The 68,161-nt window shown below is 46.3% G+C and overlaps 1 protein-coding gene and 1 pseudogene across 4 annotated transcripts; one reads left to right on the top strand and one right to left on the bottom strand.

Moving 5' to 3' along the window:
• Positions 1-3,298: 3,298 nt before the first annotated feature.
• LOC125415340 (transcription factor EB-like) lies at positions 3,299-21,704 on the bottom strand (annotated as a pseudogene).
• L1cam (L1 cell adhesion molecule) lies at positions 21,343-47,346 on the top strand. Of its 4 annotated transcripts, none has more exons than XR_015000431.2 (29): positions 21,343-21,406; positions 21,669-21,787; positions 31,094-31,287; positions 34,224-34,238; positions 35,285-35,390; positions 35,615-35,814; positions 36,890-37,012; positions 37,110-37,280; positions 37,885-37,996; positions 38,120-38,304; positions 38,457-38,588; positions 38,716-38,859; positions 39,414-39,525; positions 39,635-39,801; positions 39,904-40,060; positions 40,278-40,402; positions 40,558-40,668; positions 40,898-41,095; positions 41,341-41,411; positions 41,588-41,810; positions 43,030-43,145; positions 43,341-43,542; positions 43,633-43,755; positions 43,841-44,014; positions 44,164-44,283; positions 44,389-44,550; positions 44,904-45,041; positions 45,316-45,495; positions 45,857-45,995. XR_015000431.2 is itself a non-coding variant. In XM_048457582.3 (29 exons), exons 3-29 carry the CDS (start codon positions 31,212-31,214, stop codon positions 46,086-46,088), a joined length of 3,768 nt encoding a protein of 1,255 aa, XP_048313539.1. In that variant the 5' UTR covers positions 21,343-21,406; positions 21,669-21,787; positions 31,094-31,211; the 3' UTR covers positions 46,089-47,346. The 4 variants fall into 4 exon arrangements, 3 of the variants coding, with proteins under 3 accessions (XP_048313539.1, XP_048313541.1, XP_085541041.1); XM_048457582.3 differs by having other exon boundaries at positions 45,316-45,388; positions 45,857-47,346; XM_048457584.3 differs by lacking the exon at positions 34,224-34,238 and having other exon boundaries at positions 45,316-45,388; positions 45,857-47,346.
• Positions 47,347-68,161: the final 20,815 nt, after the last annotated feature.

Raw genomic sequence — 68,161 nt, forward strand, 5'->3', positions numbered from 1 at the left:
TGATTGGATGTAGTTAATAATCTAGTGATCTTTTGCAATCTATAGAGCCAGGCTTCATCCAAATCCTCGAGACTATTATATTTATCCCAGACTTGTGAGCATTGTTTCTCACTCAATAGAACCTGTTTTTTTTTAAGATTTATTTATTATGTAAATAAGGGTTTTGCCTGCATGTATGCCTGCAGGCCAGAAGAGGGCACCAGATCTCATTACAGATGGTTGTGACCACCATGTGGTTGCTGGGAATTGAACTCCAGACCTTGGAAGAACAGCCAGTGCTCTTAACCTCTGAGCCATCTCTCCAGTCCAACAGAACCTGTTCTTAAGAAAGAGGTCCCAACTGGGTGGTGGTGATGCTTCCCTTTAATCCCAGCACTGGGGAGGCAGAGGCAGGTGAATCTCTGTGAGTTCGAGGTCAGCTTGGTATACAGAGTGAGTTCCAGGACCTCTAAAAAAAGAAAGAAGGAAAGAGATCCCATGTACTTTACAAACGAGTCTACTATTATGCTTATTCCAGACCCTTTCTCTCTCTTTTTAAAATTTATTTATTCTGGGACTGGGGAGATGGCTCAGTGGTTAAGAGCACTGACTCTTCCTCCAGAGGACCCGGGTTCAATTCCCAGCACCCACATGGCAGCTCGCAGCTGTCTTTAAATCTAGTTCAAGATTTACTAGTTCAAATCTAGTTCAATGTGCATGAAATAAAGTTAAATAAAGTTTAAAAAAAAAACAAAAAACCAAAATTTATTTATTCTTATTTTATAAACATTGATGTTTTGCCATGGATGTTGGATCACCTGGAACTGGAGTTACAGACAGTTGTTAGCTGCCAGGTGGTTACTGGGAATTGAACCCCAAGACCTCTGGAAGAGTAGTCAATACTCTTAACCACTAGGCCATCTCTAGACCCTTCATCTCTTTTTTATTTTTATTTTTTTTATTGAAATTTATTGAACTCTACATCTTTCTCTGCTCCCCTCCCTGCCTCTCACCTCCCCCTTCAGCCCTCCCCAAGGTCCCCATGTTCCCAATTTACTCAGGAGATCTTGTCTTTTTCTACTTTCTACTTCTCATGTAGATTAGATCTATGTAAGTCTCTCTTAGTGTCTTCATTGTTGTCTAAGTTCTCTGGGATTGTGGTTTGTAGGATGGTTTTCTTTGCCTTATGTTTAAAAACCACCTAAGAGTGAGTCCATGTGATAAGTGTCTTTCTGTGTCTGGGTTACCTCACTCAAAATAATGTTTTCTAGCTCCATCCATTTGCCTGCAAAATTCAAGGTACCGTTATTTTTTTCTGCTGTGTAGTACTCCATGGTGTAAATGTACCACATTTTCCTTTTCCATTCTTCGGTCGAGGGGCATTTACATTGTTTCCAGGTTCTGGCTATGATAAACAAACCTGCTATGAACATAGTTGAGCACATGTTCTTGTGGCACAACTGAGCATCCTTTGGGTATATACCCAAAAGTGGTATTACTGGGTCTTGAGGAATGTTGTTTCCTAATTTTCTGAGAAATCGCCACACTGACATCCAAAGGGGTTGTACCAGCTTGCATTCCCATTAGCAATGCAGAAGTGTTCCCTTTTTCCCACAACCTCTCCAGCATAAGTTGTCATCAGTGTTTTTGATCTTGGCCATTTTTCAGGTGTAAGATGGAATCTTAGAGTTGTTTTGATTTGTATTTCTCTGATGACTAAGGGTGTTGAACATTTCCTAAAGTGTCTTTCAGCCATTTTAGATTCCTCTGTTGAGAGTTCTCTGTTTAGGTCTGTACTCCATTTTTTTTTTATTGGATTATATGTTCTTGTGGTGTCCAATTTCTTGAATACTTTGTATATTTTGGAGACCAGACTTCTGTCTGATGTGGGGTTAGTGAAGATCTTTTCCCATTCTGTGGGCTGTCATTTTGTCTTGTTGACCATGTCCTTTGCTTTACAGAAGCTTTTCAGTTTCAGGAGGTCCCCTTTATTAATTGTTTCTCTCAGTGTCTGTGATACTGGGATTATATTTAGGAAGTGGTTCCCTGTGCCAATGCATTCAAGTGTACTTCCTACTTTCTCTTCTTTAAGGTTCAGTGTGGCTGGCTTTATGCTGAGGTCTTTGATCCATTTGGACTTGAGTTTTGTCCATGGTGATAGATATGGGTCTATTTTTATTCTTCTACATGTTGATATCCAGTTATGCCAGCACCACTTGTTGAATATGCTCTCTTTTTTCCTTTTGATATTTTTTGCTTCCTTGTCAAAAGACCCTTCCTCTCTCTTTTTTAATACAAAGCATAGTGTTTACTAAAGGCATGAAGTGGGGGGGTCTAGGGACGGGTGTACTCTCCACCCTGAACCCAGACTCCACTTCTGGTCACCCCACCTTCATACTACCAGGGGAGAGCTTTTAGTACCAAAGAGGGGTGAGTGCCCCACCTGTGGGGGAAGTATTGGACTGGGGGACAGGCTGGGTGCCATCTAATCCCAGGAAGGCAGGCCTAGGCACCCCCAGGCTAGCTGCTATTTCAGAGGTACTTCTTTTTTTTCATTGATTTTTTTCAAACATTATTTTATTTTATTTTTTGCTTTATAAGTAATACCATTCAAAATTTCCACCTCTTCCCCTCCTCCCATTTCCCTCCCCTCTGCTGTCCAGTCCTAAGAGAGGGCAGGGTACCCTACCCTGTGGGAAGTCCAAGGCCCTCCCCCCTCCATCTAGGCCTAGGAAGGTATGCATCCAAACAGACTAGGATCCCAAAAAGCCAGTACAAGCAGTAGAATCAAATCCCAGTGCCATTATCATCGGCTTCTCAGTCAGTCCTCATTGTCAGCCACATTCAGAGAGTCTGGTTTGATCACATGCTCCTTCAATTCCAGTTCAGCTGGCCTTGGTGAGCTCCCTTTAGATCAGTCACGACCAACCCCTCGCGGTTCTGACTTCCTTGCTCATCTTCTCCCTCTTTCTGCTCTTCAACTGGACCTTGGGAGCTCAGTCCAGTGCTTCAATGTGAGTCTGAGTCTCTATCTCCATCCATCGCCGGACGAAGGTTCTATGTTGATATTCAAGATACTCATCAGTGTGGCTATGAGACAAGGCCAGTGACCCAAAGAAAAACATATATAGATCCTCCTGGAAATTGGAAACAGACAAGATCGCAGGCAAAAGTTGGGAGCATGGGGGCTGGGGTGGGTGGGGGGTAGGGAAGAGAGGGAGAGAGAAGGGAGAAGGGGAGGATTGGGGAGAGCTTGGGGGAGTGGAATGGTTGAGATGGAGGAAGAGTGGATATGGGAGCAGGGAAGAAGATATCTTAATTAAGGGAGCAATTTTAGAGTTGGCAAGAGACTTGGCTCTAGAGGGGTTCCCAGGTATCCAAGGGGATGTCCCCAGCTAGGTCCTTGGGCAGTAGAGGAGAGGGTGCCTGAGGTACTTCTTATACCTTCTCCAAAATGTCCTTCATGGAGGGGCCCAGGCTCTGAGAGAAGGGCTCCCCTACCAAGGTTTCTTCTTATTCCTCATTATTCTTTCACCTCACCGTTGTTCTTCCACGTCATGCTTCATAGTACTGCCCCCAGAGGAGGGGGCTCTGAGCCGAGTGGCAGGCCTTCTCTAGCCCATCTGCTCCTACGCAGGCACTAAGTCCAAACAGGGGCCGACCAAAGGGAAGGAGAGGCTTCACACTAAGTGCAGCCTGAGGGATTGGAGGGTTCTGCCCTGTCCTCCCAGCCCCCAGGCAGCCCCTGCTCCTTGGCACAGGGGCAGCCAGGGTCACAGAACATCGCCCTCCTCCATACTGAAGCTGCTCCGGTGACTGCTGGCCTTGGAGGCCTCAGGGGACATGGCAGAAAAGAGGGGGTCGGAGGCCAGGGGGAGCAGGGAGTCATCTAGGAGCATTAAGTCCAGATCCTTCTTGGACAAGTTGGGGAATGGAGAGCCATGCTCTATCCCCAGGGGATCATGGTAGCCTGTGGACCCCCTCATCACCCCCACCCCCAAAGCTCAAACTGTGACTGAAGTCCAGATGATGAAAAGGGGACTGTGGCTGGGCGGCTGGGGGCAGTGGCGCCTGAGGAGGGAGAGCTGGCATCGGCTCAGGGTCAGGGACCTCAGGTCCCAGCATGAAAGCCTCCTCTGGGCTGTCTTCACTGGGTGGTTCCTGCTTCACCACCTGTTGGGCCAGCTCAGCCATGTTTATGTCGGATGGTGGGGAGGCCGTGGACCTGTGCCTGCATCTCCAGTTCCTGGATGCGAAGCCAGAGCTGTTTGTTGGTCATCTCTAGGCGCCGAGAGTGGTTCTCCAGTTCTCGGGATTTTTGCAGATCCTTCTGCATCCTCCGAATGTAATCTACAGAGGCCTTGAGAATGATGCCTTTATTCCAACGCATACATGTCCAGGTCATTGGCCTTGGGGATCAGCATTCCCAGCTCCTTAATGCAGTCATTGATATTGAACCTGCATCTCCTCTCAACTACAGATTAAGATTTCAGAGGGCATGGTTAGAAAGGTGGGAACCCACCTAAGAGAAGCCCCCAACCTAGGAGGGTAGGCACTTCATAGAAAATCTTAGTTTAGAATAAAAGGAACTCAAGCCTCGGTATGATGTTTTAATCCCAGCACTTGGGAGGCAGAGGCAGGTGGATCTCTGTGAGTATGAAGCCAGTTTGGTCTACAGAATGAATTCTAGGATAGTCAGGTTACATCTAGAAACTCTGTGTCAAAAAAACAAAAAAGAAAAAAAGAAAAGAAATAGGAAGGAGGGATAGAGGAGAGAGAGAAAAAATTAAGAAAGGAAGAAAGAAAGAGAGCGAGAGAGAGAAAGGAAGGAAGGGAGAGAGGGAGGGAGGGGCTGGAGAGAGAGAGAAAATTAAGAAAGGAAGAAAGAAAGGAAGGAAGAAAGAAAAGAAAAGAAAAGAAAAGAAAAGAAAAGAAAAGAAAAGAGGGACCTGCAGGTTGGGATTGGAGGCTGAGGAGGGTCTGACCCTTTCTCTCTTAACCCCTTATCCTGAGCATTGCTTCTCAGTCAATAGAACCCATTTTTATGGAAAAGGTCACCAGTACTTTACAAAAGACACGTACTTTGCAAAGCAGTTTCGATGTAGTCCTGCCTTAAGCTTTGTTGTGATAATTGTCACTAGGAAACTTTTTTCCAAAGTTGTACTGTACTTAAATATGTAAAAAATTAACTGCTCAGAGTCAGACTTTCTGTGTAACAGCTGGCTGTCCTGGAACTAAGTCTGTAGCCCAGGCTGGCCTTGAACTAGCAGAGATCCGCCTGTCTCTGCCCCCCAAATGCTGGGATTAAAGGCGTGCACCACCAGACCCAGCTAGATTCTAGAAGTTTGAACCAACCTGAACTAAGTCATATTGAACAGGATTTCCTTCTTGCCTCATGCAGGTAATTCCTCTGCCTGCCATAGTACAGCTCATTTGGTTGGGTCACCCCTAGGCTGGTGGTCCTGGGTCCAATAACAAGAGTCCTTGCTCAAGCAGACTGAGCAAACTATGATGTGAACAACCCAGGAAGTAGCACTTTCTATGATCTTCTGCTTCCAGGCTCTCTCAGATTTGAGTTCCTGCCTTGGCTTCCCTCAGTAAACTATAACTCTGGATAAATAAACCAAATAAACTCTTTCTTTTCCAAATTGCTTTTGATCATGGTGTTTCATCACTACAATAGTAACCCTAACTAAAACAGAAATCAGTTGGTGGTTTGTTTTGTTTTCCTTTTCATTTGCTTATTTTTGAGGATCTTGCTGTATAACTCTGGCTAGCCTGGTACTCAATATATAATCCTGGCATGCAATGTATAAAATATAGGTGGCCTCAAATTTACAATTATGTACCTGCCTGAGCCCCCAAGCGGCTAGGATTAGAGATGTGAGCTATTATGCTTGGCTCAGAAAAGAGTATGTATCTAATTGTATTTTCTCTTTCATGTGGCCAGGATAGAAGCTTTCCTCAGAAATCTGGTGATCTTTGGCTATTTTCTCATGTTGGTCATGGAAGCACAGGCTTATAAACCGAGCTCCTCAAGAGGTTAAGCACAGCCTCAAGAGGCAACTTAGTGAGAGAGCCCATGTCTCAAAATAAAATAGTAAGAAGGGCATAGTAGTGAATGCCTTTAATCTGAGCACTCTGGAGGCAGGGGCAAGAGGATCTCTGGGAGTTTGGAACCAGTCTGGATAACCAGGGCAACACAAGGAAACTCTGTCTCAAAAGCAAACAAACAACAAGCAAATAACTAAACACATAATAAAAATAGGGTGAGTGGGGGTAGTGCAGCAATGGTCTGATGACCTGAGTTTGATCCCCAGAACTCAGGTAAAGGTAGAAGAAGAGAGCTGACTCCACAAAGTTGTCCTCTGACCTCCATATGGATGCTATGGCATGTGTGCTGCCCTGGATCATGCACATATAACAATAAGTAAAAATGTCTTAGAAGATGGCTGGGAATATAGTTCAGTGGTAAAACATGTACCTAGAATGTGCTAGGCCTTGGATTTACTACTGAGTACTGGGAAGAAGGGGCCTGCAGAATCTGAACTGCACTGCAGCAGGGCTGTTCCTTTGGAATTTTGGCACTCAGCTTCCCATCATTGTGACAAATATTTGATAGTGAATTTGGAAGAATGAAAGGGTTATCTAGGTCCACTGTTTCAGAGTTTTTGACCCTTCATTGATTGACCCATTGCTTTGTGACCTGTGGCGGGAGTTCTGTAGGAAGTATTACAGCCAGTCGGTAACCACTGGAAGAACAACACAGGAGCATGTGGTAGGATGAAATCACTGACCATACAGTTGGTTGCAAAACAGAGGAAGGGTCTGAATCTTCTCTCTTTCCCTCTTAGAAAGTAATTCTTAAAATTTAACATGTATTTTGTTGGAGTAAGACCACTCACTTGGTTGTTCCTGGCTGCTCAGCCCCGAAATAATCACACTGAAACTGTATTAATTAAGTCACTGCTTGACCCATTAGCTCTAGCTTCTTATTGGCTAACTCTTACATATTAATTTAACCCATTTCTAGTAATCTGTGTATCTCCATGTGGCTATGGTTTACTGTCTAAAGTTCTGGCATTCCTGGTGGGGCTCCATGGCTTCTCTTTGACTCCACCTTCCTTCTACCTTGCTATAGGCCAAGTCAGTTTCTTTATTCATTAATGGTAATCACAGTATACAGAGCAGACTCCCACATCAGTATTCATTATTTGTTCATTCGTTTATTTATAGTCACGTGTATGGGTGTCTTACCTGCATGTATATCTGTGTGCTATGTGTATGCAAAGCCCATGAAGACCAGAAGAAGTTTTCAGGTCCCTAGGACTGGAGTTACAGATGGTTGTGAGCCACCATGTGGGCGCTTGAAATCAAACCCCAGTCCTCTGGAAGAACAGTTAGTGATCTTAACTCTGAGCTGTCTCTCAAGCCCCTCTCCCTTTTTAGGGTGTGCTTTCAATGTATGGAACACTTCCCACTGGGTCCAACCACTTCCCAGAATCCCATGTTGGAAACTAAGCTTCTTTTTTTTAAACATTTTTTAAAGATTTATTTATTTTGTACACAGTGTTCTGTCTGTCTGTATGTCTGCAGGTCCAAAGACAGTACCACATCTCATTATAGATGGTTGTGAGCCACCATGTGGTTGCTGGCAATTGAACTCAGGACCTCAAGAAGAGCAGTCTGTGCTCTTAACCTCTGAGCGATCTCTCCAGCCCGGAAACTATGCTTCTAAACTTTTAACACAGAAACCTTTGGGGACCAGTCTATAACAAGTTTCATCAGTGTTGTTTTCAGATCCTGTGCCTTGGGGTTAGTCCCCAGGAAGATTTTTAGGCTAATGCCTGAGGCGGGCTGGCTGCTTGCACTTAAGGAACTAAATGGACCAAAACTCAATGGAGCATCTGTTTAGCCCTTAGATTGTGCTTGAAGGATTGACCCGGACTCAGGAGTGGAAGGGCGCTGCAGAGAATGGAAAGGAACAGCATGAGGCTAAGGACAGAGGGTAAGCATTTGAGATGAACAGCTTAAAGCAATTGAGGCAGAAAGAAGAGGAAGCTGATGTGAGGTTAGCATAGTTTGGGAATGCTGGAGCATGGTGGGCAAATCTGTAATTCCTATACTTGTGAGACTGAGTCAGAAGGATGATGAATTCAAGGCTAGCCTGGGCTACATGAGACCCTTCCTCAAAACAAAACAACAGCAAGCAAAAGATAAAAGAAAACAAAGGAAAGACTGTGCCAGACAGACAGACACAGTGAGGGGGAGCTGGGCACAGACAGGAGGCAGAGGCAGGCAAATCCTGTGAGTTTGAGGCCAACCTGGTCTACATAGTGAGTTTCAAGCTAGCCAGGGCTATGTAGTGAGACCTTGATTCAAAAAAAGAGAAAAAAAAGCCAAAGAAAGGAGCTAGAGAGATTAGAGGACCCAGGTTCAATTCCCTCACCCACAACCATCCTTAACTCCAGTTCTAGGGTATCTGATGTCCTTTTGTAACTTCTTCAGGAACACCACACACATGGAGCAGAGATAAACTTGCAGGCAAAACACTCAGCCAAGTAAATCAAAGGTATGCACCACAACTGCCTGACTTGGCGTGTTGGATTCTAGTGTCCAAACCAAGAAGGAGTCGCCCCCAGAGACCACCTCATATACCACAGCCAATGCAAAAGCATGAGGGTTTTATTAATTCTGTCGTGACATTCTCTCAGCATTCGGGAAGCTGAGAGACCCCAACTAGCTGGTACAGTCTACTTTTAAAGGAGAAGGCCCCATAGAAACAAGACAGGTTGTTCCTTGACCATTATGATTGGCTTGTTCGAGAAGGGCTAATACCAATAATTGACTGGAGAACTATTGTCAGATCAGATGAGGTAAGAGGTCATTTTGACCCCGTTTCCCAGGGGACTGAGTCAAAACATACGTGTATGGGTAATTGTTCAGGAACTGAGTACGTGCATGTGTACCTGTTAGGTCCTTGGTTCCCAGGGGAGGAGGGGAAGCACTAAGGCACGGAGGCTGAGAGGGTTTGGAATTGTCAGAAATGGCTTCAGAATTGTCTAAAATCTTACATTTCCTCCTCTTATTTGGTCATATATCTCAATCTTGAGATATTAGTAAATTTGGGGGACTAATTGGATCTGTACATAGAAATTAACAAACCAGTGTTGTAGGTCCATCATAGATCAATAGAGGGCATCAGGTCCTGTTGTCCTAGGACTTGGGAGAGTTAGATTTGTCCCCAATTGCAGGACATATAAGAGCTGATATGGTTGAAACTGCCAGATGAGGCTATGTCCTTATAATATGGATGTCCTGCTGATAGGCATAGCCAGCAAAATTATGTCAAGCTGGGGTCAGTACTATTTAGCAAAGAAAAGGCTCCCATTATTAGACTAAACAGTTGCTGGCCTGCATTAGAGGTTGCCAGCAGTGAAGCAGGGGTTGCAGAAGGGTTCTTAGCACTAGGAGTGGGACCCAGGGCCCTGGCAAGGCGGGCTACCTCAGCAGGGGCTAGCTGGCCCTGGTCAGGCAATACCGGGTTGGACTCTAGTACTATGGTTATGGGAAGTGTTATAACAACTTACAGGGTGAACAGAATCCCTATGTCTTTCATATAACCATAAACCCCAAGTATTGCCTGTTAACCATTTCGTGTGTTTTGCTAACCCCCAACCAGGAGATATTGACATTGGTTTTATATCATCAGACAGCATAACAAAATATTTTAGGTCCCCCGTACTACAGAGTTTGCTTTTTCCCCCAGACAAATATATCATTTAGAATATTTGCATGTAGGACAAGAGTTTCCGGGGGTTGCTCAGTATCCTCCCAAGAGTCTTTTGTTAAAACACATAGGTCAAAAGTTAGCTGGGGGAACCAGGTATTCAGGGGATGAACTCCAGTGGCTAGCCTTAAGGCTTGCCCAGTCTCAAAGTTAGTCAGGGTCCAGGTTAAGTCCTAAGGTATAAACATCAGGGCAAAGATCAGCAAGCCTGGCAGAATCAGGCCTTCTTGAGAGGATTTTGGGTACACTGAAGCTTTTATTTGGAAGGTCCTGGGTCGTCCTGTGGAGGTGTAGGCTTGATGTGAGACGCGTGGATCCAGGCTGCAATACCGTCTATTTTTGAGGGCAGTAGGTGTCTTAAGAAGCATGGTGTAGGGTCCCTTCCAGCGACGTTTAAGGTTTTGGGACTAGTGTCTCCAAACGTACACAGAATCGCCAACCTGGAACGGGTGTGAGATTTCCGAGTGCCCGGGCTGGCGTTGGGAGGTGCCAGCAGAGAAGCAGGGAGAGTAGCTTAGTCCAGTTGGCAGCAGCAGGGATAGCTAGGGCCCATTTAGGGGGGTCTAATCTGGTCGGCAGCAGCAGGATCTGGCCAGATAGTACTTGGTTTTAAATATCATTTCATGTCCCAAGTTCTTTTCAACATCCATAGAGACAGTCCCATTGCTGGCCCCTGGGAGACAAGTGTGGGAGATGTCACATGTCCCTGTGCTCCACATGGAGCATTGTAATTTTATATTTTCAGGAATCACAGTATAAAAATCTAGCTTTCCCAGGTGGCATCTGTGTTCTGGACCCCCACATCCGAATATTTCCTCTAGGGGAAAATTTTCTGCCAGCCTCCAGGGGCAGCTGTGGAGGATATGCATCTCAGATATCCCAGGAGGCTGGCCCTGCTACTAGTTGACAGACATCAGGGGTGAGGGCAGGGGTATCAAAGCAAGGGCTTGAGGAGACATGGATTGCAGGTATGAGCAGGCGGCTGCTGTTCTGGCTGTGGGGTGCTGTGCTTTTTTTCATGTCCCTCTGGATACACCCCAGGTGCCAATTCTGGAACGAATGCGAGATTTCCGGGTGTCAGGGTGGCCAGGGGTCTTTATGCCTGGGCTTGGAGATCTGGAGAGCCTTCAACCGCACCTGCAGAATGGGTTTGTGAGCAGATGGGTCATGAGGGGACCTTAGGAAGCCAAGGTGGGGAGGTCCCCCATATTGGATCTACATAGAGCAGGGCTAGGGGGAGGAGCTGTGCTCAGTCTCCAATGCCAGTTCTAAGGCTTAGGGTCTTTATTATTCTTTTTACCTGTCTGAACTCTGGGGTCTGTATGCATAATGTAATTTTCCCCAGTCTTATCCATGTCCTGACTTTTCTGGGCAACAAGGCAGTTTTACCATAAATTCTGATTACCTTGGGCAGGCCAAACCTCAGGAAGATTTCTTCTTTGATCTTCTTAGTCATGGTGAGAAAAGGTTTCTCTGCCATCCATAGTTCGTATCAAAAGGCCGATGTACCTTTAAGAAGACTGTTAGTTCTGTGTCCCCCGCCCCTCCTCATGGGGTGGCACCAGTTGCTGCCTCTCTGAAGCCCACCTCCCTTGACTAGGAGGCTTGCGCTTATTCGGGCGCTTATTCGGGCCGCGCAGGACTCCTCCTGCTCTGTCCGGTAACAGAGGGTTGCCCGCAGTGGCAGTGGCGCAGTGGCAGTGGTGGCGCTGGGCGCAGGCTCCTCGGCCTTCTCCTGGCCAGGGACTCTGACTGCTATTCCCTGCTCCTCTTTGCTGTGCGGCTCTGGTTAGCTCGCAGGCTCCATTCCTTGCGGTTCCACCTCATCAGCCACTGAATTTGTGCTGCTGGCCTTGGATCTGTTCCAAACTCCGGTGAGGTGGGGGCATCCATCAGCCTGCCTGAGCCTCTCCAGCCTGAAGCGCCCTCGGCGCCCGCCCTGCCTGTTACCCTGGGGCTGTTCTCACCTGGCTCATTGTTGTCTGCAGGGGCCTTGCGAGAGCAGCCTGCTTTCCCCACAGGGGAAATAGCAGGGGGAGTGAAAACAAAAAGGCTTTTGATTCCAGATCTACAGTTCATAAGGTGGTTCATTGATAACACAGAGTACTCAGTCCATAGTCAAATGTTTTAGACATAGCGAAGGGGAATCCCTCCCCTTTTTAAGCAAGCGGGAGAATTTCAGTACTGTCATTGTGGCAGCTGCGTAGGCCTCTCAGGTGGGCAGAGCACTGCTTCAGTAGCTGGCTGCATTCGGCATCGTTCTCCGACAGCTTCTGCTCAGCAGCTGCTTTGGGAAGTATCTCAAGCCCAAAGCCCTATTTTTAATCGGCCCAGGTGGTGGCAGCTTAAGTCCGTATTCAGCCACTCAGGGGCTGCTCTGTCTGAGGTGCACAGTCTCTGCAGCTGTCGTCTTCTGTTGCCTCCCTACCTGTCTAATTTTTCTTTTATTAAGTCCTGGAGGGAACATCTCTGCAGTTCCTTCATTCTCTGCAACTTGCTACAAATGTCTGATGCTGACTGACCTATAAAAGACATCATTATATTGACTTGGCGATCTGCCTGCAGGAGTACTATCCTGAACTCTGTACTATTGCTCTTACCTTAGCCAAATTAGCAAATTAGTGGGGTGCTTTGCAAACCCCCTTTTTAGACCCGCCAATCAGAATCTGGCATTAAAGACGGAGCTGCTCCCTACCAGCTGGAGTATTGAAGTCCCATTTGGGTCAAGTCAGAGGGAAGGTGTCCCGTGATTGGGTTGGCCTGCTGTCAGCTCCTGGGACATTCTTTTAAACTTTAAAGAAAACTCACTGTTTTTTTTCTCTGTGGTTAGGAGCACCTGTAGGAGCTGCTGGCAATCACCCAAGTGGGCTGATAATAACCAGAACAGGTTCTATAAGCCCAGTCATGGTCTGAGGGTCCCAAGAAAAAGAAGGGTTATAAGTAAAGATTAGAGGCAGAAAAAAGCAGTATTGTAATTGCTGCTACTGAGCAAAAGGGAAGTGCTTGGGAGGTCACTCTCTCCCTAGTGGACGTCCCTCCCCTGTCCCAGCGTAGATGCTAAGTGCTGAAGTTTTCAGGGCTAGGACCCGACCAGCGGGGCTCCTCAGGAACAAAGTGTTTCCTCTGGGGGAGGAGGAAGGAGAAATCTGCCATGCTCGGCTGGATATCAGGAAGAACTGGAGGTGCCTGGATTCTGGGTTTCTTTCGCTCGCTCCTGTACAGGAAAGAGAAAAGACAAAGGGCTCAGGGAGGGGCAGCCATCGCATCTCCTCCTCCAGCGGTGGGGCTGCTTTCAGACTCAGGGGAACTGATGATGGCCAGGGGGCCGTTGCCAGGTTCTGAATTCCTGCAGGTAGATTTAACAAAGACAAACTGACATACAAAAACAAAAATACATAGAAGCAGACACAAACTCAAAACCAGAAGCTGGTGCTCTCACCACCATTCTGGTGCAGAACTAAAAATACATAAAAACAAAAAGACAGACATAGACTCAAAATGCCCATGAAACGTCTTTCCAGGCTAGGGCAAGGGATTTCAGGACATGCCTGTCTCTTCCCTTAGCCCCATTTTAATACAGACCCTGCGCAAGTACAATTTTTAAATTACTTATTTATAATTATATAGAAACAGAAACATAATACATAGACAGACATAAAAATGAGCTCGTTTCTTTATACCTCCAACTGCGTCTAGAGTGTGTCTGGGAGCGACTCGCTTCCCGGTCAAGGAACCAAATGTTGGACTCTAGTGTCCAAACCAAGGAGTCGCCCCCAGAGACCACCTCATATACCACAGCCGATGCAAAAGCATGAGGATTTTATTAATTCTGTCGTGACAGGGTCCCCCAGCATTCGGGAAGCCGAGAGACCCCGACTAACTGGTACAGTCTACTTTTAAAGGAGAAGGCCCCATAGAAACAAGACAGGTTGTTCCTTGACCATTATGATTGGCTTGTTCGAGAAGGGCTAATACCAATAATTGACTGGAGAACTATTGTCAGATCAGATGAGGTAAGAGGTCATTTTGACCCCGTTTCCCAGGGGACTGAGTCAAAACATACGTGTATGGGTAATTGTTCAGGAACTGAGTACGTGCATGTGTACCTGTAAGGTCCTTGGTTCCCAGGGGAGGAGGGGAAGCACTAAGGCACGGAGGCTGAGAGGGTTTGGAATTGTCAGAAATGGCTTCAGAATTGTCTAAAATCTTACAGGCATATTTTTATGAATGCCCAGCCTTAGCTTGGCTTGTTTCTAGCCAGCTTTTCTAACTTAAATTATCCCATTTCTCTTTAACTACATTTGCCTCTAGGCATTTTACCTTTCTTTATTCTAACTAATTTTTCTCTTTTCTTTTCCTTTTCCTTCCTTCCTTCCTTCCTTCCTTCCTTCCTTCCTTCCTTCCTTCCTTCTTTCTTTCTTTCTTTCTTTCTTTCTTTCTTTCTTTCTTTCTTTCTTTCTTTCTTTCTTTCTTTCTTTCTGTTTCTCCATGGCTGACTGGATGGCTGGCCCCTGATGTCCTTTTTTATTCTCCTTTTCTCAGTCCTCCCTCCCTTCCCTAGGTTTCTCCTATTTATTGTCTCCGCCTGGCATCCCCACCTATTTCTGTCTCCTGCCTTGCCTAGTTATTGTCCATTTAACTCTTTATTAGATCAATCAGGTGTTTTAGGCAGGAAAAGTAACACAGCCTCAGAGTTAAACAAACGCAACATAAAAGAATGCAACACATCTTTGCATCACTAAACAAATACTGCACATAATCCTGTCCCTCCAGGCTTCACTTGAATTAGTCAAAGTAGTAGTATGAAGGCAGGACAGACATTATGTGAAAGGCAATGCCCAGGGACAGCTCTGAAGAGTGAGAGGTCAGGGCCTTTCACCTCTGAGGTGCAAAAGGAGATTCTAGGCTAGCAGAGGGGTTGACCAGCACTTCACGATCCTCCTAGCTTTCTGACTATTAGATATTAGAAACCTAGAAAGGGGCTGGTGAGATGGCTCAGTGGTTAAGAGCACTGCCTGCTTGTCTAAAGGTCCTGAGTTCAATTCCCAGCAACCTCATGGTGGCTCACAACCATCTGTGATGAGATCTTGTGCCCTCTTCTGGCCTGCAGGCATGCGTGTAGACAGAATACTGTATACACAATAAATAAATAAATAAATCTTTAAAAACAAAAGGAAAAAAAGAAACCTAGAAAGCCTTCCTCACACATCTATACAAAATAAGTCTCTAAATACCCATACTATGTATGTACACATGCATGAATGCATACATGTACACATTAATGCATGCACCTGCACACACACCTCTTTCTTTGGTTTCTTTTGTCTTTTGAAAGAGTCTCATGTATCCAGTTGTAACATGAAGAGGCCAGGCCTGTTTGTTTGGGTTTCTCTGTCCTGCCCAGTTTCCCCAGCTGTTTAGTCCCAGAGAAAAAATCACACAAAGAACTCTGTAAGTTATAATGCTGATTGGCCCATTAGATCAGGCTTCTTACTGGCTAACTCTCACATCTTGATTAACCCATTTTTCTGAACTATGTTAGCCATGTGGCTCAGTACCTTTTTCAGTGGGGCAGCTCACATTCTGCTGCTTCGGTGATCTGGGCAGGAATGGGAGAAATTAACTTCCTCCTCCCCAGAATTTTTTGTTCTCCTTGCATCATTTCTACTTCCTGTCTGGTTTTCCCGCCTACACCTCCTGCCTGGCCAATCAGCGTTTTATTTAAAACATGATTGACAGAATACAGACAATTCTCCCGCACCATTTCCCCCTCTTTTTTTAAAACAAACAAACAAACAAAGGAAAATATCCATAGTCCAGTTTTTGGGAGTGTGGGCGTAGTATTCCAGGCTACTTCCTGCTGGTTGGGGGTGCTGATAATCTTATGGGAACCTAAAGAAAATTTAGAGTTATGATCAAGTCCTGACTGAAGTATCCTGTGAGTCTTGATCATCTCAGGCAGCGATCTTGAACCTGTTCTGGATGAAGAACTCAGACATCTGGGCCATCTGTTCCTACCAGAGATTGCTCAGATGGTCTCCCTTGGTCAAAGATGATTTTTCTTAACTCTGAATAAATCCAGAGCCTCTCATTTTCTGTGGAAACAAAAGTAAAATCTCTTCTCCAAAGTAACATACCTTTTGACTTCAATTTTGAAGCCAAGGTATTTTCAAAATACCTATCTTGGATTAATTCTGCAGCATTTATAAGCAAATATCTTTTAGCAGCTGTTGCTCCTTCCTCAGCATTCAAACGATTTAAAGAGAGCATAATAGCATACAGTATCGAGATTCTCTGTATATTTTCCATCTTTATGCAGCTTTATTTTAACCTCTATTTCTTTTATTTTTACTTTTAACTTTTGGCTTTTTTGAGACAGGTTCTCTGCATATCTTTGTCCTGGAACTCCCTCTGTAGACCAGGCTATCTTTGAACTCCCAGAGATTCATCTGTCTCTGCCTCCCCAGTGCTGGGATTAAAGGTGTATATCACCACACCCAACTACTCTCTTTCTTTCTTTTTTATTTTAAGGCTTTAAATCTTTTTTTTTTTCAAGCCTGCATATATTTTTAACACACTGTAAACCATTTAGAGGTTTTCTTCCTCTTTGAATCTCTCTTTACTGTATATCTCTCTTTTTCTGACCACATGGGTCTTTAATTTGCTAAGGAATATGGAGAAGACAACAGTCAAAAGCTCCTATGGTCCTTGCCAGGAAGGTCCTTTCAAGGTCCTTGCCAGGAAGCAAGCTGCAACATTGTTTCCATAGTCTGGACTGCCTGCTTGAAAGAGTCAGAGTTTTCCCTGGCCGGATGGTCCAGAAAGCCGGCATTATAAAACAGAGCAGCTTTTTTCCTGCTACAGCTGAAAACTGAAATGCTTTACTCTAATCTTTCCCAAGCATTCCCAGGCTTTCTGTGGATTCAGTTATCCACGTGGGCGCCATTCTGTAACATGAGATGGCTGGTCCTGCTTGTTGGGGTTCTTGTCCTGCTCTGTTCCCCATAGCTGTTTAGTCCCAATTAAAAAAAAAACACACTGAAATCTCTGTAAGTTATAATGCTGATTGGCCCATTAGGTCAGGCTTCTTACTGGCTAACTCTCACATCTTGATTAACCCATCTTTCTGATCTATTTTAGCCAGGTGGCTCAGTACCTTTTTCAGTGGGGCAGCTCACATCCTGCTGCTTCCAGAATTCTCCTGCTCTCCTTGCATCATTTCTACTTCCTGTCTGGTTTTCCCGCCTACACCTCCTGCCTGGCCAATCAGCGTTTTATTTAAAACATGATTGACAGAATACAGACAATTCTCCCGCACCATCCAGTCAGTCTTGAATTTAATATGTAGCCAAGGTTAATTCTACAAATTCGAATCCTCTTGCCTTCACAGCCTGAGTGCTAGGGTTCTAGGCGTGCCCCCACATTGTCAGGTTCATAAAGTACTGGTACTTTAACCTAGGGCCTTGTGTGGAATAGGAAAGCACATCACCACTTCTCACATCAGCTTCTTTTGTTTTTCCAGAGTCTCCTCTAGCCTCAAATTTGCCGTTTACCTATCCCAGCCACCAGAATGCTGCTATTGCAGGCACATGCTGCCACAGCTGAGGTGCCACCCTGTGAGAGGAGTATCAGGGAATTTGTAGACCTACATTATAATCCCCAGAGCTGACATAATTAACTCTATGCTTTTTTTAAGAATGTATGTTACAGCCTGGAGAGATGGCTCAGCAGTTAAGGGCACTGGCTGCGCTTCCAGAGGACCCAGGTTCAACCCCCAGTACCCACATGGCAGCTCACAACTGTCTGTAACTCCAAGACCTGACACCCTCATACAGACATACATGCAGACAAAATAAAATTTTAAAAAAATCAAAAAATAATGCATATTTGTAACAAGTTTTTCTCTGTCCCTCCAGCCAGCTCCCAAATAATGACACTAAGACTTATTGTTATTAATTTGAAATCTTGGTCTTAGCTTAGGCTTGTCCCACTAGCATTTATAAATTAAATTAACCAACCATATTTTTTATTAATCTATGTTCTACCACATGACTTTTACCTCTCTCCCATTCTGTTTGTCTAACTTCTTCTGTGTCTCCTGGCATCTCACGCACCAAGATTTATCTCCTACTTCCTGTCTCTCTCTGCCTGGAAGTCCCACCCATACCTCCTGTCTGGTTATTGGCTGTTCAGCTCTTTATTAAGTCAATCACAGTAATATATCTTCACACAATGTACAAATAGCCCGTAGTATATGTTACAAGCCGGGTGTTGGTGGCACACACCTCTAATGTTAGCTAGCAGTTGGGAAGCAGAGGCAGGCAGATAGATATCTGTGAGTTCAAGGTCAGCACGTAACTAAAAATAATAAAATAGCTGTGTTGGTGGTACACACTGTTGTGGAATATTCCTTTACACAGTGTGAAGATGTGTCACTGCGATTGATTTAATAAAAAGGTAAACGGCCAATAGCTAGGCAGGAGGTAATAGCAGGAACTTCTGGACAGAAAAAGCTCTGGGAAGAAGAAAGGCAGAGTTACAAACCAGATGCAGAGGGAACAGACATGCAAGAGGAGAAGCAAAAGCCACAAGTTATATGACAACACATAGATGCATAGAAATGGATTAAAGTTGTTATTTTTGTGAGCTGGCAGCCCAAAGAAAAATCTGTTTATAGCACACCTATAATTCCAGCACTTGAGAGGCAGAGGTAGGCAGATCTCTATGACTTTGAGGTCAGCCTGGTCTATGAAGTGAGTTCCAGGACAGCCAAGGCTATACAGAGAAACCCTGTCTCAAAAAAAGCCATAATAATAATAAATTTTAAGAAAGATCCAATTTGCCAGGTGTGGTGGCACTCACCTTTAATCCCAGTACTCAGGAGGTACAGGCAGGTGGATCTCTGTGAGTTCAAGGCCAACCTGGTCTACAAGGCAAGCTCCAAGACAGCCAGAGCTGTTACACAGAGAAACTGTATCTTGAAAAACCATAAATAAACAAACAAATAATAAGAGTGCATGGCAGTAACTTCAATAACTACTACAAAATTCATACAGTGCTTAAAAGCAAGGAGATAAGAAATTTAATCCAAGATGACCAAGAGGGTGTACTTGGTCTGCTCTCTGTCTTCATTCTCATCTCTTTACTTATTTATTTAAAGATTTTATTTAAAATTTTAATTACCTTTGTGTGTGTGTATGTGTGTGTGTGTGTGTGATGTCAGCGCAGATGTCAGCAGAGACCAGAAGAAATTATCTGATCTCCTAGAGCTGATGCTACACACAGTTGTGAGCTGCCTGATATGGATGCTGGAAACTGAACTGAGATTCTCTGCAAGAGCAGTAAATGTTGAACCATGTCTCTCTCCAGCTTTCATTTTAGACAGGTTCTCATGTAGGCCAAGCTGGCATGGATCGTTTTATATACCTTGAATTCCTGAGTGCTGGGATTAAAGGTTAAATTAAAATAAAAAACTCAGAAAACAAACAAACAAAAATCACCCCCCCCCAAAAAAAAGCCGGTTGTGGTGGCACATGGCTTTAAACCCAGCACTCGGGAGGCAGAGGTAGACAGGTATCTGTGAGTTTGAGGACAACAAGACTGTTACACAAAGAAACCCTGTCTCACCAAACAAAACAAAACAGAATCAAAACACAAAAGAAAAACCAAATAGTCAAAAACTTTCCTGGAAGTATATACCTCAAAAGAGTCAACTTTATTGCAAGTTGTATTTTAACATGGCTGATTTTTGAGGGGATTTTTCCTTTCTGTTTTATCGAAGAACTGAGAAAAAAAAAAACTGAGGGCTTCATGCATGTTAAGCAATCACTCTCCCACTGAGTCGTAGCCCTATCCCTAAAGTTGATTTTTATTTAATTTTACTTTTGTTTTTTGAAACGAGTTCTTGCAATACATTCCAGGCTGTCCTCGAACTCACTAAATAGCCCAATTTGGTGTCAAACATAAGGCCCTCCTGTTTCACCTCCCTGTGCCAGGATTATAGGCATGTGCCATTATGTCCAGCAAGCAGATTTTTATTTTTAATTGATTAATTTTTTAGACAGGCTCTTACTATATAGCCTTGACCGATTAGGAACTTCCTTTGTAAACCAGGCTGTTCTGACTGCCTCTGTCTCCCAAGGGCTGATATTTAAATGACAAAGATTTTTTGCGAGATGAAACAAAACCTGTGTCTAAACTTTGTAAACAGCATTGGGTGTGGTGAACCACCACCTGTAATCCCAGCAGGCAGAGGCAGGAGGATGTAGGTTTAAAATGAACCCGGGCTATAGAATGAGTTCCAGGACACCCAATGCTCAGGCTTGGGTGCAAACTGGGAGTAGGGCAGTAGAGGAAGCAGCTGAAGAAGAGAGGCCAATTTTGTGGCCTATTGCCCTTACATCAGTGCAGTCAGGAAGCTGTTTTCAGCTCAGTGCCTCATGGAAAATACCCTTCTCTGCCCTGCCCAAAAGGCCTCTGGCTTCATGACCCAGACAGGTTCAGTCTCTTCTGCTGTTTCCTGAAGTCTTGAACTAGTGGTGCTTCTTGAGTACTTTTTGAGCTTCACTCTGAATCCCTCTGTGCCAAGTGGTAGAAGGGGCGGCACCCTCTGAGCTCTCTGCTCAGGCCTCCGCCTTCACTCAAATGCCTCTTTCTTAAGACTCCATCGAACTCGGCATCCATACTTTCACAGAGGGCTGGTGGGGCGCCCCTAAGATTTTTTTTTTCCTTTCATGAGAAAAGAAGGTGACAGGAGGTGGTCCTATGGGGAGGGAGACCAGACCAAGTGCCCAAGTGCCCAAAGTTATTTCATGGGAACAGGGCGCTGCACCACTCGGGGAGTGTTAGCAGGCTGAGCAGGGGCCTATGGAATGCTTCACTGAGTAACAGGCATGCCCATAAAAATACCGTAGCTACCAGGGCTGCAATCTGCCATCTGGGCCCTAGGCCTTCCTTGCCCCGAGGCCTCAGCTAGCTGGACTTAGTTTGAATTCCAGCCCCCTCGACTTTTCCTCGCTTGGGAGGTCAGAGCTGTGAGCCTGGGAGGGGGCGCCACTGGGAAGAGCTCCATCTTCCCAGAAGCTTTCCTCAAAGAGCTATAAGAGGAAGTAGAGAGGGCAGGAAAGGTCACGAAGAGGCCAATCCTGAGGACAAAGAAATTAGGCACTGAGCATGCTAGAAGTGGGAGTAGGGGGTTGCAGGTCTAAGAACGCCCTCTCTGCGACCTTTTCCTTCTGGGCTAGGCTGGAGACCCACGTTTGGTAGGTAGGGACTGTGGAGTGTGCGGGAACATGCCCCGCCACACCTCCTTCACAGGCTGGGGACTCAGGTTCGCGCGCACATCCTTGAAGGATCCTGGCCTCGCGTCCTGGATGGGCAGGGGTTCGAAGAACTGCCCGAGGTTATGGGGTTCTGCACTAAGGGGCTGGAGACGTTCAAACGCCTGACCAGGGCGCGGCACGAACGTAATTGTGTACGAGTTCCCATCACTGGCCAGCGCCCTCCATGGCTAAGTGGAGGCGGGGCAATCTGGTTCACAGCCTGGATCCTCTCCCCACTGCCCAGCCCAGGGATCCCAAGAATATTCCTGCCAACGATTTCCAGTCCAAGGCTCCAGGGCGGCGGGGGTCCCCGATGGTGAGGTTGGGGTCACTCTGGTCTCAGGGGTTCAGGATTACGGAGCTCCTGGATAAAGATCCCGAGGGGGTCCCAGTCACGCGCGGGGCTCTGCGGCTGGGTTCGGATGAAACAAGGAGCGAGGGTGTGGCGAGGCGGGGCCTGCTGGCCTACTGCGGGGGAGGTGATCTCACTCTCCCCTTCTCTCCCCCCACGCGCTCCTCTTCCCCTCCCCTCCCTTCCACGCACGCCGCCCCGCCCGCCGCTGCCTCCGCAGCAGCAGCAGCAGCAGCAGCAGCAGCAGCAGCCGCATCCGCATCGGGAGCGGAATCACGGAGGCGCTGGGTGTCGAGTCCGAGGCCGGCGTACGTAGGGGTTAGGCTGGCAACCCGACCGGTGCAGGTAAGACGGGTTGGTTTGTTCCCTTGGCCGCAACAGCGATCATTCTACGTTCCAGATATAACCCGGCCTCGGGCAGAGGTACAAGCGGGTTTCGTGCTGGCCTCGGTAGAGGGCAGGGAGGCTGGAGCCCCACCCATACTAGGCACCCGGCTTTGGGCACTGCAGTCTGGAGTGGGATAGGGCAAAGTGGCTAGCTAGGTGCCAGAGCCCGACAGCTGAGGGGTAACTGGGCGGCACCTCAAAAGCAGGCTTAGGGAGGGGCACAAGGGTGGTCAGACAGGTTCTGTATGGGAAGGTGGGGCTGAAGCTGGCATATCCCTATGGGTGTGTGTGTGTGTGTGTGAGGAAAGAAATGTGAACCCAGCAAAATGTCCCTCTAACCTAGTCGACCGTCGTGGGGTGTGGCTCTGGGCGTGGCTGCTCCTCATACCCCCCCCCCCCCCATTTAAGGTCCTGTTTGCTGAAATAACCCAGTGTCTAGCAGGGTGTGAGAGAGACGGAGCAAAGCAGTGGAGGAAAGAGAGGGAACAGGAGGGCTGGGCGCTGCCTGCTCCTCTGCCCCAAGGTGGGGAGGGGGCTTTGTTCTTCACCTCCTCCTTTCCAAATTCCTGCTGGGAATCCCCTCAAATTATATGCAAAGCCAGTCTACTCTCAGGTGCAGCAGGGAACCTCTTCCCTTAGATTCTTTGGCCAATAAAGGCTAGGAGAGGAGAGATGTGCCTCTGGGTACCTATGGGTGTTGACCATGGGTCCATCAGGTAGGAATAAGGGGAAAAGGTTCTCATTGGCTCAGGACCAGGGACTTCTAGAAGCAAGGTGCCTGGGACCCTTTTCTGTAGAGACTGCAGCAATTTTGGCCGTTGCCATATCTTACAGTCTCTGTTTAATTATTGGAGGGGAGAGCTTTCCATACCCTATTCCCTTCTGCTTGTTTCAGAGTTTTATTGATTTACAGGTATTGTAAAGAACAGCAGGTATAACCCACTGCCCCTGACCTACTATGTAGAACCTCTACCCGTCACTGCCTGTCTCAGGGAGGCAGGACCACCATCTGTCTTGGGGTCTGACTCAAGATGACTTGATCCAGTAGTAGGGTTTGCTGGCAGCCCAATGTTATCTCTGCTGACTCACATGGTCCTTATGGTGAATAAGATCCAACAGGCTTTCTTCCCTCGTTTACGATCCTTTCGTAGGGTGGCTAGGGTGGGGCCTGCCCAGGGTCTCTCACCTCTGATGGACTCCTTGCTGCCAGGTGGTAGGACTTGCAAAACCTAGCCTCTCACCTGGCTCAACATCTATGTAGCACTGTATACATGCTTACTGTCAGGCACCAAGCCTTCAGTCACTCTCAAGTGTCTGTGGCCACATGGTGAGTTGGTGCTAGGGCTGCAACGGGAACCCCCACTTCTCTGCTTCCTTGTCCTATCCCAATATCTTCCATTCTCTATTCATTTGTTTGTGTATACAATCCCCAAAGCAATACATCTTGTTACAGTACATTTTAAATACACAGGAGAAACTTATTGAAATGCATTTGAAATAGACACAGGAGAACAAAAGAAATTAGGAATTGCTGGTGATCTGATTACTAGGGAGAGGAAAACACGTTCAGTATTCAACACAGCACAGCCTTCCTGGATTGCTACCATGTACTCCCAAGAGGCTTCTCCCCCAGTGCCCAGCCCCTAGTCTTCTGCAGAACACCATGGCACAAGGTAGTCAGGCATGGGGTTTATTCACCATAATGACTGCCCAGGAGCTTAGCGACAAAGGGCAGGTAGCCATTTGCTAGACAGGTTCACACTGCTGAGTGTCTGCTTGGACTAGACTGCACATGAAAGTAACCAGTCACCAATACCATCCTTGTCCCTATGAAATATAGATTTACTTTCTTTCTTTTTGTTCCACGATAATTTGAAGGGAAAATGGAAGACAGTGTAAAGGAAGGCCAGGAGACAAGGGAGCCCTGCTATGCTCTCCATTTGGCCTCCCCCAAGTCTGTACTCTTTCTGTTGCTGAGGAATAGGCACTTTCTATGGGAAGCACTTGGCCATGATCAGCTAGGAAGGGTGAAGGGGACAGATGAGTGTGCTATATTGTCTGTTACCCAGATCAATGACTTGAGACAATCAGGCCCTTACCTATTTTGAGCTTCAGCCCCCACGGCTTCCATTCTTTCCCATTTTTATTTGCATTTTGGGTTTTTTTTTTTGTTTGGTTTGGTTTGGTTTTTTGAGAGAGGATTTCTCTGTGCAGCCCTGGCTGTCCTGGAACTCTCTGTAGCCCAGGCTGGCTTTGAACTCAGACATCTGCCTGCCTCTGCCTCTCAATTTCTTTCTAATTTTTGAGACAGGGTTTCACTCTGTAACTCTGACTGATCTAGTACTCAATATGTAGCTAAGGCTGATATCAAGCTCACAGTAATGCTCCTGCCTCAGCCTTCCTGTGCCATGACACCAAACTTGAGCTTCAGCAGTGGTGGGTCATTGATATATTCAAGGTCTCTTTCAAAGCAAATAGTCCATAGTCCCACCCAAAATTGCAACAACTAGGTGCTCCTCAGGACTGTGAGGGTGACATGACCTTTCAGAATGACCTAGCCCAATGATCCTATCACTGCCAATAGCTCCAAGACCACGTGTGTTCAGGTTATAGAGTAGAATTGAGGTCCCGTGCAGAGATCTGCCAGGCCTCCCTTTGTGGACAAGGTGTGAGGGAGTACCCTGTAGTCTAGGCACTGGGAATGGGTCTGAATTCCAGGACTAGTATCCCAACTGGAAGCATCTTTGCCCTGTCACCTGCTCCCATAATGGGAAAGGCAGGGTTTGGATCCCTGTATGGGGCCAACTAGAATGGACCCTCAGTGGCCCCACCCATTAGACCCTATAACCTTTCTGTCTGCCATTTGCTCTAATCTGGTCATCTTTTCTGCTCTCCCAAGCTCCTTGCTGCCACCCTGTCATCCTCTCATTAGACCGTTCTTTTTTCCTCATTTGCCAATGGAGGGGGGGTAGATGCAGCCCCCTCCTTCCCTCATCTCTTCTGTCTTCCTCCCTGCCTTTGCCTGCCCACTTCCCCTTCCAGTTGGTTCTCCTTGCTCTTTCTGATTGCCATTTTGTTGATTTTGCATTTCTTAGCTTCACTCCCTACTTCCCTAAAGTGTTGTTCTCTCTCAGGAGCTCCTGATGACTGTGAGCTTGGCACTCAGTTGTCAGTCCCAGTAATAGGGGTGACCCTTAGTGTACTTTAATTGTCATACCCCTAAATTGGGCTAGACACCCCCCTATGACCTTGTCTGACCTGAAGGGGAGAGAGAAGCATCTGATGACCATCCTGCCTGCTTCCCCAATATCAACAGGGTCTTTGTGACTTCCTAAAGGCTGTGGTTGAAGGGAGAGGGAGGAGTCAGAGGAGGGCGGGGAGTTCTTTCGCCAGGGGAAGGATCTGCTCTGCTGGCCTTTCTGGAAGCTTTTCTTTGTCCACTATCCCCCACCCAAGACCCCAGAAGCTTGCCTCAGCTTTTCCAGGTTGAAAAGCTGCAAGGCCACTTGGTCTGCATTCAGCAGTTTGTGCTAGTCCCTGGCCCCTAAACCCAGCAGGGGCAGCTGCATAAGCCAGGGATTGGGTGGGGCAGGAAGGTAACAGAATATGCACTTGTACATAGGGAACTTTGGAGTCTGTCCGTCTCATTTTGGGTCTGAAGATGAGGCTTAAAGGATGAGGACTGTCTCTTTAGGAGTGCCCTCATTCCTCAGAAATCCAGTATAACGCATACAGTGCCAGGCAAAAATGGGATGGGGGAAAGGTAGCCTTAGTCTGGAGGTTTGCATGAATGAGTTCGGTTGCTGGGTAGCTTTGGACCTGTGTGTACATGTTCTAGTATTTTTATTTGCATGTGTGAGGCTCATGTATCTGGCCACATGTGTGCATTTGTGTAACTTCCATTAGTCTTGTTTGTCTGTATGGGGCTCCTATTTGGCTGTCTGTGAACATTTGTATATTTCTATGCATGTTCTTGAGAGAGTGTACACACATACACATTCTCTTGTGTCCCTAACAAGGTCTACATTGGGAGGGTGGGATGGGGTGGTGGCTGGCAGATGCAGCACTGGTTCTTGTTGGGGGCAAAGTCTCTAATCAGGCCAGGCTTTGGTCTCAGTGGAAGGGGCTATTCCCTTGGGCCCCTCCCCAGATGGCTTCGTTCATGCCTGAGGAATGCTCAGGCCACAGGGAGGACAGAAGCACCATTGTCCACTCCTAGGCTTCTTGTGCCTCTTCTTCCCTTTAACCCTTTGGAAATAGAAGCCCCAAGGGTCTGCTGGGGCCTGGCAGTGTCTGAGACATTTCCAGGAGTCGTTCTGGAACCAAAGACAAGTAGCTGCTGCTCCGTTCACCACATTTTATTCAGCTTCCTCTACCTCAGATGGATTGCCTACTTGTTTGGTGGCCCCTCACCCAAGGAGTGGATCCATATAGTCTCCTCTGACCTGGCCCCTAAAACCCCTCAGTGAGTCTCATCCTATATGACCCATGAAACCTATCAGGGCCAGGAGAACCCTGATACCCCCTGCTACTTCATAGCTCTGCCTCCAGCACTTCGGAAGGCTGGATTTTGGTCTTATCACCAGTACAGAAACAGAGCCATTGCTGTCCCTGAGATCTAGCTGGAGAGAGGGACCTTTTGTGAGCCTTTGGTTGCAAGGCAGGTAACAGCAGGCTGAGATTCCAGCTACCAGAGAGAGGACAAGGAAACCCACGGGACTTCAGGCTAAGAGGAACCCAAGTGGAGGGGCTGATAGGTTGTTTGGTGTTAGGCCTGCTCCATGAAGGCATACTGTTGCTTACATGGCACTTCCTCATGTCCACTCTCCCCCATCTCTTACATTTGCCTAGCAAATAGGCCCTTTCCTATGAAACAGAATGGCTTGGAGGCTATCCTTGACCAGGCCTCTGGCTCTCAAGGATTCAGACAGGAACAAATTAGGATGCTAGAGGAGCTTTTGACAGCTTCAGGAGCCTTTACACTGTTTCAAACTCCACCCTTACTGAGTACCTATGGCAACTCTGCACACAGTTCATCTTTGGGTCTCAGTTTTGTCTCATGTCAAATGGAGCTAATGAAATGAGTCTGTGGAAAAGTGCTTAGAAGAGTCCCTGGTAGGTGGTAAGTGTTGATATACATCATGGTTGAGGGAGTGTAGGGTGGGACCAGCCAATGATGAGGAGCCTCCCTCCCTTCCTCACAAAGGATTAACCTCCATCTGCTCCCTTCCCATCATTTAAGGAGAATGGTCCTTAACAGGTGAGCCTTAGTTGCCTTGGAGACGGGCGCCTCAGGCAGGATGAGGGGGCTGGGATAAGAAAGACTGTGGCTGGATGGGGTATACTCTTTCCAGTCCCCCTTAGGGAAGATGTAGGACAGAGTCTAAGACTTTTGGGCTTCCAGGTACCCGTGCAGGCTCCCTCAAGCCTTTATGTATTATGTATTATCTAAATAACCCAAAAGGTTAGAACAAGGCTTCCCCCACTTTTGCTGTCAGACTCCATCACCATAGAAACCCACAGCCAAAGCCTACGGGGTGGGGGTGCTTAAAGGGGCATAGTGCATAGGGGTTAGGTGACACTTATACCTTCATGTCCATATTGATGAGGTACCAAAACTCTCCTACTTCCTCCCAGGCCTGAGGGACAGACTTGCCACCCATTCTGACCCTGTCATAGTACCGAGAACACCAAGTCCCAGGACAGCTCCCATTCTGGCCTGCTCCCGTTCCCCTAGAAACTGAGTAAAAAGCTTAGATATTATTTGCTCCACCTTTGAAAGAGCCTTTTGTTTCTTCTCCTTTGGGAAAGACTGGCAATGGCAGTCCAAGAGTGGTTAGGCGTGTGTTTAAAGTACATTTGCATGGCATCCTTGGAGTGTGTGTGTGTGTGTGTGTGTGTGTGTGTGTGTGTGTGTGTGCGCTCAGAACTGAAGCGACAATCCCAGGTTGACCTCACAGGCCTTGTCCTGTCAACTGGCTTGGCCAGCAGTGCAGTGATGTAGACAAGTGGACTCCCCTCAGGACTCAGGGCACAAAGTAGCTAAGGTAAGGGCAGAGGTGAGGCTCCTCAGGAGCTGTTCCTGAGCCCTGCCTTGTGCACCTGTGATCTAGATCTTCATCTCCTGGACTTGTCCTTCCCAATGATTGCTGCACCCTTTCTCCTCCTTGTTCATATGAGATTTGCATCAAGGTAGTTAGGATGATGGGGGCTAGCTTCACTTAGGTGCATGCTCACCTTTGTCTTATACTCCACAACATGGTGGGAGGTGTACACGGTGATAGATATACATGATTGGTACACACACACACACACACACACACACACACACACACACTGTTGTGCCTATGATTTTGTGTGCATCTTCCCCAGCCAGGCAGCTGCCTATTCTGCACTGGCATGTGCTCAGCAGCAATCTTAGAAGGATCTACTGAGCTCCTGGGGCTTCTCCCTCATATTCCTTCTCCACCTGTTCTCTGGCACATGTGCATTAGCCAACAGGGAATCATTTATCTTGTCTTACGACTGTCCTGCCCCAGTGCCACAAGTGGGCAGGGGCTCACCACTGTCACTGTGGTGTTTTTGTTGTCTCTCTGGCCTCAGTGCTCAGCATCTCTACTCTCTCAGGCCTGCTCCTACACTCAGCTTGACTTCCAAGCACAGAAGCCCCCCTCCACTGACCCAGACTCAGTGTCCCTCCTTTCCTGCCCCTTGCCTGGCACCATCTTCCGCCAAGGACTGGGACCCCTGCAGAAGGAGGCAGCTGTGGCCTGCACACATACCTATCCCTCTTCTCTCTCCGCCCTTTCTCAGCAGTTAGTTTTGCACCTGTCTGTCACCCTTTGTATTCCTTTTACCTCTTTTTTTTTCCTGTCCTCAGTGCCCAGGTCTCTGTTTCCATATTTCTCCATCTTGTTTATCTCTTAGCTATCTAGTCTTCTAACAGCTGTCTTTGTCATCTGTTATCTGCCATCCCCCTAACCCTGCTTCTCAGACTCTCCTGCTCCCTCCTGCCACTTTCTCACTTTGACTGTCACCCTTGGCAGGCTGGGCCTTGGCTCCATCTGTGGAACACTCACCACCCCTTTTGCCCTCCATCGTGCTGATGGGGGGTCAGGGCCTGCTGATCTAACAACCATAGCTCTCTCTATAATTGCCTGAGAGATCAGAGACACAGCAGCAGTAGGAAGGGAGACAGGAGAGCCCCTTCCCATCTGTCAAAGGCCTCTCAATCTTCTGGCTCCTTTCTGCCTGTCTCTGAGTACCCAGCATAGTGGCAAGAGAGATGACAAATACTAGAAGACAGAAAAATAAATTAAATGTGTGGTTATTAGGATGAATCCAGGATGGGGCACATGCAAGGGCAACACTTGCTCCTCACTTTGCATGTATACCACACCCCATTCTGGGATTGAAGATTTGGAAGAAAAATGAGGAAGTAGCTTGATAGAAATCACCAGATCAATACACAGAGCATCAAAGCATCCTCCTAGACAGGACAGTCCTTCTTTGAGCTTCCCTTGCTCCAGTCCTCAAGCCCCTCCACCTCAGACCAGGGCTTATAGTTCTCAAGGCTGTTGTTTGATCCCTTGCTCTCTGATCTGAGTCTCCTACTGCTTCCTGCAGGCCTTGAAGTCAAGACTAAGGCTGCCTGGGGCTGCCTGGCCCTGCTAGCACTGGTTTTGTTGGGGGAGGTGTTGGTAAAACAAAACCACTGTTCTGTTCCATTCTGGGCCCCAGCTCAGCTCAGTTCTTGCAGGTTTGGACTGATCATCTATTTTCCCCTTCCCAGTGTTTAAGTCATTCCCTTGGCCTCCAGACCAGCCCTATTGACCCACCCTGGTGCTCTGCCGCCTTCACCAGTATTGGAGGGCAAAACTACAAGCTGACTGCTGCTCTCAGATCACCCCCTTGTGTGAAATTGATTTCTGACTCCTAGCTGTCCTAATGGAGTTCAGATGCCTGAACATGGCATTCCAGGACTCTTGATCTATCTTTTGGGTATTCTAATTTTTCTTTTATATTTATTAATTTATGTGTATTTATGCCATGATACTTACTCATGAATAAGTAAATTCATGAAAATCAGAGAACAATTTATGGGAATCAATTCTCTCTTTCCATTCTGTGGGTTTCAGGGATCGAACTCATGTCATCAGACTTTATCTGACAAGCGTATTTACTCACAGAACCATCTTATAAGTCCTCCTTACTGGCTTTTTACATTTGGGTGTCCTAGTGAGGCGCCCTACTTTGATAAGATCCTGGTTAGATGGATTTGTTGAGAGCATGCAGATTGGGGTTCAGGGCCTCTAGCTCAGTCACCCAGCATTGCATGCTCGTTTGTTCAACACCCTTGCCTCTTTTATGCCTTCTATTATGTCAGTCCAAGTGGCCCGTTTTCTTAGTCGTCTGTTTCCTCTCCTGATCCTTTTCTTGGAACTCCAGTCTCTGGACTCCACTGCATCCATGGAAACACACTTGGAATGACTTGTCTGTTTGGTTTGCTGGTTGATTGTTTGGCTTTTTGAGACAGAGTTTCTCCATGTAAGAACCCTGACTGTCCTGGAACTCACTTTGTAGACCAGGCTGGCCTCGAACTCCGCCTGCCTTTGCCTCCTGAGGACTGGGATTAAAGGCATGCGCCACCACTGCCTAGTTCATTCAGCTCTTGGAAATATAACAATAAAATTACAAGCAAAGTTCTTTACACGTGTGTGTGAGCTAGGTAGGAGTCATAGGGATTCATCGTCTACAAACACTTTCAGACACACGAAAAGCTAGTAGCTACACATGGATTCCTTCAGACACAAACCAACAACATATGCTTGTGAATGCACACACATAGCCATATAAATACTTCCCACATGCAGATCTGCATCCACACACATATCCTTGGACACCTGCTCACAGGTATATCAAGACACACATGGCTATTGGTACCCACAGAGGGGTTAATTGGGGCAACAAATTGATACTGGAGAGGTAGCTGGCAGGAAAGCATAGACCAAGAGAAACTAATGAAGGGAATCTGGAATTCTAATCAAGGTAGTCTCTTACAGGTTTCTCCTTCCAGGGTAGAATTGCTTGTGTAAAGAGGGGAATGGAGGAGAATTGCTTGTGTAAAATGGGGAAAGGTTATTATCTGGGGGCGGGACTGAGGGAGGGGCCAAGATCTGGGCTTTGCTCAGATGTTAGTCATTAATGGCTGCTCCATCCATTCTTCCTCTCTCCTCCCCCACCTTCCCTCCTCCCTTCTCTCAGTGCCCCCCACTGTCAGCAGTTACTACTGTAAGCCAACCACTAATCTCCTTCCCTTCGGCGGGAGGGTGAGTGGACTCCAACCAGTTGTGCTACACTGAACTGCCCCGGTACTAGGAAGATGGTTGTGGTGCTGTGGTACCTGTGGCCTCTCCTCTTCTGCAGCCCCTGCCTGCTCATAGAGATTCCTGACGAATGTGAGTAGCTGGAGGATGTTTCGGCACCTCCTCCCACTGCTGTGCTGAACCCTTCTTTTTCTTTTGCCTCTTCACTTTCTCCCCATTTTTAGCCCTCACTCCTTTATCATAGGGTGGACAAGAGGTACTCAGTACACTCTACCTTTAGACCAGGAGGAAAGCATGGGGCGTGTCAGCACCGTGGACAGGGATATGCATGCTTCCAGCACCACGGACAGCAGACAGCACAAAAGACCTCTTTCTGGAATCTTAACCTTGCTCTCCTCTAATACGCACACCCTTTCCTTTTTACTTTTTCTTTTTCTTTCTTTCTTTTTTTTTTTAGCATGCACACCCCTTCCTAGCCCACTCTCTCTTCTGCTTCCATTCCCTCCAAACACACCCCAGGGATGAGGCAGCGAGGAGAATGGGCAGTACTAAGATCTCAGTTCTTTCTCATCTTGGGCCCTGGGTATCCTTATCTCTTAACTGAGACAAGAAAAGACACCTTGAAAACACCAGGTCCTGACTCAACTGCCATCTGAATTCTTTTTGGTGTGTAATTATTTGGTGGAAGCAATGGAAAGGGCTGGAACGGGTGTCTGTGATGCTCGGGGGACATCACAGGTAAGTGTATGGCTATTGTGGAGTCTAGCTGTAGAATGAGACTAAGCTTTTGGGTTGGGTTGCGTATTGTGTGTGTATAATGTATGTATTTTGACTGACCCGATGACTGTTGCTGGAGATTATTTTAAAGTCCTATTTGAGTAAGTTTGTGAGTCACTTTAACTTATTTAGAGGTCAAGTTTGTGGAAATGTTGAGGTATTTGCCTATAACGTTTCATTGTAGTGGGCTGGATATATGGGTGTATGGGTAAGTAGAGTATGTTCTCAGATGAGGAGTAGTTTTGCTATGATGGAATTTCCTCCTAAGTTTCAGCAAGAGTTGTTTGCACACTGCTCTAAGTGTTGTCATCCTGTAGGAAAGAACCATATATGATGGCATTTATGCATATTGAGTTGCCAGACTTTAATCCCTGCCCACTTTGTCATCTTTGTCTCTGAGTCTGGACATAAAGAGAGACAAGCTCTGGAGCAGGGGTGGGGAAGAATGTGCCAAGAATGGGATAGGAGCCAAGCGAGGTGAGCTTTGGAGGAGGTGAAGAGAGACTGGTGGCACAGAGATTGAGGCTACTCCCTTACACATTCACTTATCCAGCAGAGTTGCTTAGGGACTTATAAGTGTGGTTGGAAATATGAGCCAGACACTTGCTCCCATTAGAATCAGAGATGTAAATGGAATGGGACACAGCAACAGAAGCACACACAGGTGAAGATTTATACTTCAAGGAGCAGTCGTCTGCACAAACATAAAGGAGCAGTTGTCTGCACAGACATGGGGAACTACATACACAACCCAGCACTGAGATGTAAGCACGGCCAGACAAGTCTGCATGTGTGCTCTAGAAAGGCCTTAATACGTACACCAGCAGACATGGGACATGCGCATTCCAGACCCATGCCTGTGCCAGACCCCAACTTTTGCACATTCACTGACATACAGTGGTCCTTCTTCCCTCTCTGCCTTTCACTTGTCTTTCAAGGTCTGCCTCCTAATCTGAAGTGCCAAGGCCTTAGGCTGGTTATCAACCTACCCTGCTGCCAGATGGACTGGTCCATTTTGCCTGGATGTGTCTCTGTGTGGTGGGGGCAGGGATAATTTAGAAAAAGTGGCAGTGAGGACAAACAGCTAGGTCAAGAGACCACAGCAGCGCTAAGGCTGTCCTGCGCAATGACCAGCCCTTGGTACTGACTCTGATACGACACAGAAGGCAGCCGTGTTGCTTCCCTATTGAGACCTACCCCCCATCTTTCCTTCCCCAGCCTCTCCAGCCCCCCTTTGTCTCTCTTCTTGTTTCTTTCACTTAGTTGATTCCCCTCATCCTGTCACTGCTGTCACTCCCTTGCTCTCAAATTGGCTCCTCTCCAGCTCATAGGCCTCTGTGGTGTTCCTAGGGAGACCTTTTTTCTCTTCTGGGAGCCTTATGCTGAAATTGGAGTCTTTTGTAGAAACAAAGCTTTCAGAGCCAGCCCACTGTACCTATTCCCCCTTCTCCCCTCCCTCTATTCCTCTTCTGCTCAGTAGAGTCCTGGGCTTGGGGCAGCTCCTCTGCCCTAGGGAGCTCGGTGGCCTCCTGGGAGTAAGGATGGAGAGAAAGAGCACTGGCACAGGTCCTGCGGGTTATGGAAACTCAGATGTTGGCAGGGCCTTTGGCGAGGGCTTGAGGAGGAGGGGCGCCAGGCTCTGAAGGCTGGGCCTTCCTAATTGAAAACACTGAACTGCACTAATTGGATTAGGAGGGAAGTGGGCTGGAGCGGGGAGGGTGCCAGTTGCCAGGCTGCCTGCCTCCAAACCTTCCAAGGCATCTTGGAAGAAGGTTAGTTTTGTGGGCCTTACCCAGCCTTGCCAGGGACTATAATAGCAGTCTTTTGTTTTTGTTTGTTTGTTTATTTGGTTGGTTTTTTGAGACAGGGATTCTCTGTAGCTCTGTCTGTCCTGGAACTTGCTCTTGTAGACCAGGCTGGCCTCCAACTCACAGAGATCCACTTGCTTCTGCCTCCCGAGGGCTGGGGTTAAAAGCGTGTGCCACCACTGTCTGAGTACTCTTTACTAAAGGCAAAAGTTCTGTATTTCTGGACCTACAGATCCTGGGACTCCATCTGGTGGAATCTTTTTTTTTTGGACATTGTGCCATCTAGAGATTCTGCCCAGTGCCCCCTGAGCTTTACCTGCCATTGCTCAGCCCAGCCTGTACCCTCTTATTACCACCACCATAACCTTTCCACTTCTCTTCTCCGTGGGAATCTGCTCCAGCATGCATCTCCTGCCATTGGACCCTATTGTGACTGTTCTCAGCATTTCTCTCCCTTCTCTCCCTTGCTGTCTGGATTCTCAGATAAAGGACACCATGGTAAGTTGAGGAGTGGGAGTATGTATTTGAAGGCCACGGAGAGAGGAGGAGGGGCCTTGGGCTGAGCCAGCACACCTCTGTCCTGAGTATTGGAGGTCGCTTTGCTTTCTTTTAGTGCTGTAAGTGGGTGTGGTTGGGGGCTTTTTCTGACTCAGATCCTTTGTCCCTTAACTTAGTCCAGAAACTCCTCTTGGCTTCTTCTCTCACCTGAGTTTAACATCTTTGCTCTGTCTCTGCTTCTGCTGGAATTTCTGTCACTCTCATACTGCTTCTGTCTATTGCTGTCTCTCTGGTGCCATGGCTTCCCACTAGGAATTGTTCTTCTGTGTCAGTTTTTTATCTGTTTGTTTGGTGTGTGTGTTAGTGTGTGTGAGTGAGTGTGTGTGTGTGTGTGTGTGTGTGTGTGAGAGAGAGAGAGAGAGAGTGTGTTGGGAGGGTTAAAGACAGGATTTCTTTGTGTAGCCCAGCTGTCCTGGAATTCTCTATGTAGAATAGGCTGGCCTCAGACTCAGAGATCTTCCTGCTTCTGCCTCCTGAGTGCTGGGATTAATGATGTGCACCACTACAGCTGGACTGGAATTGTTTTTTCTTTTTTTTTTCTTTTCTTGACTTTTTGTTCTTTCTGTCTCTCTAATCCAAGTACTTAGCTTCTGAGAGCAGATGCTATCTTTTCTCCATTCCTCATGTGCACATTTCTGACTCCTTGTGTCTCTTAGCTTCTCCTTATATGCATATCCTCACTGGCCATGGATTTTTTTTTTAAGATTTATTTATTTATTATGTATACATCATTCTGCCTCCATCTATGCCCGCACGCCAGAGGAGGGCGCCAGATCTCATTACAGATGGTTGTGAGCCACCATGTGGTTGCTGGGAATTGAACTCAGGACCTCTGGAAGAGCAGTCAGTGCTCTTAACCGCTGAGCCATCTCTCCAGCCCGCCATGGATTTTTTTTAAGGACCCTAATATCTTCAGGATGAGACAGGGGTTGAGGCCATGGTACCAACTAGGCATAACTTTCCCAATTTTCTTATTTTGTTTCCAGTGATGGAGCCACCTGTCATCACAGAACAGTCTCCACGGCGCCTGGTTGTCTTCCCAACAGATGACATAAGCCTCAAATGTGAGGCCAGAGGCAGACCTCAAGTAGAGTGAGTAACCCTCATCTTCTGCGCCTCTGACTGCTGACCTCAACCTCTAGCCTACAAGCCTCCCTGACTTCTGAGTCTAGAAGCCTCAGATCTGGGCTGTAATCTTGAGTCCCTGCCCACTCTGGGACCACCCCCCTGGGGCTCCCTGGCTTCATAACCCCCAGTCCTATCCTGTTGCAGCATGTTTTGGGTGCCAGGACTTCTCATCCATGCTCTGCCCACAGGTTCCGCTGGACGAAAGATGGAATCCATTTCAAACCCAAGGAAGAAGTGGGTGTGGTGGTGCATGAGGCACCTTATTCTGGATCCTTCACCATCGAAGGCAACAACAGCTTTGCCCAGAGGTTTCAGGGCATCTATCGCTGCTATGCTAGCAATAAGCTAGGAACTGCCATGTCCCACGAGATCCAGCTTGTGGCTGAGGGTGCGAGGCACTGCAGGGCCAGGGAGGGCTTGGGGTACCTAAGAGGAAGGCCCTTAGATTCCAGAGGCTGGGTGGGGGCCTGGCTGACAAATGTTATCCTCTCAGCTGGTTGTGTGGTGACTGAAGTACCTGGGTACCCTGGTAGCCTTCATCCCACCCCAGCTGTCCCATTGCCCCTTCCTCTTTTTTCTAGTAGTCTACTCCATCTTGTCACCCTCTTTATCTCCACTGAACTTGGGATCACCTCATTGCCCCTTCCTTCTTTCAGTCTTTCTCAGTGCCCACCTTGTGATTGATGCTGGTGGCCTGGGTGCCGTGGCCTGGTTGAATGGGTGGGTGACTGCCTAAGGGTCTAGTTTGCCCTTCACCTATCTCTGTCTGAGTCACTCCTTGGCTTGGGCTTTGTGGCTGTTGTTTCTGCCTGGGTTCCTCTTCTACTTAGCTCATATCTGTCAACCTCTGCCATTCATCTTCCCTTTGTTTTCCTTCTTTGGTCACTGTTGCCGTCCACTCCTCTTCCACAGCATCTCTAACTTGGCTTCTCCATCCTCTCGTTCCTGGTTCCTGCTCTAGGGCTCTGTCTTTATCTGTGTCGCCCTTTCCCTGGGGGTTTTCCTCTACATTCCATCCTCCATGAGCTTTCTGCCTCCTGAGCACTTTCCTCTCCCTTCCCTGCTCCTTCAGTTACCTTGGGAACGGTTACCATGGTTTCCTGTGTCAAGATGATGGAAGGGTCTGTGACTCCCGCATCCCTTCACAGCTCCCCTCCCCCACTGCTGCACCTCAGCCTCCCCCTACTATTCTTGTCCTTTCTTCAGGGTGGGTGGGAGAGCTGGGAACTGTGGTGGATTAACCATTCTTGGCCACTTGACCTTCTGCTCACCATCTCTTTGCCATGGAACCCCCATCTCCACTATGAGCCTCAGAGGCATCCAGAATTTTTGCCTCCCTTTATGTGAATTTCCACCTGTCCCTTTCACACCCTTTCAAATCACTAAGACAGTTCTCCCTCCTCCTTCTTCCTGTCTTCAGCTGTTTTAACAAGGATGAGAGTGTCAGCCTCTGTCCTTTCCAGGTGCCCCCAAGTGGCCGAAGGAGACTGTAAAACCTGTGGAAGTGGAGGAAGGGGAGTCTGTAGTTCTGCCTTGCAACCCTCCACCCAGTGCAGCCCCACTCAGGATCTACTGGATGAACAGCAGTAGGTGTCAGAAGGAGCTGCTGCCTGGGACATAGGGGCTGGGGGCTGGGGTCTTCTCCGACAGATTCTCATTTCTATTTCCTTGTCCCTTCTGCAGAGATTTTACATATCAAACAAGATGAGCGGGTGTCCATGGGCCAGAATGGAGACCTGTATTTTGCCAATGTGCTGACCTCAGATAATCACTCAGACTATATCTGCAATGCCCACTTCCCTGGGACCCGGACCATCATTCAGAAGGAACCTATTGACCTCCGGGTCAAGCCCAGTGAGTCCCAGAAGCTTTGATAACCTTATCTCACATTTTCTTGACTTCCAGCCTTTCCCCAAGAAAAGAGACACAACCATATACATCCTCAAAAGCAGTATGGCTCTCAACTTTATGCACTGAGACCCCCTTTCTGTATGGTGAAGGCAGAGATGGACATGATTTTTTATGCTTTTTTATTTTTTTGAGACAGAGTCTTTCTCTGTAGCCCTGGCTGGCCTGGAACTTGTTATATAAATCAGAATGGCCTTGAACTCATGGAAATCTGCCTGCTTATGCTTCCCAGGTACTGGGATTGTAGTCATGTGTTACCAAACACTGCTAAAAACACAGTTTATAAACAAAAAATAGTTTCACTCTATAACCCAAGCTGGCCTTGAACTAATGATTCTTCTGCCTCAAATTCATGAATGGATGTTGATATTACAGGTAGGGCCACCATACCCATTGGGCATCCTTTTTTCTGGAACCCAGGGCCTCTTGAATGTTAAGCACACTTTTTATCCTACAGCCATTCTTTTTAACATAGGAGTAAGCAAAGGCCTAGGGGCCCACTGGGATGTCTTGAGTCCTCCAAGTCTGCTGACTCTCTTTCTCCTGTTAGCCAACAGCATGATTGACCGGAAGCCACGCCTGCTGTTCCCTACAAACTCCAGCAGCCATCTGGTAGCCTTGCAGGGACAGTCATTGATCCTGGAATGCATTGCTGAGGGATTGTAAGTGTGGGCTTCTAGGGTGGAGGGCTGGGGCTGGGTGACTCCAGGAAGCTTAGGCTTCAGGACTGAGTGGCTTTGTTATCTCTCCCGTCTTTTCTCCCTTGGCATTGTGACCCTGGGCAGCCCTACACCCACCATTAAGTGGCTGCATCCCAGTGACCCTATGCCGACACACCGTGTTATCTACCAAAACCACAATAAGACCCTACAGCTACTCAATGTGGGTGAGGAGGATGACGGAGAGTATACCTGCCTTGCTGAAAACTCACTGGGCAGTGCACGGCATGCCTACTATGTCACTGTGGAAGGTATGAGCCTGGTACACCATTTCCCAGCCATCACAGGCTCCTCAGAATGACTTTCAGATAGCCTGTAGTGTCCACTGTCATGGGAGAGGGCAGGGCCTGCACTAAGGGCCAGAGCAGGCTTTAGTCTTAGGTGGCTCTCTCCTTCTGCTCAGCTGCCCCATACTGGCTGCAGAAGCCCCAGAGCCATTTGTATGGACCAGGAGAGACTGCTCGCTTAGACTGCCAAGTCCAGGGCAGGCCTCAGCCAGAGATCACCTGGAGCATCAATGGAATGTCTATGGAGAGTAAGCAGGGCCTCAGCAGTGGTCGGGTGTGTGGGGAATACAGGAAACCATCAAGGAGGGTGACGAGGGGTCTCAGCACAGCTCAATGTTCTGACCTGGGCCTTTGGGCCCTGCCTGTTGCACACAGAGGTGAACAAGGACCAGAAGTACCGGATTGAGCAGGGATCTCTGATCCTGAGTAATGTGCAACCAAGTGACACAATGGTGACCCAGTGTGAGGCCCGCAACCTGCATGGGCTCCTGCTAGCCAATGCCTACATCTATGTTGTCCGTGAGTGCAGTGTCAGCAGGCTCTGTGGCCTATCTTTTGCCCCATCCTTTCTTCTCTCCCACCCACCTGCCTATTGTTGCCTCATAGCTCCCATTCTGTCCCTTCAGTCCACCAAAACTACTCAGCTATAGCTTCTTGGAGCTGCCTTGCTCCTTGCTAAGACTTTCACCCCGTTTCTCCTTCATCCTCACAATAGTTGGGAGTGGGAGTCATAGTAAGGACAGAATCTTGTCATCATGTCTGAGCAGAGGTGTACCCTGGACAAGATGTAATCCAAGATAGTCTGATGCCTTCTGTCACAGAGACCCAGAGAGATTGTGGGCTGGGCAAGGAAGACTTTGGACAAGACACTGACTGCTCTTTGAGACCAAATAATTGGGAGAATCCTGGTGACTAGCAACCATATAACCAAGGCTAAGAGGGACAGCCTGGAATGGGGAAGCCAGTGAGCATGACTCCCAAGGGTTTGTGTGTGCTATCTGGGGAGTCACTGACTTCTCCCATATTTGGGACCTCTAGACCTATCCTGTTTCCTGAGACTGTTCTTCTCCTAGAACTGCCAGCCAGGATCCTAACAAAAGACAATCAGACATACAAGGCAGTTGAGGGCAGCACTGCTTACTTGCTGTGCAAGGCCTTTGGAGCCCCTGTTCCCAGTGTCCAGTGGTGAGTGCCCATCCTGTGGAGGCTTCTAAGCTATTTCCTCATCTAAGGATCCTAGGAAGGCAGGGAAGTCAGGCTGGTTAGTTCAATACAGACCCTTTGCTTGCTCTAGGGTGGATGAGGAAGGAACCACCGTGCTTCAGGATGAACGGTTTTTCCCTTATGCCAATGGGACCCTGGGTATCAGAGACCTCCAGGCCAATGACACTGGACGCTATTTCTGCCAGGCTGCAAATGACCAGAACAATGTGACCATTTTGGCTAACCTGCAGGTTAAAGGTTAGATGATGCCCAGACATGACTGTTTGAAACTCCTAGGAGGTAAGGTTAAAGTCTGTGGAGAACATGAAAATGACTTCTTCTCACTTTTGCTCTCCTCAGAAGCAACTCAGATCACACAGGGGCCCAGGAGTGCAATTGAGAAGAAAGGTGCAACGGTGACATTTACGTGCCAGGCCTCCTTTGACCCCTCTTTGCAGGCCAGCATCACTTGGCGTGGAGATGAGCGAGACCTCCAGGAACGTGGGGACAGTGACAAGTAAGGGTCCCCAGCCCCAAACTGGGTTAGGTAGAAGCGAGCAGAAAAAAAAAATTTAAAAAATTAAAAAAAGGAGGCAGACATTGTAGCCTTGTCCAGGCAGGAGGCACTACTGCTCAGAGAACATAGTGGAACATAGTGGGACAAGGAAAGGGGGCAGGAATGACAGGAAAAGTGAATCTGCTACTAGCCAAGGGCATGTGTGCCCCCTCTACAGGTATTTTATAGAAGATGGGAAATTGATCATTCAGAGCCTGGACTACAGTGACCAGGGCAACTACAGCTGTGTAGCCAGCACTGAATTGGATGAGGTCGAGAGCAGGGCACAGCTCTTAGTGGTGGGTAAGTCCTAATATAGTGTTAGGTACAAAGGGTACCTCCTTTTGGTCTACCATGTCCAGGCACCTGTTGCTGCACATTCTGAGTTGTGGGTGGGGGCTTATGGACAAGGCCAGAGAATCCACTCTGAATGAGAATCCACCCTCTGTGGCCCTCAGGGAGCCCTGGGCCAGTGCCCCACCTGGAACTGTCTGACCACCACCTGCTGAAGCAGAGCCAGGTGCACTTATCTTGGAGCCCTGCTGAAGACCACAACTCTCCCATCGAGAGTAAGAGACCTGAGTGTCGTATGCCCCTGCACTGTCCCGGACAGTTCTCTCTCTTCCTGGGACTCTCCTCTATTCCAGAACCATAGCCACAGGATGGCCTGCCTCACTGAGGCACATGCTTGTTTTTCCAGGGGTCTTGTGTTCCTTCATAGTACCCTCCTCCTTCTTGCCCTCCTCACAAAGCTGTGTTATATGCTCATTACTCCACTGTGGTTTTGTTTCTTGGCAGAGTATGACATTGAATTTGAGGACAAGGAAATGGCTCCCGAGAAATGGTACAGTCTGGGCAAGGTGCCAGGAAATCAAACCTCTACCACCCTCAAACTGTCCCCCTATGTCCACTACACCTTTCGGGTCACTGCCATCAACAAATATGGCCCTGGGGAGCCCAGCCCTGTCTCTGAGACTGTGGTCACACCTGAAGCAGGTAAGCCAAGGCAGTACCCTCTTCTAGATCACCTGGAAGGAGTGCCAGTCATTGGGATCCAGGTTCTGTGGAGAGGGTCTGGAGAGGTGCTGTGCCCATGCCCTCTGCTTCCAGGGATTCAAGGGGCAACAGGGAAGGTTGTGATGCACTCTTGGGGCTGCTGTTTTATTGCTTCAGGGGCCAGCATGGGCCATTTGTTCCTCATTCTTGCTACAGCACTGATAGGTTGATACTTTACTTTCCAGCCCCAGAGAAGAACCCTGTGGATGTGAAAGGGGAAGGGAATGAGACCAACAATATGGTCATCACATGGAAGGTGAGGGTCCCTACCCTGATTTACATTATGGACACGAATCCAGGACCCAGCTCTTTGCTGTCCCTTGACTGTGCTAAAGAGGAAGCCAGTGTCTGGGGAATATCTGGCCTGGAGGACAAGGCACAGAAGATGGGAGCTCTTGGCCAATGGGCTTCTTTTCTGCTGGCCTCCTCCAGCCCCTCCGGTGGATGGATTGGAATGCTCCCCAGATTCAGTACCGTGTGCAGTGGCGCCCACAGGGCAAACAGGAGACCTGGAAGGAACAGACCGTGAGCGACCCCTTCCTGGTGGTGTCTAACACTTCCACCTTTGTGCCTTATGAGATCAAAGTCCAGGCAGTGAACAACCAGGGCAAGGGCCCTGAGCCCCAAGTCACCATTGGCTACTCAGGGGAAGACTGTGAGTACTAGAGTGGGCCTGGCCCATGCCAAGGGGTGCAGAAGCTGGTGGCCAGAATCCTCATGCATGTCAGCCTGTGCATATGTATATTTCATCCCCCACTTGCCATTGTCAGCCTCCACCTCTCAGTGCTTCAGTGTACAATTCCTACAATCAAAGACATGCATTCCCATAGATATTGCAATGTAATGGAATTCTGCACAGCTCAAATTGCTGCATTTCTACCATTAGCAGAAATAGCAGCCACTATTCCAGTTGAGTGAACAAGCACTATCTTTGACAGCACTTCCTCTCTCTGATTCAGGGAATATTTGGTATAGGCTGAGCATCCCTTATCAGAAAATTCCAACTCTGAGATTGGAGCTGAAATATGGCTCCCTAAGTGGGAAATTCCACACTCGACTTTTTTTCTGTTGGATCAATGAAAACACAGGCTTGCTAAAAATAGTGTAATACACACACACACACACACACACACACACACACACACACACACACACATATGGCTGGGATACACTTCATTTGGTGGAGTGCTAGCCTAGCATAATGAAGGCTGGATTGGATCCCTAGCACCATATAAAGCAAGCATGGAGGTGTACCCCTGCAATCCCAGCACACTGGAGGTAGTGTCAGGAGGATTGGAAGTTCAAGACCATCCTTAGCTACATATATATTTTGAAGCCAGCCTGGGCTCCAGGAGTCAGTCTCTCTCTCGCTCCCTCTCTCTCTCTCTGTATGTATGTATGTGTGTATATAATAAAGCTAAATGTGTCATTCCAGAATTTTGGAAGCAGAGGAAAAAATTAGATGATACCCTGGGATACATAGTAAGTTCCAGGATAGCCCTAACGACAGAGAGAAATACTGTGGATTTAGACTTAGAACCTATCCTCAAAACATCTCATTATGTATATGCACATATTTCAAAACATAAAAGAATCCAACTCACCTCAGTCCCGGCATGTCAGTTAAGAGCCAGTTACCAGAGCATGATCCCATGCCTTGTGGGTTTCCTTGAGTCTGAAGCATCACCAAATGGTAATTTTGAGCACCCACTTAAGATGTTTTGTGTGATTTCTCTGTGTAAGTTACTCCTGAAGAGCCCTATTCCTCACTGAATAGTACCTTGTGTAGCATGCAACTCCCTTTTCTTTGAGGTGTCTTGTGTGCTGATTCAGGTAAGGGCCTGTGTCTTCTCCAAATAAGTGGCTGTTTTCAGACCCCCAGGTGAGCCCTGAGTTGGAAGACATCACAATCTTCAACTCAAGCACTGTGCTGGTCAGATGGAGGCCTGTGGACTTGGCCCAGGTTAAGGGCCACCTCAGGGGCTACAATGTAAGGACTCAATATGGGGAAAGGTAAAGAGGGGCAAGATAGGGCTGAGGGCCGGGAATCTGTCATCTGGGAGCAGCTCTCCTGAATGTTCTTGGGTTGGAAGAAAGGGCCTATGAGAAGAGTGGTGAGGATCATGTGTTGGAGGTCCTGTTGAATGATTTCTGCCATCTTGAGATCTGTTGACCATCTGTACAGGTAACATACTGGTGGAAAGGCAGTCAGAGAAAACACAGCAAGAGGCATGTCCACAAAAGCCACATGGTGGTACCTGCCAACACCACCAGTGCCATCCTCAGTGGCTTGCGTCCTTACAGCTCCTATCACGTGGAGGTACAGGCCTTTAATGGGCGAGGCTTGGGACCGGCAAGTGAATGGACCTTCAACACCCCAGAGGGAGGTGAGTCTGACACCTCACCCTGTACCTACATCCCCTGCCCCTTCTCCTTGGACTCAGGTGAGGACCTGCTACCCTTCTGTGCTTCCACAGTGCCTGGTCACCCTGAGGCTTTACACCTGGAGTGCCAGTCGGACACGAGCCTGCTACTGCACTGGCAGCCACCACTCAGCCACAACGGAGTGCTCACCGGCTACCTTCTCTCTTATCACCCCTGTGCGTGCACTATACCTGCTGTGGAGGCTCAGGGATGCAGAAAGGCCCCTGAGGCACTAAGTCAGCCCCTTGCTTCTCTCCACAGTGGATGGGGAAAGCAAGGAACAGTTGTTCTTCAACCTTTCGGACCCAGAGCTCCGAACTCATAATCTCACCAACCTCAACCCCGACCTGCAGTACCGCTTCCAGCTACAAGCTACCACCCAGAAGGGCCCTGGTGAGGCCATTGTGCGTGAAGGAGGCACCATGGCCCTGTTTGGTGAGCTGGAACAAGGGTTTGGGGATGTTAGCCTTGAGGGTTTCCCTGTGCTTGACCCAGGGAGAAGGTTGATTGGGGGGGAGGGGATAAGCTAAGGAGAGTGGGCCTTTGAAGGGCCTTGTGGTACCCTCTGCTCCTCCATTCTCCAGGGAAGCCAGATTTTGGCAATATCTCAGCCACAGCAGGTGAGAACTACAGCGTGGTCTCCTGGGTCCCTCGGGAGGGCCAGTGCAATTTCAGGTTCCACATCTGGTTCAAGGCTTTGCCAGGTGAGTACAGAGAGATATTCCTGGGGCAGGGAGCTAAGGCTTTGTCCCCTGGCCCCAAGGTGTCCCCAAACTTCTTACTAAGTCCACTGTCACTGTGCTTTGCAGAAGGGAAAGTGAGCCCTGATCGCCAACCTCAGCCTCAGTATGTAAGCTACAATCAGAGCTCCTACACGCAGTGGGACCTACAGCCTGACACCAAGTATGAAATCCACCTGATGAAGGAAAAGGTGGTCCTGCACCATCTGGCTGTGAAGACTAATGGCACTGGTGAGGCACTGGGGCCACCATCTAATGCCAGGAAGCCTTGGGCTCCATTGCCGGGTTTGTTGCATGCAGCCCTTAGCAGCCATGATCCACTGCACAGCTCTCGCCTCCCTGAAGTCTGAGTGTGCTTTGGACAGTGTGCCTCTCCCTATACCGTCTACAGAGGGCTCTCTTCCCTCTCTCCTCCTCTGCTACTGAGGCACCTTCTGGCCCCCTATAGCTTCAAGTGAGTCCTGAGCACCAGGCCCTAACTCAGAGGCTGCTGCTCAAGTTTAGGAATAAATGTAGTGTGCCCCTTGGCAGCATAGCTCATCCCAGGGTCTGGACTTTGTCTCCTTCCCACGCTGTGCCTTCAGGCCCCGTGCGAGTTTCTACTACAGGTAGCTTCGCCTCTGAGGGCTGGTTCATCGCCTTTGTCAGCGCTATCATTCTCTTGCTCCTCATCCTGCTCATTCTCTGCTTCATCAAGCGCAGCAAGGGTGGCAAGTACTCAGGTAACTCTGGAAAATGTGCAGCTGAGGGTAGAGAAAAACTATCTTGCCCCAAGAGCCCCAGCTGGGGAATGGCAGGATAAGCACAGTCATAGAGGTGGGATTCAGATCAGAGGCCAAGGCTGCCTTCTTCCCAGGCTGCGGCTACAGAGGCCTATGCCACTGGCAGCTGGACCTGCATGGGTTGGGTGGGTCACTCTGAAGGACAGTGCTGGGAGCTCTCACAACAAAGGGACTCAGAATCTGGGGGTGAAGTTGACTCCTGGTATGTCTGTAGTGAAAGACAAGGAGGACACTCAGGTGGATTCTGAGGCGCGGCCCATGAAAGACGAGACCTTTGGCGAATACAGGTGAGCAGGGGAAGGAGCAGGGGTTTTGACCGAGCTTTGCCTGACCTCTTCTTACCCAACTCCTCTCTCTTTTCTCTGCTTCGGGGTGACTTCAGGTCCCTGGAAAGGTAAGGTGGGACAGTGGGGATGTACAGTTAAAGCCCAGGGACTGAGAGGGACCCCCCATTTTTGCTCTTTTGGGGAGAAGTCAATACCTAGCTACTCTCATGCTAAAATCCTACTTGCTGGGCCGCCTGTCACCCTCCTGGCTGCCTTTTACCCCAAGAGAAGCCCCAGAAGTAGTAGGCACAAGGCCCTGTGGCGTCATGCATACAGCCTGATCTCCCAGAAGTGTGTCAAAATGAGTTTAGGATTTCCTGTAGGGTCAGGCAAATAAAAGAGGGCAAGAACCTACTAGGGTTACTTCTGGGGGTCTCCTGCCAGGGCCCTTGCAACATATCTCCTTCTCCCCACCCTCTATCCCTACAGTGACAATGAAGAGAAGGCTTTTGGCAGCAGCCAGCCATCTCTTAATGGAGACATCAAACCCCTAGGCAGTGATGACAGCCTGGCCGATTATGGGGGCAGTGTGGACGTCCAGTTCAATGAGGATGGCTCCTTCATCGGCCAGTACAGTGGCAAGAAAGAGAAGGAGGCAGCAGGAGGCAATGACAGCTCAGGGGCCACCTCTCCTATCAACCCTGTAGTAGCCCTAGAATAGTAAGGGTCAGCAAGGTGAGGCAGGCCAAGCTGGGCCCAGGGCCAGAGGTGCAGGAGAGCCCAGGGGCCAAGACACCTGGCTGATGCGCCATGACTTACCTGCTGACCTTGGGATCGAGGCCCCTTCCTCTTTCCATAGCCCATGGAAGACTTGACTGGAGCAGAGGAGAGGAACTGTGGCTTCAAATCTCCGTTTTAAACACCCGCTACCCTTTTTATTGCCAAAACCCAGCTGCACCCTTTCCTGGGCATACGCTGCTTTGCCCCAACTTGGGGCAGTTCACTCCCATATCAGGGATCTTCAGGTGCTGCCTTGCCGATCCATTTAGGCAAGGAGGCCACAGTTTGGGGGAGATGACAAAGGAGTGTCCTCTGAAGCATCTCTGAGATGCTGTCCTTCTCACTCTCTAACTGGGGACAGGCATTGTGGGGTCTCCTCAGGACTAGATTGGCACCTCTTTTTTCTCCAGCCACTCCCTGGCTAGCATGACTGGGGACAGAACTCTGTCTCCACCATCTGCTCCCTTTTCTTTGCCATTTTTGCTCCAATCAGGATGGGGAACTGGGCAAGCTGGCCACCTGCATAGAAGAGGCCATCTGGAAAGCCCAGAGTCCCTCCCTCACCTTTGTACACTGAGTTCACACCCTCCTCCCTTTGCTGTTCCACCTTTCAGGACATACATACATACATACATACACACACACACACACACACACGCACTCAAGCACACACAGGCACATTGCCTTCGGTACCCACCAGACAACATCAAAGTGGCCTCTGTCACTGCCTGAGATAGGCATACCTCTTCCTACTGGCACTGGCTGGGCTTCTCCCTACCACAACAATACCCCAGGACCCCTTTGCAACCCTGCCTGCCTCCAGTTCTTGTCCTCAGCCCCTTCCCCTGTCCCCCACGTTGGGAATGTAAATACATCATTGACTTTGAAAGTTTGCCCTTGCCCTTTGCCCATATGCCACTAGTGTGTAAGCAGATGTCTGAGTCTCTAGGTGGTTTCTCTGTTTTATAGCAGTTAGCTTTGATGGTCCCACACCAGGAAAAAGAAAAACAGACAAAAAGGGGAAGAAAGCAAAGATTGATTCTCCCAGCACTGCTGTGCTTCTGCCCAGCAGCTGTGGGTTTCCTGTATGCCTTTGCTTGGTCTGTTGATGAGCCCTCTACAAAAAAACAAAAGTATATATATATATGTACATAATATCAGAATTATAACAGGCAAATAAAAACCTGGAAATGAAGAAACCTTTCGTCATTTTATTGAGTGAGCACTTACTCCCCTATACCATGCTGTGGAAGCTACATCCTTGAGCAGGGGATGCCCTGAGGTCTGTGCTCAACCCTGTCCCACAGCCCCAATCCAGCCTTTCCTATTTCTTCCCAGAGTTTGGGCATTCCAGCCCACTACCAGGCCTTATTATCTGCACCTTTGGGTGTTATTATCACACTGTGGGCCTTAGGGTCCCCTTTCTACTGATGGCCTCTTGATATCAATTTTTTAAGATTCATTTATTTATTTATTATGTATACAGTGTTCTATCTGCATGTATAATTGCGGGCCATTATAGATGGTTTGTAAGCCACCATGTGGATGATGGGAATTAAACTCAGGACCTCTGGAAGTAACAGGCAGTGCTTTTAACCTCTGAGCCATCTCTCCAGCCCCTTGATATCAATTTTAGTTCTTATTGTTACGACCCCGTATTCCTAAAAGAGGTAAACACAGGGGCAGAGTGTGGCTGAGGGCCTTGAAGTCTTGGAGCCCTCACCAACCTTCTGCCCTGAGCCTTTTTCTTACCCAATAGGATACAGCCAATAAACCCACCAGCAAGTGTCTACTTGGCACCTGGGATTCAAGCAAACCAGCATGTTATACCTGGTGTAGTCATCACATCCTAGGAGTATCCAGCCACCTAAACCAATGGAAGGCCAACATAAAGCTGACCCTCACACACACACAGGATTTCATTTAGTGCAGACTGACCTGGAACTCACTATGTAACCAAGGCTGCCCTTGAATTCCTGATCCTCTTGACTCCTGAGTGTTGGGATTACAGGCATTCACTTCCCCCGCCCCAGTACTGGGAACTAGAGTCTTGCTAGTTTCTATTGCTTTGATGAGACACCACGATCATGGTAACTCTTATAAAGGAAAACATTGAATTGGGGGTGGCTTACTTACAACTTCAGAGGTTCATTCCATTATCATCATGAAGGGGAACATGGCAGCGTGCAGGCAGACGTGATGCTGGAGCTGAGAGTGTTACATCTTGCAAGCAACAGGAAGTTGACTGACTGTCACACTGAAGGAAGCTTGAACAAAAAAGATCTTAAAGCCTGCCCCCACAGAGACACGCTTCCTCCAAGAAGGCCACACCTCCTAACAGTGCCGCTTCCTTTGGGGGGGGGTCATTTTCTTTCAAATCTCCACACTAGACGAACAATACTCTGCTACTGAATTACCTCCCTAGCTGTCTTTTCATTTTTTTATTTGATTTAAGTTCTCACTAAATTACCCAGACTGGTCTCGAGGTCAGTTTGTAATCTAGGCCAGCCTTGAACTTGTCATCCTTCTACTTTGGCTTTCCAAATAGCTGGGATTAGATACTTGTACTAACAGGGTCTCTCTCTCTCTCTCTCTCTCTCTCTCTCTCTCTCTCTCTCTCTCTCTTTCTCTCTCTCTGAAATGGGATCTTATTCTATAGCCCATGCAGCCTTGATACAATTCTCCCATCTCTGTGAGTTCAAGGCCAGCTTAGTCTACAGAGCGAGTTTCAGGACAGCCAGGGTTACAGAGAGAAACCCTGTCTAGAACCCCTCCTCCACAAAAAAAGAAAAACAATGTCTTCCTTATAGTTCCCACAACCAGTCCAACTCCAGATTCTTCCAGTAAGGCATCAACTCCCCTCCCTACCCTCTGATTCACTACAAAGTCTTGCCTTGGCTTTTCTGTGGCTCTTGTTTTGCTGTCCCTGTTGCTTCAGTTTCCTCAGCGGACAAACCTGCTATAAGAGCCTCTATTGTCAAAAGCCCCCACTCCTAATGTTTTGTGTCTCCCAGGTCTGGGGAGTTCAGAGAGAACTGCCTCAGACTCAGCTGTTCTCCTTGTGCCCATTATCTCTACCTGTAACAGTAGCAGGCCTGTTGGGGGCCACTCCCAATCTGTCTTCTGGTTTTCCCATAGCAATAGTCTTTTGACTCAGGTACAAGGCAACTCAGCTAAAGATACATTCCCCAGCCTCTGTACTTGCCAGGTAGATGGGAAGGAGGCAGAAGTGAGTTGTGGTGTGGGAATGTGGGAGCAGCCACTGGTTGCTTACAGAAGCAGAACACAAATGGGACATGTCAGAAAGAATTTCACCGAGTGCCAAACAGAAGTCACATGTTCAGGATAACACACCTGTACCTCTATTTAGAATGCTTCTAGCCGGGTGGTGGTGGCGCACGCCTTTAATCCCAGCACTCAAAAGGCAGAGGCAGGTGGATCTCTGTGAGTTTGAAGCCAGCCTGGGCTACAGAGTGAGTCCCAGGACAGGCTGAGTTCAAGGCCAGCGTGGTCTACAGAATGAGTTACAAGACAGAATGAGTTACAGGACAGACACAGAGAAAACTTGTCTCAAAAAACAAAGAAACAAAAACAAATAAAAAGAATGCTTCTAGGTCTAGCTGCCTCCCAGGCTATTTTTTAAAAATGACATTTTTTGTATTTGACATATCCATGCATGTGAAAGTGCATATGAACATGCATGGGGGCCAGAAGTAGCAATCTTCCTCAAAAACTCCCCACCTTAAAATTGTATTTATTTATGTGTTTGTTTATTTGGTGTAAGTGTGTGTCACTTTACAAGAGCTTCTGTCCATAGGCAGAAGCTAGAGGAAGAGATCGTCTATGCTGCTCTAGCACTCTCCCCGATTCCCTTGAGACAGTGTCTCTCACTCAATGTAGAATGGTAACCAGCAAGCCCCAGAAATCGCACAGTGCTAGGGTTATAGGAGTATATGACCATGGCCAGCATTTTATGTACATGCTACTAGAGATTTGAACTCGGCTCCTTATGTTTTTACAGCAAGTGCCCTTAGTTGCCCAGGGGACCCAACTGTTTCTAATTCCTCCACACTGAGACTGCAGAAATGTTACATTTTTTTAAATTTATTTTTTTATTGTTGGCTTTTCGAGGCAGGGTTTCTCTGTGTAGCCCTGGTCATCCCAAAACTTGCTCAGTGGACCAGGTTGGCCTTGAACTCAGGGGAGATATGGCGATGGGGAGATGGTTCAGTCTGTAAAGCGTCTGCGGCACAAGCCATATCTACCCTGTCCCTCCCACCCCATGCTAGGGATAAAATCTATGACCTTGTACTTGCTCAGCAGGCACTCTGCCACTGATCCTCAGCTCCCACATCCCACACTTTGTGTGCATGTTTATAATTTTATCCTCATCATCATTTTGGGATTTTTGGGACCAAGATCTTATGTAGCCTTAGCTTAACCTGAAACCCATAGAGAACCACCTGCCTTGGCTTTGTGAATGCTGGAATTAAAAGTGTGCACCACTACCACACCCGTTTCATTTTTATTTTTGAAGTGCTGAATATGGAAACCAGATCCTTGTGTGACACTCCACAAGTCACTCCAGCTCCAAAATTCTCCCTGTCATCTTGTATCTGTCACAGTTGATGGGCTTGCATTGAGATTCTCTTGATAATTAAAGTCTATGCTGGCTATTAATTAGGGTTCATGACCCTAATGATGTATGACCAATAATGACAGCCAACTACCATTGCAGGATTATACAAAACAAATAACCTGAACACCCACTGATCATGTTTTTGGTTTCTTCTGAAGCAGGGTCTCAAATAGTGTAGATTGGCCTTGAACTTTCTGTGTATCTGAAGATGACATTGAACTCCTGATCCTCCTACTTGAGTGCTTAGCATTACCAGTGTGTCCCATCATGCCTGTCGACTGAAAACATTCTTGTTGAGGATTAGAGTAAATAAAATATACATCTGAGGTTTTTAACCTGTGTATATTCTTTCATGCAACTATCATTAACTATTGAACATTTGAAAATGTCTCGTGGGACCACCCTCAATGCAGAACTTGATCCCTTTTCTACCACCTTAAGCTGTAGGTGGGCCTTATTGTTGGCACGTTCACCAATAAAATTATGCATCTTTCATTCTTGTCATGTCTATGAGGCTCATCCATGTTACTGTGCTCCTTCTCTCTTTTCCATTGCTGAGCAGCAGCCATTGTATAGTCTCTCTCTAGGATCTATTCATATATCCTAGGAGGGGAACTGTTGATTTTGGCTATGCCAAACCAGTTTGTGTCTCTGGCCAGAGATGTATATGCTTTGCCATCTGGACCTCTCTCAGTCTCTTCTAGTAGGGAGTGTTCCAAAGAGACCACAAGGCTAGAGGGAGAAAATGCTTTCTCTAGCACTGGACAACCTGGCTACATTGCTTGAACCTCTGAGACACCTGGAAGAGGTGTTCACATTGCTGCCCAGAGTTTCAAGTTCCTTAGGGCTCAGACATGGCAACCAGACATCACCTCACCCTTCCGTCTCACAGGTCTGGGTACTAGCCCCAAAGATACCACTTCTTTGTTTTGAGGCAAGGTTTGTTTATGTAGCCTAGACTGGCCTCAAATTTATCGCACAGCGATGTCTGACCTTTTCTTTGTGAGGCAGGATCTCATTCTGCAGCCCAGACTTACCATTAACTCACTATGCAGCTTAGGCAGGCCTCAGACCAACTTACGGCCGTTCTTCTGCTTTAGTCTCCTGAATGCTGAGATTACTGGTCCATACTAGCATGCTCAGCTACATGTTCCACTTTCAAGCTCAGTGACCCCAGCACTAGCTAGGCACTACCTTATCTGGAATATTTGTACACCGCATGAAGATGTGCTGCTGTGAGTGGGGTGTAATAAAAAACTGAACAGCCAATAGCTAGGTAGGAGAGATAGGCAGAGAGAGATAATCCAGGTGTGTGTCAGATGCCAATGAGACATGGAGGGAGTTGAACACACAAAATGAAAGGAAAGTAAAAGCCATGAGGCAAAATGTAAATTAATATAAATGGGTTAATTTGAGTTATAAGATATAGGTCCAGAGGCCCTGCACTTAGTTTTTTCTTTGTTTGTTTGTTATGGATATATGTTCTTTCTATGTAGCTCTGGCTGTCCTGGAATTTGTTATATAAAACAAGCTGGCCTTAAACTCAGAGATCTGCCTGCTTCTGCCTTCCAAGTGCTAGGAATAAAGGCATGCTCCATCATGCTTGGCCCACACTTAGTTTCTAAGTTTGAGGACTGGCAGGCAAATCAGAAGGCTCAGCAGGTAAAGGCATTTGCTGCCAGATGGTGCAAGCCTAATGATCCGAATTTGGTCTCCAGGCCTCACATAAAAGTTGAGGGAGAGGGGATTGGAGAGATGGCTCAGTGGTTAAGAGCACTGACTGTCCTTCCAGAGAAGCTAGGTTCAATTCCCAGCACCCACATAGCAGCTTAAAACTGTCCATAACTCGAGTTCCAGGGGATTTGACACCCTCACACCAATACACATAAAAATAAATTTTTTATTTAAAAAAAATTGAAGGAGAAAACTGATTCCATAAAGTTGTCTTCTGACCTCTACACATGCATTGTGACACTTCTACCCTTCACTGCATTATACACAGATGAGTAATAATAATAATAATGATAAGAAGAAGAAGAAGAAGAAGAAGAAGAAGAAGAAGAAGAAGAAGAAGAAGACGAAGACGAAGACGAAAGAAGCAAAATAAAAATCTAAAAATCTAACTTTGAGGAATTCTACCTCTTTCCCTCTGAGCGCCAGGCCTAAAGGCAAGATTCTTGTCCTAGGGCACCATAAGACCTGCCACTAGTACCTTTGGCAATAGAACTGGATTCTTTCTCAGCTCTGGGGATCAGAAGTCTAAGATGGAGGCATCTGAGGTTGTTGCTCAGTGTTGGAGTACATGTTTAGCATACATGGGGAATGGGTTATATCCTTAGCACACACACACACACACACACACACACACACACACACACACAGTCAACAGAGGACCGCATCTCCTATAGACCCCTCTGTAGGGAAAACTGACAGGTTTTTGTCAAGGAAAGATGAAATTTGGGATTGCTTTTTTTTTTGTCTCTTTGAATTTGAAGGCAGTTGTAAATTTAACTTCTATTCTTCTATGATAGTCAGTTCTTTGTTTGTTTGTTTTGCTTTTTTCTTTGAGACAGAGTCACTCTATGTAGCTCTGGCTGTTCTAGAACTAGCTGTATATGTAGCCCAGGCTGGCCTCAAACTCACAGAGGTCCGCCTGCCTCTGCCTCTGCCTCCCAGTGCTTGGATTAAAGGTGTGCCACTTATGCTCAGCTTCCAGTTCTTTTTTAAAAAATATTTTCTACACTCGATTGTGTGTGTGTGTGTGTGTGTGTGTGTGTGTGTGTGTGTGTGTGTGTGAATGCCATGACATATGTGTAGAAGTGCAAGGACAACCTGCAGGAGTTTATTCTTTGCTTCTACCATGTGCAGCCTAGGGATCACGAGGCTTGGCAAAATTCTTTATCCACTGAGCCATCTTGCAGGGTCATGATAGCTTTGATTGTTAACTTGACAGTCTAGAATTATATGAGGAGAGTCTTCATGAAGTATTGTATAGATTATGTTGGCCTATTGGATGTCTTGGGGGAGGAATTCTCTCTTTTGTTGTTTCTGTTTCTTTGTTTTGTTTTTTCTTTTGTTTTTTGTTTGTTTGATTTGTTTTGCTTTGTTTGAAGCAGGGTCTCACTACGCAGTCCTGGCTGTCCTGGAACTCACTATATAGACCAGGCTGGCCTCAAACTCATAGAGACCCACGTGCTTCTATGCCTACTAAGTGCTGGGACCTGCGTGGGAGAAATTCTCTTGATTACATCAGTTGAGATGGGAAGACCAGTTCATTGTGGGTAGTGTTATTTCCTAGGTTAGAATCCTAGACTTTGTATATGTAGAGAGCAAGCTGTTCAGTAGGCATGCATACTTTCATTTTGTCTCTGCTCTTTACCAGCTACTTCAAGTTCCTGCTGTAGAATAATCCCTTTGTACACTGTGAAGATTTGTCACTGTGATTGGTTTAATAAAGAAGCTGATCAGCCAATAACTGAACAGAATAAGGTTAGGTGGGGAAACCAAATTGAGAATGCTGGGAAGGAGAAGGGAAGAGTCAGGAATTATCAGTCAGATGCAGAGGGAGCAGGAAATGAATGTGTCATACTAATAAAGGTACTTCCATGTGGCAGAGTTTAAATAAGAATTATGGGTTAATTTAAAATGTAAGAGCTAGTTAATAGGGGGAGGGGAGAGGCAGGGAGGGGAGCAAAGAAAAATATAGAGCTCAATAAAAATCAATAAAAAAGAAGAAAATAAAAAGAGCTAGTTAATAATAAGCTTGTGCTATTGGTCAAGCATTTATAAATAATATTAAACCTCTGTGTGGTAATTTGGGAAGCTGCTTCCAGGTATTTGGGACCGAGTAATGTTGACTGAGGTTTCTGTCCCACCCAGTCCCATAGCCGTTCAGTCCCAACGAAACACACAAAGGTCTACATTAATCATAAACTGGTTGGCCTATTAGCTCAGGCTTCTTTTAAACTCTTATAACTTATATTAGCCCACAATTCTTGTCTTTGTTAATTACGTAGCTTGTACCTTTTTCAGCAAGGCAGTCACATCTTGATTGCTCTGTGTCGGAGTGACAACTGCAGACTGTGCCTTTCTTCTTCCCAAAATTCTCCTGTTCTCATCGCCTAACCTCTACTTCCTGCCTGGTTGCCCCACCTACACTTCCTGCCTGGTTACTGGCCAATCAGCTTTTTATTAAAAATAATACAAGTAACAGCATAAAAGATAATTGTCCCACAGCAGAGTAGCTCTGAGACAGAAAACTTCCACCTATATATGGCACCCAAATGCTAGGCAAGAGTTTACACCTAAAGGCTGAAAAAAAGTTTAAAAAATGATTCTAAACACACAGAAATGGAGTCAAACTAAGCTTCTTGGTAAACACTTTTTTGGATAGGCTCTTGTTTGCTAGTGGCAAGAAGAGGTGCGGCTCCGTTAAGAGATGGCTTCCTGAATCGGCGTTGGCAGAAAAAAACACAAGAGGCCTGGCCACCAAACACTTAAATGAGGTTTATGAGCAGCAGGAGGCATACTACTCTTTAGCAGCATGAACTCAGAAACTTCCCAGAATTGGAATGGTAAATATGTCTCCAGCCAGTACCTCCAACATGAAGCTAGACTCTCAGGAAGCTAAGGAGTGAGGCAGAGCCAACTGCCAAAGCCACTGCTTTGGTCCTAGCAAGGACACTTAGCAGTCAAAGATTCATGTAGTCAGAAAAAGATAGAGATATGTGAGAAAGACAGATTCAGACAAAAAAAAGCCTCTAAATAGGTTATGGTGTGTTTAAAAATATATGTAGACTTGGAGGAGAAAAAGGAAAAGGTTAAAAGTCAATCTTAAAAGAGAAATAGAGGGGGCTGGAGAGATGGCTCAGAGGTTAAGAGCACTGACTGCTCTTCCAGAGGTCCTGAGTTCAATTCCCAGCAACCACATGGTGGCTCACAACCATCTGTAATGAGATCTGGTGCCCTCTTCTGGCCTGCAAGCATACATGGAAGGAATGTTGTGTATATAATAAATAAATAAATCTTAAAAAAAAAAGCAAAGAGCTAAAAAAAAAAAAAAAAAAAAAAAAAAAAAAAGAGAAATAGAGGAGAAGCCATGTAACTGCCACTGCCTGGAACACACAAGACAGAACCTTGCTGGTAAGCCACAGCCACATGGAGATACTCAGATTAATGGAGATGGGCTAAATTAAGATGTAAGAGTTAGCAAATAAGACCTAATGGGCCAAGCAGTGATTTAATTAATACGGTTTCTGTGCGGTTATTTTGGGACTGAGCAGCCAAGAACAAACGGCTCCTACAACAAACTGATGCTCCAATGTGTGCTAGTTAAATCCACACAAAACCTGAGAGGGCTTAGAAAGGAATTCTAGACACTAAAAAGCAAAGTGCAGTCACTTTTTTTTTTCAGATGGGCTCTGCTTGCTGGTGGCATGCTGCAGCTCCTTTAAGAGAGGTCTTCCCATAGAAGTGGTATAGCAAAAAAAAAAAATGTGGTTTTGAAATGACAGCTTCCTGGGCCGTGCTCTGTGCTGCAAGCATGAACCCTGACTCTTTCAGGAGGTCTGGCTATGGAGCATTTAAATGGGGTATATGGGCCTGAGTGCTTGTATGCCCGCTTGGGGTTAGGAGGCAAGTGGCTGAGACCATGCCTGTGGCTCAGTGCCCCCACCTGCCAGGGAAGGCAATGGGATCAAATCTGCTAGGCATGCACAGGCAGGAGAGCATGGCGGATTCCCACCATCATACACAGAGATATTTCCAGGACACGCAGTGTGCTCCATGACAGATTTAGCTATTACTCAGATAAAAAGGGTTTATGTGCTACATGATCCTTCTAAGAGTTAAAGTGGGGGGGGGGCTGGAGAGATGGCTCAGTGGTTAAGAGCACTGCCTGCTCTTCCAAAGGTCCTGAGTTCAATTCCCGGCAACCACATAGTGGCTCACAACCATCTGTAATGAGGTCTGGTGCCCTCTTCTGGCCTGCAGACATTCACACAGAATATTGTATACATAATAAATAAAAAAAAAGAGTTAAAGTGGTAAGCACGACTCCTACCTGGCGGTCCCAGAGATGACAGTAATAGTACCCATGCCATTTTGAAAGGTGGAGAGAGGAGGAGCCAGCACCCAGGACTGCTGCAATCAAGCTGCTTACCATTTTAAAAGCTCCCCGGTTGAGAGTTCTCTGTTTAGGTCTGTACTCCATTTTTTACTGGATTATTTGTTCTTTTGATGACCAACCAAAGGATGCTCAACCGTGCCACAAGGACATGTGCTCAATTATGTTCATAGCAGGTTTGTTTGTCATAGCCAAAACCTGGAGATAATGTAAATGCCCCTCGACCGAAGAATGGAAAAGGAAAATGTGGTACATTTACACAACAGAGTACTACACAGCAGAAAAAAAATAATGACATCTTGAAATTTATAGGCAAATGGATGGATCTAGAAAACATTATTTTGAGTGAGGTAATTCAGACCCAGAAGGACAATTAACATATGTACTCACTCATAAGTGGTTTGTAGACATAAAGCAAAGAAAACCAGCCTACAAATCACAATCCCAAAGAACCTAGACAACAATGAGGACCCTAAGAGAGACATACATAGATCTAATCTACATGGGAAGTAGAAAAAAACAAGATCTCCTGAGTAAATTGGGAGCATGGGGACCATGGGAGAGTGTTGAGGGGGAGGGGAGCAGAGAAAAATATAGAGCCCAATAAAATCGATTAGAAAAAAAGCTCTCCAGGACAGAAAAGGATTACAGTAGGACAGAGTCAGACATAAAAGAACTCCAATTGAGTCACAGTGTGTTTTAAAAATGTGCTTAAGCTTGGGAGAGAGAAGAAAAAGACTAAAGAGACAGTAACTGTAATATAAAAGAGTACAGACAGTCATAGATTAAAGGAGTAAAGATAATAAAATAAATATTAAACTTGTAGAAAAAGTAATAGAGTAAGAAAAATAAGGCACATAAAAATGGAAAATATCAGAGTCTGGATGATGTATATTATTGTGTTTTCTTTGAACTTTTTGACTGTGAAGGAGCTAAGTAACCAGCATATATACTTTAAAGGTATCTTGTCTTCAAACTTTGGGTCTAAGGATATGTTGCTTTGGAAAAAAGGTTCTTCTTTTGTTTCTACACAGGATGAGAACCTGTGGAATTCTTCCAGAGTAATGTGGTTTAATGGACCAAATCCCCTGAAAGGTCACCATGAACATCCCCAAAATGAAAATACTTCACTCAACAAAAAGCAGGAAGCAGTTTGGAGAGAGCTATGCCCAAATTCCCTAAATGATTGTTTATAAATGTTTGTTTATATTTAAAAGGGGATATGCTATAGAGATTTGCATTGGTATGGATCTTGGTTTATTGATACAAATTTAAGATCAATTTATATATATATATATATATATATATATATATTTCTGCTCTTGATTAAGGTATTGTGTTTGTACAGCTCATTTAAAAATGTAATGTATAGTTAAGAAATATAGGTTAATAAATAATCATCTATAATAGTCAAGTTTGTAGTCATGATATTTAGGTTTTCTAGATGTATTTCAGATGAATTGGCATTCTTCAGACCTTTCAAAGACTACAGAATATGGCATTTAAAATGTTTTAAAAACTTAGGACTTTTCATAACAATGAGACACATCTGCTCCTGACAGCACCAATTACTTCAAGAGGAAGATGGGCATCAAAAAGGCTCCTTATGGAGTTTGCTAGCCACTTAGGTAAGAAACTGCTCTTGCCTAGACTGTTTGATGCTATGCTATATGAACAAGATATGCAGGATCCACAGAAAAATGACTGCTGAACTTGCCTAAAGGTGAGACAATCCTTCAGGGTTCCTGCTTCATGAAAGAGTCTGCCAGACATTCTGCAGGACACAGAAGAAAGTGACTGACAAACTGCCAATATGGGCAGAACTGTTTTTGAAATTTCCTGCTTCATGGGAAAGTCTTCCAGATGCTATGGGCCAGTAGACTAAAGATGGATACCCCAATGTTACTGAAGAACTTTGGGTGACTGTCCAGGCAGCAAGATGTCTCTGTCAATTCCAGAGTTTCAGAAGTTTCTTACAACACACTTCCTGTTTACTTAGGGAATATTATAGCCTTCTGGAGTGTTTGATGGAGTTGAATAATAGATAGTAATAATATAGTTTTCCTTAGTTATGATAAATGATAAATAGTTATAAATATTGTAACTGTAATTCCTGCTTGATACCTGTTTTGTTATATGTAATTTTTGTGTTAAAGTTAAAACTTTCCTTTTTATTTAAACAGAAAAAAGGAGGTGATGTGGGATTCACTTCTGTATGCTGTGAATACCATTGGTTAATAAAGAAGCTATTTTGGGCCTGTGATAGGGTAGAGCAGAGCTAGGCGGGGAACTAAACTGAATGCTGGGAGAAAGGAGGCAGAGACAGGGAGAACCTTGGAGCAGTCGCTAGAGACAGACAGCAAACCTTGCCGGTAAGCCACAACCATATGGCAATACACAGATTGATGGAAATGGGTTAAATTAAGATGTAAGAGTTAGAAAATAAGAAGTTAGAGCTAATAGGCCAAGCAGTGATTTAATTAATACAGTTTCTGTGTGGTTATTTTGGGAGTCTGGGCGGCCGGAAAACGAACAAGCGGCCTCCTACAACATCGAGCCAGTCCTGGAATTCACTATGTGAACCAGGCTGGCCTCAAAGTCACAAAGATCACACTGGATGTACCTCCTAAGTGCTGGGATTAAAGGTGTGTGCCACCACCCCCAGGTTTATGTACTGCCTATTTCTGAAGACATTGTTTGGTGAGCATTTTGAACATGGATTATACACAAGGATAGTATGTTGGCCCATTTGCTGTGTCACCTATAGGGTATCAGTATTGAGAGCTTTTTTGGGGGTAAACAGGAAAAGGCTGCAGTGAAATCTGTCCTTATAGTTGGGTCTGAGTGGACCAGGAATATTGGTCAGGGTAGACTATAGCATATGCTTAGCCCTGGGTTTGAACCTCAATAAACAAGCAAAACTAAACCTTTCCAATTGGTGTTTATTGTCAGGTAGGTCTAAAGATATATAAAGGGCACAAGAGGTAGAACCTGTGACAAGCACTCATATCGCTTTCTGAAATGGTCCACACCATTGGTTGGAAGGAAATCACTCAAGCCAGGCTTATAGATGTTGTTTCTGTTTTTCTTTTGTTGTGTTGTTTTCATTTTATTTTGAGACAGGGTCTCAACTCCTGGTTGGCCTGGAACTCACTATGTAGACCAGATTAACCTTGAATTCACAGAGATCCTCCTGCTTCTGTCTCCCACATGCTGCTGAGATGACAGGTGAACTACCATGCCCAACTAAATGATGATTGAAGCACTCAAAGGAATCACAGCTGTGTACCATACTCAGTTTTTTCTCTTTCCTTCTTCCTCTCTCTCTCTCTCTCTCTCTCTCTCGTTTCTCTAACCCAAGCTGGTCTTTATCTCCCTATGTAGCCAAGTGACCTTAAACTCCTGATCCACTTTTCAAGTCCTTGGATTCCAATTATGCTTTGCTTTTCTATAGCATTCCTCATCTCTTTGTGTAATGAAGTGTGAGTGTGTGTTGGGGGAACAAAAGTCAATATCAGATGTCTTCCTCACTCACCATCTACTTTCTTTTTTGTGTCAGGGTCTCATGAATTCTAGAACTTGCCAATTGTTATATGAGCAAGCTTATGAACTCTAGGAATACATCTTCAACACTGGGGTAGCAGACACACACAACTGTGCCTGGCTTTTATGTGGGCCCTAAGCATTTGGACTCAAGTCCTTGTGCTTGTACAATAAGCACTTTGTAGACTGAGCCATCTCCCCAACCCTGTGGTCATTCTTTTCTTATGGGATTGGCACATTGCCAGAAGTGTGGATCTTTTTGGTCTCATGTATAATGATGATTTGGCAATTTGGCTAAATGATCTTGACCTGAGAAGGAACAAAGCTGGAAGTTGGTAACAGAAAGTTTGGGGGAAGACAGAGGTGAGATCTCTGAGGACATGAACTGAACAGAGGACTCTCTGTATGTAGTTGAGAGGACCAAGTATCACTTTCTGTGGTGGCTACTTAGTGCTCAATGGGCTTTGAAGCCTGTAGCTAAGGTGACAAGGATAGAGTCATGCATGAGCTCAGCAGCATGTGAGGTGCCTCCCTGAGGCCCAGCAGGATCTCACCAGTGCCTAGAGCCTAGTATGAAGATGGCAGTATAACATTTTATTTAGGGCACTTTGCTTTCTATTGGAAACAGGCTCATGAAAGGCTGGATGACAGAGAATTCAAAACAAAGAAATATACAAAAAGCAGGAAAAAGAAAGTATAAAAATTAAGGGCTAGGGATATAGCTTAGTGGTAGCATGCACAGCCTCTAGATTCAATCCCCAGTACCAATAAATATAAAAATCAATTTTCAATTCCTAATCATTATATAAATAAGACTTCCAGTGATATAAAGTTTCTTCAATTGACAATTATTAACTAATTGGTTTTCTTAAAATCTTACTTAGCTTTCTTAAACAGCAATTTTTTTATAGTTAACCTTATAATTAAGTCTCCAAGTCATGATTATTTAAATAGAACTTATTTAAAGGAAGAATTAACATCATCTGTACTGTGAGTGCCATTTGAAGACAGTTACCAAGATTGTAGGAACCTTGTTTTCTCCTCTTGGAACAAAGGCAGGAACAAATTAGTATGAAAGCTATTGGCATTTTGTTAGCCAAAAGCATAAACTTGTTGCTGCTAGTGGAAGTTCATGTATAGTGAGAAAGCTTTGAGTTGATGTTGAGAAATCAAGCAGGTAGAAGTGGGACATCACACTTTGTTCTGTGAGGTTAATGCTAATACAGGGACACCACACTTACACTTTTTCTTTGTCATTTGACTGTTAGGCTCCCTCAATAGGGCATTAGAGGGATACTAAAAGCTGGGTAAGGAGAGAAGGATATTGAGCCTTTCTATGGGCAATATGTTTCTGTTGCCACGGTCCCAGCCCAAGCCTGTGGCTTAGGTTAGCATCACTGGGTTCAGTCTCCAGCTTCTTTGAAGATGGTAGAAAGCAGCCAGGTGATGCTCCCTCCTCCTAAGTCTGATTTCTAACTCTGAAATATCTCTATGCTGATGACCCAGCTCTTCTTTACTCCCCTCAACCCTGAAGGTGCTAGTGGCTTTCTTGCAACTATTTCCCTGTTATCCTTTAAGTTCCTCCAAAAGTCCCTCTCTCAGCAGCACCACAGATTCTGTTGAAAGAATGAAAGCTGGATGTGGTGGTACACGCCTGTAATCCCAGTATGGTGAGGTGGAAGCAGGCAGATGAGAGTTCAAACTTCTCCTCACCTATTTAGCAAGTTTGAGGCTAGCAGAGTTATATGAGGCCCTATCTCATGAACAACAAAATGAGAAGGGAGGGGGGAGCCTGTGTAGTTTCTGGTTTTCTGACTAGACCCTGACCATTTTATATACTATAATAGAAAATGAGCAGAAAGTTTTCGGATAAGGCCAATACACAGGCTGGCAAGCTACCTTAGTGTGTAAGGCACTCGTCCACAAATCTGACAATTTGTGTTCCATCCCTGGAATTCTCATGATAGAAGAGACTCAACTCTGCAGGTTGTTTTATGACCTCCATATATGTGTTATGGCATTAGAGTGTGTGCCTGCACACACACACACACACACACACACACACACACACACACACACACAATATTCATTTAAAGTATGGAAGTAGATGTTGAACATGTTAAGCTTCATCAAGGCATGAATTTAATCCCAGCACTCAGGAGGCAGAGGCAGGAAGATTTCTGTGAGTTTCAGCCCAGCCTGGTCTACAGAGTGAGTTTCAGAACATCCCGGGCTACATAGTGAAAACCTGTCTCACATCAAAACAAAACAAAACAAAAGAATATAATGTTAAGCTTCACCCAATAAGGTGGCACATACCTATAATCATAACACTTGGGAGGCATTGGTTCATCTAACCAGTTACCAGAACAGCAAATTTCTGTTTAGTTCGTATCTCTCCATATTATATGCACACACACACACACACACACACACACACACACACACACACACACACGAATTCATGTAGGTTCAACTAGTCTAGAATTTCTGATTCTTCTGCCTCTCTCCCATTTGCTGAGATTATAGGCATACGATACTTATTCCTGGCCCCCTTTTTCCCCTCAATGCCACGGGTTAAATATAAGGCTTTGTGCCTAGCTAGCAAGCATACTACTAGTGAGCTATATCTTTAACCCCTCTGGTCTTAAAAATAGACTTTCTTGGGCTAGAGAGATGGCTCAGCAATTAAGAGCACTGACTGCTCTTCCAGAAGTCCAGAGTTCAATTCCCAGCAACCACAAGATGGCTTACACAAATCTGTAATGAGATCTGGTGCCCTCTTCTACATGCAGGCAGAACACTGAATAGATAATCAATCAATTAATCAATCAATCTTTGAAAAAGATAGACTCCTTGGGATGGAGAGATGGGTTAATGGTTAAGAGCACTTGCTGCTCTTGCAGAGGACTGACACCAGCAAGTTCACAACCTCCTTTGACTCCAACCTCTCCTGGGAAATAGGACGCTTCTAGCCCCCTTTTGTACAGATACACAGACACAGACATACACTCATGCATACAGTTTAAAATAAAATAAATCTGAGACTGGAGAGATGGCTCAGCAGTTAACAGCACTGGCTGCTCTTTCAGCAGCTTGAGAACTATTCCCAGTACCTACATGTTGACTCAACCATCTGTAACTCCAGTCCCAGGGGATCCAAGGGCACTAGGCACTCATGTGGTACGTAGACACACATAGTACTTGCAAAAAAAAGGTCCATTAAGGAGACTTCTGGGCTGGAGAGATGGCTCAGAGGTTAAGAGTACAGGCTGCTCTTTCAGAGGTCCTGAGTTCAATTCCCAGCAACCACATGATGGCTCACAGTCATCTATAATGAGATCTGGCTCCCTCTTCTGGTCTGTAGGCAAACATCCAGACAGAATGCTGTATACATAATAAATAAATAAATCTTTTTTTAAAAAAAAAAAAAAAAGAAAGAAAAGGAGACTCCTTCTGCCCAAAGGGAGGAAACCTAACATTCCAGCTGGGCTGGGTCGGTCACCTAACTAAGGTACCACCCCTAGCAAGAAAGACTCACCTTAAGTCATGTTGTAGGAATAGGTGGCCTAGTTAGTTCTTTAATGAGATGCTGTAATTTTCCTTCCAAGAATCCAGCTATCATACAATAGCTTACTGGGCCATGGTAAAGGTATTTATATACTTCTATATAAGTCTCCTTTTTTGGTTTTGTTTTTCAACACAGGATTCTGTGTAGCACTGGCTGTCCTGGAACTCACTCCGTAGACCATGCTGGCCTCAAACTCACAGAGATCCATCTGCCTTTGCCTCCTGAGTGCTGGCATTAAAAGTGTGAGCCACTATGCCCAGTTCACAGTAGTTTTTGTTTGTATTGAGACATGGTTTCTCTGTGTTGTCGTGGCTGTCCTGGAACTCACTCTGTAGACCAGGTTGGCTTCAAACTCACAGAGATCCACCTGCCTCTGCCTTCCAAGTGCTGAGATTCAAGGAGTGCTCCACCGTGGCCTGGAGACAGACTGTCTTAAACAAAATAAATAAGAAATAAATAAATGGAAAATAATTAGTCTTTTAAAATTGATATTTATTGAGCTCTACATTTTTCTCTGTTCCCCTCCCCCCTTCAACCCTCCCCCAAGGTTCCCATGCTCCCAATTTACTCAGGAGATCTTGTCTTTTTCTACTTTCTACTTCCCATGTAGATTAGATCTATGTAAGTCTCTCTTAGGGTCCTCATTGTTGTCTAAGTTCTCTGGGATTGTGACTTGTAGGCTGGTTTTCTTTGCTTTACGTTTAAAAACCACTTATGAGTGAGTACATGTGATAATTGTCTTTCTGGGTCTAGGTTACCTCACTCAAAGTGATGTTTTCTAGCTCCATCCATTTGCCTGCAAAATTCAAGATGTCGTTATTTTTTTCTGCTGTGTAGTACTCCATTGTGTAAATGTACCACATTTTCCTTATCCATTTTTCAGTTGAGGGAAAATAATTAGTCTTATTGAAATATTTTAATATTTGGGAAAAATAATTCCCAGTTGTGCTGGTTGAATTTTGTAAACTTGACACAAACTGAAGTCATCTGGGAATAGAAAGCTTCAACTGAGAAATTGTCTGCATCAGACTGATCTGTGCCTACATACCTGTGAGGCATTTCTTGATTGTTGATTGATGAGGGGGTGCCTAGGCTACAGTGGGCAGTGCCTTCCCTAGGCAGGTAGTTATGGGAGGTATAAGAAAGACAGCTGACCCTGAGCCTGGGAGCAAGCCAGCAAGTAGTTTTCTTCTATAATTCCTGCCTCTGCTCTCTTCAGCTCGTGCCCTGACTTCCCTCAAAGATGGATTATGATGAGGACTTGTAAGACAATAGTTTTGTTGTTGTTGTTGTTGTTGTTGTTGTTGTTGTTGTTTCGAGACAGGGTTTATCTGTAGCTTTGTCCTGGAACTAGCTCTTGTAGACCAGGCTGGCTTCAAACTCACAAAGATTTGCCTGCCTCTGCCTCCCTAGTGCTATGATTAAAGGTGTGCACCAACACGGCCTGGCTTGGATTTGTAAGACAATAGGTATGTGATGCTTATCCAAGTCCAGTAGCAGTCAGTCTAAAGACTAAGGACAGTGTCATCACTACCCCAGCATCACAGACTTATTGGAATCATAACTAAAAAGATGAAGAACGGTAGAGAAAAGCACAGCAAAATTTAGTGAGGCAGGAAAGATTACCCTGGATTAAAGACCAGCCTCGGCTACATAGGGAGACTCTCTGTCCCCCTCCCTCAACAGAGTATGTAATTAGTAGACAACTAGAAAACAGGCATTTTCATATAGAACTGCAGGAGACCAACTTGAGGCCTTAGGAAACAGTTTCCATTTGGTCCACTGTGGGTGGTGATGAACCAGGCTGTCTTCATTTTTGGTTTAAAAGCCATTTTATAGTAAAGACAAACTAGGATCACTCCTTTTTATAATTAAACCTCTGTCTCTCAAGGATTAGGCCATGCCCCCACCTATAACCTTAACTACAAATGGTTCTGTGCTGCCTGTTCCAGGAAATGGCAAATATGCCTTTGTTTCAAAAAGTTGTTATGACCAGCCAGGCATGGTGGCACACACCTTTAATCCCAGCACTCAGGAGGCAAAGTCAGGTGGATCTCTGTGAGTTCAAGGCCAACCTGGCCTACAGAACAAGTTCTAGTATGACCAGAGCTATACACAAGAAACCCTGTTTGGGGGTAGCCAGTTAGGGGAGTTGCTATGATCAATTTGTTATACTTTTGCAACTCCGATTATTTGCCTGCAAGTTTGTCATTTAGAAGCCTCCTACTTCTGAACTATAAAAATGCTTACCAGGCTAGGAGATGGTGGTTTACATCTTTAATCCCAGCACTACGTGGATCTCTGTGAGTTCAAGGCCAGCCTGGTCAACAAATTTAGTTCCAGGACAGCCAGGGCTGTTACACGAAGAAACCTGTTTGGTCGGAAGCATCACCGCAGCTCCCTAACACCCCTTTATACACAAAGTCTGGAATATTTAGCTGGGGGCTTCACCCCAGCCCCCTGGCATCCATTTTTAGAATGCTGGGCAGGAAACTCCATTCCAAGCTCCCTCCCCTGGGAGTTGCCTTAGGTCCAAACTCCACCTTGGAGAAAGCCCACCAAAAGGTAATCCCTCCCCAGGTTAGGTCAAGACCACTCCCTTAGGCTGTTTAACCTGCCCCCCCCCCCCCCCCCCGCAGAATGTACACAAGGTCTCCTGGTTTTGTGTGTTCTTTCCATTCTGTTCCTCTCTTCCCCTCTTCATGCTTTCCTGAGGCCACCCAAGAGCATTGCATTAAACATAGGTGTCTTTAATTTGATTTAATTTGATCTGATTGGAATTATTTGCATCAGCAGAGAGGCTTATCTTAAGAAATACCTAATAAAACCCTATCTCAAAAAAACAAAGAAACGATCACCGAAGGGCCCAGGATTTTCATGTAAAATGATACTGCTGATTATTTTGTTTTAATTTTTATTCACTTACATATTTTTAATGTATGAATTCTACATATTTTTTAATGTATGAATTATCTATATGTATGCCTGCAGGCCAGAAGAGGGCATCAGATCCCATTGTAGATGCCACTGTGTGGTTGCTGGGAATTGAACTCAGGACCTCTAGAACAGCAGTCAGAGCTCTTAACCTCTGAGCCATCTCTCCAACCCAATACTGCTGATTATTTGATGAAAGTCCAAGAGTTATGTTTTAGGGCCCTGTAAGGAAAATTTTTAGTTAAAAACTTATGGCCAGGCATGGTAGCACACACCTTTGATCCCAACACTCAGGAGGCAAAGACAGGTGTATCTCTGTGAGTTTGGGACAGCCAGAGCTGTGTAGAGAGACCCTATCTCAAAAACAGAACAGAACAAAACAAAAAACAACCAAACAACCAACCAAAAAACCTTAAATTATAAGACTTCGAAGTTAAACTCTTCCTGAGGTTTGGATTGGGCAAGATATTGAAGGTAACTATGAAATAACACTCACACAGCAAACCATTGGAAGTCTCAAGCAAAAAACCCATTACAGCAGCTAGCAAAATTAATGTATGAGGAGAGAAAACGCTTATAGATTGTTTACTGAGCAGTTGCCTTAGCCCTTCGCGTGTGTATGATGAGTTTAAAGATAGCTGTCCCGTGGAAGGTGTAGCTCTATGCAAAACTGAAAGTGAAATTCTGAGCTGGGCAGTGGTGGTGCACACCTTTAATCCCAGCACTCAGGAGACAGAGGCAGGTGGATCTCTGTGAGTTCGAGGCCAGCCTGGTCTACAACATGCATTTCAGGACACACTACAAAGTTACAGAGAAAGAGAAACCCTGTCTCAACTTCCTCCTGCCCCACTCCCATGCAACCAAAAAAAGAAAACTGAAATTCTGATCATTGCTTTGCTTGGATGTATTACATGCTGGCTACAGCATCTGCAACTTGTTTAGAAAAGGTAAGAACAACAATGGACTTAATGAAATATTGTAAAGTTTCTATTTCATAGAAACCCAGGAAGGATATTGTTAAAGGCAAAAACAAATTGAAAATGAGAAGCTTAATGATCTTGGTTGAAAAGGAGGGGAAAGCGAGACATACATGGATCTGACCTATATATGAAGTAAAAAAGACAAGATCTCCTGAGTAAATTGGGAGTGTGGGGATCATGGGGGAGGGTAGAAGGGGAAAGGGAAGGAAGTGGAAAAAATATA

Source organism: Myodes glareolus, chromosome X (genome assembly GCF_982192425.1).
Source record: "Myodes glareolus chromosome X, mMyoGla1.1, whole genome shotgun sequence".
Taxonomy (NCBI): Eukaryota; Metazoa; Chordata; class Mammalia; order Rodentia; family Cricetidae; genus Myodes; species Myodes glareolus.

Coding starts and splice junctions, on each gene's coding strand:
- L1cam (XM_048457582.3), top strand. CDS start 31,212: ATGGTTGTGGTGCTGTGGTACCTGTGGCCTCTCCTCTTCTGCAGCCCC. Junction 37,281..37,884: donor TGACCTCCGGGTCAAGCCCA/GTGAGTCCCAGA, acceptor TTCTCCTGTTAG/CCAACAGCATGATTGACCGG. Junction 44,284..44,388: donor CTGGTTCAAGGCTTTGCCAG/GTGAGTACAGAG, acceptor TGTGCTTTGCAG/AAGGGAAAGTGAGCCCTGAT.